This window comes from Procambarus clarkii, chromosome 13 (assembly GCF_040958095.1).
Source record: "Procambarus clarkii isolate CNS0578487 chromosome 13, FALCON_Pclarkii_2.0, whole genome shotgun sequence".
NCBI lineage: Eukaryota > Metazoa > Arthropoda > Malacostraca > Decapoda > Cambaridae > Procambarus > Procambarus clarkii.
Genome location: NC_091162.1, coordinates 27659881 through 27731969, shown reverse-complemented (window position 1 = coordinate 27731969; position 72089 = coordinate 27659881). Strand labels below are relative to the sequence as shown.

The window sequence follows — 72089 nt, the reverse complement described above, 5'->3', positions numbered from 1 at the left end:
TCACTCCTCCCTGTGTCTCTCATGTGTCTCTCTCACTCCTCCCTGTGTATCTCGTGTGTCTCTCACTCCTCCCTGTGTGTCTCATGTGTCTCTCACTCCTCCCTGTGTGTCTCATGTGTCTCTCACTCCTCCCTGTGTGTCTCATGTGTCTCTCACTCCTCCCTGTGTGTCTCATGTGTCTCTCACTCCTCCCTGTGTCTCTCATGTGTCTCTCTCACTCCTCCCTGTGTGTCTCATGTCTCTCTCACTCCTCCCTGTGTCTCTCATGTGTCTCTTTCACTCCTCCCTGTGTCTCTCATGTGTCTCTCATGTGTCTCTCTCACTCCACCCTGTGTGTCTCGTGTTTCTCTCACTCCTCCCTGTGTGTCTCATGTCTCTTTCACTCCTCCCTGTGTCTCTCATGTCTCTCTCACTCCTCCCTGTGTCTCTCATGTCTCTCTCACTCCTCCCTGTGTGTCTCATGTGTCTCTCACTCCTCCCTGTGTGTCTCATGTGTCTCTCTCACTCCTCCCTGTGTGTCTCATGTCTCTCTTACTTCTCCCTGTGTCTCATGTGTCTCTCATTCCTCCCTGTGTCTCTCTGTCTCTCTCACTCCTCCCTGTGTCTCTCATGTCTCTCTCACTCCTCCCTGTGTCTCTCATGTCTCTCTCACTCCTCCCTGTGTCTCTCATGTCTCTCTCACTCCTCCCTGTGTCTCTCATGTCTCTCTCACTCCTCCCTGTGTCTCTCATGTCTCTCTCACTCCTCCCTGTGTCTCTCATGTCTCTCTCACTCCTCCCTGTGTCTCTCATGTGTCTCTCTCACTCCTCCCTGTGTCTCTCATGTGTCTCTCTCACTCCTCCCTGTGTCTCTCTGTCTCTCTCACGCCTCCATGTGTCTCTCTCACTCCTCCCTGTGTCTCTCTGTCTCTCTCACTCCTCCCTGTGTCTCTTATGTCTCTCTCACTCCTCCCTGTGTGTCTCATGTCTCTCTCACTCCTCCCTGTGTCTCTCATGTCTCTCTCACTCCTCCCTGTGTGTCTCATGTCTCTCTCACTCCTCCCTGTGTCTCTCATGTCTCTCTCACTCCTCCCTGTGTGTCTCATGTGTCTCTCACTCCTCCCTGTGTGTCTCATGTGTCTCTCTCACTCCTCCCTGTGTGTCTCATGTCTCTCTTACTTCTCCCTGTGTCTCATGTGTCTCTCATTCCTCCCTGTGTCTCTCTGTCTCTCTCACTCCTCCCTGTGTCTCTCATGTCTCTCTCACTCCTCCCTGTGTCTCTCATGTCTCTCTCACTCCTCCCTGTGTCTCTCATGTCTCTCTCACTCCTCCCTGTGTCTCTCATGTCTCTCTCACTCCTCCCTGTGTCTCTTATGTCTCTCTCACTCCTCCCTGTGTCTCTCATGTCTCTCTCACTCCTCCCTGTGTCTCTCATGTGTCTCTCTCACTCCTCCCTGTGTCTCTCATGTGTCTCTCTCACTCCTCCCTGTGTCTCTCTGTCTCTCTCACGCCTCCATGTGTCTCTCTCACTCCTCCCTGTGTCTCTCTGTCTCTCTCACTCCTCCCTGTGTCTCTTATGTCTCTCTCACTCCTCCCTGTGTGTCTCATGTCTCTCTCACTCCTCCCTGTGTCTCTCATGTCTCTCTCACTCCTCCCTGTGTGTCTCATGTCTCTCTCACTCCTCCCTGTGTCCCTCATGTCTCTCTCACTCCTCCCTGTGTCTCTTATGTCTCTCTCACTCCTCCCTGTGTGTCTCATATGTCTCTCTCACTACTCCCTGTGTCTCTCATGTCTCTCTCACTCCTCCCTGTGTGTCTCATGTCTCTCTCACTCCTCCCTGTGTCTCTCATGTCTCTCTCACTCCTCCCTGTGTCTCTTATGTCTCTCTCACTCCTCCCTGTGTGTCTCATGTCTCTCTCACTCCTCCCTGTGTGTCTCATGTCTCTCTCATTCCTCCCTGTGTCTCTCATGTCTCTCTCACTCCTCCCTGTGTGTCTCATGTCTCTCTCACTCCTCCCTGTGTCTCTCATGTGTCTCTCTCACTCCTCCCTGTGTCTCTCATGTGTCTCTCACTCCTCCCTGTGTCTCTCATGTGTCTCTCTCACTCCTCCCTGTGTGTCTCATGTGTCTCTGACTCCTCCCTGTGTCTCTCATGTGTCTCTCTCACTCCTCCCTGTGTGTCTCATGTCTCTCTCACTCCTCCCTGTGTCTCTCATGTCTCTCTCACTCCTCCCTGTGTCTCTTATGTCTCTCTCACTCCTCCCTGTGTGTCTCATATGTCTCTCTCACTCCTCCCTGTGTCTCTCATGTCCCTCTCACTCCTCCCTGTGTGTCTCATGTCTCTCTCACTCCTCCCTGTGTCTCTCATGTCTCTCTCACTCCTCCCTGTGTGTCTCATGTCTCTCTCACTCCTCCCTGTGTCTCTCATGTCTATTTCACTCCTCCCTGTGTCTCTTATGTCTCTCTCACTCCTCCCTGTGTGTCTCATGTCTCTCTCACTCCTCCCTGTGTCTCTCATGTCTCTCTCACTCCTCCCTGTGTGTCTCATGTCTCTCTCATTCCTCCCTGTGTCTCTCATGTGTCTCTCTCACTCCTCCCTGTGTCTCTCATGTGTCTCTCACTCCTCCCTGTGTCTCTCATGTGTCTCTCTCACTCCTCCCTGTGTATCTCGTGTGTCTCTCACTCCTCCCTGTGTGTCTCATGTGTCTCTCACTCCTCCCTGTGTGTCTCATGTGTCTCTCACTCCTCCCTGTGTGTCTCATGTGTCTCTCACTCCTCCCTGTGTCTCTCATGTGTCTCTCTCACTCCTCCCTGTGTGTCTCATGTCTCTCTCACTCCTCCCTATGTGTCTCTCATGTGTCTCTTTCACTCCTCCCTGTGTCTCTCATGTGTCTCTCTCACTCCTCCCTGTGTGTCTCGTGTTTCTCTCACTCCTCCCTGTGTGTCTCATGTCTCTTTCACTCCTCCTTGTGTCTCTCATGTCTCTCTCACTCCTCCCTGTGTGTCTCATGTCTCTCTCACTCCTCCCTGTGTCTCTCATGTCTCTCTCACTCCTCCCTGTGTCTCTTATGTCTCTCTCACTCCTCCCTGTGTGTCTCATATGTCTCTCTCACTCCTCCCTGTGTCTCTCATGTTCCTCTCACTCCTCCCTGTGTGTCTCATGTCTCTCTCACTCCTCCCTGTGTCTCTCATGTCTCTCTCACTCCTCCCTGTGTGTCTCATGTCTCTCTCACTCCTCCCTGTGTCTCTCATGTCTATCTCACTCCTCCCTGTGTCTCTTATGTCTCTCTCACTCCTCCCTGTGTGTCTCATGTCTCTCTCACTCCTCCCTGTGTCTCTCATGTCTCTCTCACTCCTCCCTGTGTGTCTCATGTCTCTCTCATTCCTCCCTGTGTCTCTCATGTGTCTCTCTCACTCCTCTTTGTGTCTCTCATGTGTCTCTCACTCCTCCCTGTGTCTCTCATGTGTCTCTCTCACTCCTCACTGTGTATCTCGTGTGTCTCTCACTCCTCCCTGTGTGTCTCATGTGTCTCTCACTCCTCCCTGTGTGTCTCATGTGTCTCTGACTCCTCCCTGTGTGTCTCATGTGTCTCTCACTCCTTTCTGTGTCTCTCATGTGTCTCTCTCTCTCCTCCCTGTGTGTCTCATGTCTCTCTCACTCCTCCCTGTGTCTCTCATGTGTCTCTTTCACTCCTCCCTGTGTCTCTCATGTGTCTCTCATGTGTCTCTCTCACTCCTCCCTGTGTGTCTCGTGTTTCTCTCACTCCTCCCTGTGTGTCTCATGTCTCTTTCTCTCCTCCCTGTGTCTCTCATGTCTCTCTCACTCCTCCCTGTGTCTCTCATGTCTCTCTCACTCCTCCCTGTGTGTCTCATGTGTCTCTCACTCCTCCCTGTGTGTCTCATGTGTCTCTCTCACTCCTCCCTGTGTGTCTCATGTCTCTCTTACTTCTCCCTGTGTCTCATGTGTCTCTCATTCCTCCCTGTGTCTCTCTGCCTCTCTCACTCCTCCCTGTGTCTCTCATGTCTCTCTCACTCCTCCCTGTGTCTCTCATGTCTCTCTCACTCCTCCCTGTGTCTCTCATGTCTCTCTCACTCCTCCCTGTGTCTCTCTGTCTCTCTCACTCCTCCCTGTGTCTCTCTCACTCCTCCCTGTGTCTCTCTGTCTCTCTCACTCCTCCCTGTGTCTTTCATGTGTCTCTCTCACTCCTCCCTGTGTCTCTCATGTCTCTCTCACTCCTCCCTGTGTCTCTCTGTCTCTCTCACTCCTCCCTGTGTCTCTCTGTCTCTCTCACTCCTCCCTGTGTGTCTCATATGTCTCTCTCACTACTCCCTGTGTCTCTCATGTCTCTCTCACTCCTCCCTGTATGTCTCATGTCTCTCTCACTCCTCCCTGTGTCTCTCATGTCTCTCTCACTTCTCCCTGTGTATCTCATGTCTCTCTCACTTCTCCCTGTGTCTCTCATGTCTCTCTCACTCCTCCCTGTGTCTCTTATGTCTCTCTCACTCCTCCCTGTGTGTCTCATGTCTCTCTCACTCCTCCCTGTGTGTCTCATGTCTCTCTCACTCCTCCCTGTGTGTCTCATGTCTCTCTCACTCCTCCCTGTGTCTCTCATGTGTCTCTCTCACTCCTCCCTGTGTCTCTCATATGTCTCTCACTCCTCCCTGTGTCTCTCACTCCTCCCTGTGTCTCTCATATGTCTCTCTCACTCCTCCCTGTGTGTCTCATGTGTCTCTCACTCCTCCCTGTGTCTCTCATGTGTCTCTCTCACTCCTCCCTGTGTGTCTCATGTCTCTCGCACTCCTCCCTGTGTCTCTCATGTCTCTCTCACTCCTCCCTGTGTCTCTTATGTCTCTCTCACTCCTCCCTGTGTGTCTCATATGTCTCTCTCACTCCTCCCTGTGTCTCTCATGTCCCTCTCACTCCTCCCTGTGTGTCTCATGTCTCTCTCACTCCTCCCTGTGTCTATCATGTCTCTCTCACTCCTCCCTGTGTGTCTCATGTCTCTCTCACTCCTCCCTGTGTCTCTCATGTCTATTTCACTCCTCCCTGTGTCTCTTATGTCTCTCTCACTCCTCCCTGTGTGTCTCATGTCTCTCTCACTCCTCCCTGTGTCTCATGTCTCTCTCACTCCTCCCTGTGTGTCTCATGTCTCTCTCATTCCTCCCTGTGTCTCTCATGTGTCTCTCTCACTCCTCCCTGTGTCTCTCATGTGTCTCTCACTCCTCCCTGTGTCTCTCATGTGTCTCTCTCACTCCTCCCTGTGTATCTCGTGTGTCTCCCACTCCTCCCTGTGTCTCTCATGTGTCTCTCATGTGTATCTCTCACTCCTCCCTGTGTGTCTCGTGTTTCTCTCACTCCTCCCTGTGTGTCTCATGTCTCTTTCACTCCTCCCTGTGTCTCTCTGTCTCTCTCACTCCTCCCTGTGTCTCTCATGTGTGTCTCTCACTCCTCCCTGTGTCTCTCTGTCTCTCTCACTCCTCCCTGTGTCTTTCATGTATCTCTCTCACTCCTCCCTGTGTCTCTCATGTCTCTTCTCACTCCTCCCTGTGTCTCTCTGTCTCTCTCACTCCTCCCTGTGTCTCTCTGTCTCTCTCACTCCTCCCTGTGTGTCTCATATGTCTCTCTCACTACTCCCTGTGTCTCTCATGTCTCTCTCACTCCTCCCTGTGTGTCTCATGTCTCTCTCACTCCTCCCTGTGTCTCTCATGTCTCTCTCACTTCTCCCTGTGTATCTCATGTCTCTCTCACTTCTCCCGGTGTCTCTCATGTCTCTCTCACTCCTCCCTGTGTCTCTTATGTCTCTCTCACTCCTCCCTGTGTGTCTCATGTCTCTCTCACTCCTCCCTGTGTGTCTCATGTCTCTCTCACTCCTCCCTGTGTCTCTCATGTGTCTTTCTCACTCCTCCCTGTGTCTCTCATGTGTCTCTCACTCCTCCCTGTGTCTCTCATGTGTCTCTCACTCCTCCCTGTGTCTCTCATGTGTCTCTCACTCCTCCCTGTGTCTCTCATATGTCTCTCTCACTCCTCCCTGTGTGTCTCATGTGTCTCTCACTCCTCCCTGTGTCTCTCATGTGTCTCTCTCACTCCTCCCTGTGTGTCTCATGTCTCTCTCACTCCTCCCTGTGTCTCTCATGTCTCTCTCACTCCTCCCTGTGTCGCTTATGTCTCTCTCACTCCTCCCTGTGTGTCTCATATGTCTCTCTCACTCCTCCCTGTGTCTCTCATGTCCCTCTCACTCCTCCCTGTGTGTCTCATGTCTCTCTCACTCCTCCCTGTGTCTCTCATGTCTCTCTCACTCCTCCCTGTGTGTCTCATGTCTCTCTCACTCCTCCCTGTGTCTCTCATGTCTATTTCACTCCTCCCTGTGTCTCTTATGTCTCTCTCACTCCTCCCTGTGTGTCTCATGTCTCTCTCACTCCTTCCTGTGTCTCTCATGTCTCTCTCACTCCTCCCTGTGTGTCTCATGTCTCTCTCATTCCTCCCTGTGTCTCTCATGTGTCTCTCTCACTCCTCCCTGTGTCTCTCATGTGTCTCTCACTCCTCCCTGTGTCGCTTATGTCTCTCTCACTCCTCCCTGTGTGTCTCATATGTCTCTCTCACTCCTCCCTGTGTCTCTCATGTCCCTCTCACTCCTCCCTGTGTGTCTCATGTCTCTCTCACTCCTCCCTGTGTCTCTCATGTCTCTCTCACTCCTCCCTGTGTGTCTCATGTCTCTCTCACTCCTCCCTGTGTCTCTCATGTCTATTTCACTCCTCCCTGTGTCTCTTATGTCTCTCTCACTCCTCCCTGTGTGTCTCATGTCTCTCTCACTCCTTCCTGTGTCTCTCATGTCTCTCTCACTCCTCCCTGTGTGTCTCATGTCTCTCTCATTCCTCCCTGTGTCTCTCATGTGTCTCTCTCACTCCTCCCTGTGTCTCTCATGTGTCTCTCACTCCTCCCTGTGTCTCTCATGTGTCTCTCATGTGTCTCTCTCACTCCTCCCTGTGTGTCTCGTGTTTCTCTCACTCCTCCCTGTGTGTCTCATGTCTCTTTCTCTCCTCCCTGTGTCTCTCATGTCTCTCTCACTCCTCCCTGTGTCTCTCATGTCTCTCTCACTCCTCCCTGTGTGTCTCATGTGTCTCTCACTCCTCCCTGTGTGTCTCATGTGTCTCTCTCACTCCTCCCTGTGTGTCTCATGTCTCTCTTACTTCTCCCTGTGTCTCATGTGTCTCTCATTCCTCCCTGTGTCTCTCTGCCTCTCTCACTCCTCCCTGTGTGTCTCATGTCTCTCTCACTCCTCCCTGTGTCTCTCATGTCTCTCTCACTCCTCCCTGGGTGTCTCATGTCTCTCTCACTCCTACCTGTGTCTCTCATGTCTCTCTCACTCCTCCCTGTGTCTCTTATGTCTCTCTCACTCCTCCCTGTGTGTCTCATGTCTCTCTCACTCCTCCCTGTGTCTCTCATGTCTCTCTCACTCCTCCCTGTGTGTCTCATGTCTCTCTCACTCCTCCCTGGGTGTCTCATGTCTCTCTCACTCCTACCTGTGTCTCTCATGTCTCTCTCACTCCTCCCTGTGTCTCTTATGTCTCTCTCACTCCTCCCTGTGTGTCACATGTCTCTCTCACTCCTCCCTGTGTCTCTCATGTCTCTCTCACTCCTCCCTGTGTGTCTCATGTCTCTCTCACTCCTCCCTGTGTCTCTCATGTCTCTCTCACTCCTCCCTGTGTCTCTTATGTCTCTCTCACTCCCCCTGTGTGTCTCATGTGTCTCTCTCACTCCTCCCTGTGTCTCTCTTGTGTCTCTCTCACTCCTCCCTGTGTCTCTCATGTGTCTCTCTCACTCCTCCCTGTGTCTCTCATGTGTCTCTCTCACTCCTCCCTGTGTGTCTCGTGTGTCTCTCACTCTTCCCTGTGTGTCTCATGTGTCTCTCACTCCTCCCTGTGTGTCTCATGTGTCTCTCACTCCTCCCTGTGTCTCTCATGTGTCTCTCTCACTCCTCCCTGTGTGTCTCATGTCTCTCTCACTCCTCCCTGTGTCTCTCATGTCTCTCTCACTCCTCCCTGTGTCTCTTATGTCTCTCTCACTCCTCCCTGTGTGTCTCATATGTCTCTCTCACTCCTCCCTGTGTCTCTCATGTCCCTCTCACTCCTCCCTGTGTGTCTCATGTCTCTCTCACTCCTCCCTGTGTCTCTCATGTCTCTCTCACTCCTCCCTGTGTGTCTCATGTCTCTCTCACTCCTCCCTGTGTCTCTCATGTCTATCTCACTCCTCCCTGTGTCTCTTATGTCTCTCTCACATCCTCCCTGTGTGTCTCATGTCTCTCTCTCTCCTCCCTGTGTCTCTCATGTCTCTCTCACTCCTCCCTGGTGTGTCTCAGGTCTCTCTCATTCCTCCTGTGTCTCTCTCCACTCCTCCCTGTGTCTCTCATGTGTCTCTCTCACTCCTCCCTGTGTATCTCGTGTGTCTCTCTCACTCCTCCCTGTGTGTCTCATGTGTCTCTCACTCCTCCCTGAGTTGTGTCCTCATGTGTCTCTCACCTCCTCCCTGTGTGTCTCATGTGTACTCTCACATCCTCCCTGTGTGTCTCAGTGTCTCTTTCACTCCTACCCTGTGGTCTCTCATGTGTCTCTCTCACTCCTCCCTGTGTGTCTCATGTCTCTCTCACTCCTCCCTGTGTCTCTCATACCACTGTGTCTTCTTTCACTCACTCCTGTTCTCTCATGTGTCTCTCATGTGTCTCTCTCACTCCACCCTGTGTGTCTCGTGTCTTCTCTCACTCCTCCCTGTGTGTCTCATGTCTCTCTTCACTCCTCCCTGTGTCTCTCATGTCTCTCTCACTCCTCCCTGTGTCTCTCATGTCTCTCTCACTCCTCCCTGTGTGTCTCATGTGTCTCTCACTCCTCCCTGTGTGTCTCATGTGTCTCTCTCACTCCTCCCTGTGTGTCTCATGTCTCTCTTACTTCTCCCTGTGTCTCATGTGTCTCTCATTCCTCTCCCTGTGTCTCTCTGTCTCTCTCACTCCTCCCTGTGTCTCTCATGTCTCTCTCACTCCTCCCTGTGTCTCTCATGTCTCTCTCACTCCTCCCTGTGTCTCTCATGTCTCTCTCACTCCTCCCTGTGTCTCTCATGTCTCTCTCACTCCTCCCTGTGTCTCTCATGTCTCTCTCACTCCTCCCTGTGTCTCTCATGTCTCTCTCACTCCTCCCTGTGTCTCTCATGTGTCTCTCTCACTCCTCCCTGTGTCTCTCATGTGTCTCTCTCACTCCTCCCTGTGTCTCTCATGTCTCTCTCACTCCCTCCATGTGTGTCTCATGCTCTCACTCCTCCCTGTGTCTCTCATGTCTCTCTCACTCCTCCTGTGTCTCTCTTATGTCTCTCTCACTCCTCCCTGTGTTCTCAGTGTCTCTCTCACTCCTCCCTGGTGTCTCATGTCTCTGTCATCTCTCCGTGTCCTCTCCTGTGCTCTCACTCTCTCCCTTGGTGTCTCTGTCTCTTACTCCTCCCTGTGTCTCTATTGTCTCTCTCACTCATCCCGTGTCTGTCTCAGTGTGTCTCTCACTCTTCCCTGTGTCTCTCATGTGTCCTCTCTCACTCCTCCCTGTGTGTCTCCTGTGTCTCTCACTTCCTCCCTGTTTTTAGTCTCTCATGTGTCTCTCTCACTCCTCCCTGTGTGTCTTCATGTCTCTCTCACTCTCCCTGTGTCTCTCATGTTCTCTCTCATCCCTCCTGTGTTCTCGTCTGCTCCTCTCACTCCTCCCTGTGTGCTTCATATGTCTCTCTCACTCCTCCCTGTGTCTTCCAGTCCCTCTCACCTCCTCCCTGTGTGTCTCATGTCTCTCTCACTCCTCCCTGTGTCTCTCATGTCTCTCTCACTCCTCCCTGTGTCTGTCTCATGTCTCTCCTAATCCCTCCCTGTGTCTCTCATGTCTATTTCCACTCCGTCCCTGTGTCTCTTATGTCTCTCTCGACTCCTCCCTGTGTCTCTCATCGTCCTCTCTCACTCCTCCCTGTGTCTCCATCCTGTGTCTCCTCTCACTCCTCCCTGTGTCTCTCATGTGTCTCTCTCACTCCTCCCTTGTGTCTCTCTGTCTCTCTCACGCCCTCCATGTGTCTCTCTCACTCCGTCCCTGTGTCTCTCTGTCTCTCTCAACTCTCCATGTGTCTCTTATGTCTCTCTCACTCCTCCCTGTTGTGTTCTCATGTCTCTCTGTCACTCCATCCCTGTGTCTGCTCATGTCTCTCTCACTCTGACCTCCCTGTGTGTCTCATGTTCTCTCTCAGCTCCTCCCTGCTGTCCTCTCATGTCTCTCTCACTCCTCCCCTGTGTGTCTTCATGCTCTCTCACTCCTCCCTGTGTGTCTCATAGGTGTCTCTCTCACTCCTCCCGGTGTCTCATTCTACTGTCTCCTCTCACTCCTCCCTGTGTGTCTCATGTCTCTCTCACTCCTCCCTGTGTCTCTCAGGCTCTCTCACTCCTCCCTGTGTCTCTATGTCTCTCTCAACTCTACCTGTGTGTCTCATGTCCTCTCTCAGCTCCTCCCTGGTGTGTCTCATGTCTCTCTCATTCCTCCCTGTGTCTCTCATGTCCTCTCTCACTCCTCCCTGTGTGTCTCATGTCTCTCCTCACCCTCCCCTGTGTCTCCTCATGTGTCTCTCTCACTTCCTCCCCTGTGTCTCTCATGTGTCTCTCACTCCTCCCTGTGTCTCTCATGTGTCCTCTCTCACTCCTCCCTGTGTGTCTCATGTGTTCTTCCTCACTCCTCCCTGTGGTCTCTCATGTGTCTCTCTCACTCCCTCCCTGTGTGTTCTCATGCTTCTCTCTCACTCCTCCCTTGTCTCTCATGTCTCTCTCACTCCTCCCTGTGTCTTTATGTCCTCTCTCACCTCCTCCCTGTGTGTCTCATATGTCTCTCTCACTCCTCCTGTGTCTCTCATGTCCCCTCTCACTCCTCCCTGTGTGTCTCATGTCTCCTCTCACTCCTCCCTGTGTCTCTCATGTCTCTCTCACTCCTCCCTGTGTGTCCTCATGTCTCTCTCACTCCTCCCTGTGTCTCTCATGTCTATTCACTCCTCCCTGTGTCTCTATGTCTCTCTCACTCCTCCTGTGTGTCTCATGTCTCTCTCACTCCTCCCTGTGTCTCTCATGTCTCTCTCACTCCTCCCTGTGTGTCTCATGTCTCTCTCATTCCTCCCTGTGTCTCTCATGTGTCTCTCTCACTCCTCCCTGTGTCTCTCATGTGTCTCTCACTCCTCCCTGTGTTCTCATGTGTCTCTCTCACTCCTCCCTGTGTATCTCGTGTGTCTCTCACTCCTCCCTGTGTGTCTCATGTGTCTCTCACTCCTCCCTGTGTGTCTCATGTGTCTCTCACTCCTCCCTGTGTGTCTCATGTGTCCTCTCTCCTCCCTGTGTCTCTCATGTGTTCTCTCACTCCTCCCTGTGTGTCTCATGTCTCTCTCACTCCTCCCCTATGTGTCTCTCATGTGTCTCTTTCACTCCTCCCTGTGTCTCTCATGTGTCTCTCTCACTCCTCCCTGTGTGTCTCTGTCTCTCTCACTCCTCCCTGTGTGTCTCATGTCTCTCTCACTCCTCCTGTGTCTCTCATGTCTCTCTCACTCCTCCCTGTGTGTCTCATGTCTCTCTCACTCCTCCCTGTGTCTCTCATGTCTCTCTCACTCCTCCCTGTGTCTCTTATGTCTCTCTCACTCCTCCCTGTGTGTCTCATGTCCTCTCACTCCTCCCTGTGTCTCTCATGTTCTCTCACTCCTCCTGTGTCTCATGTCTCTCTCACTCCTCCCTGTGTCTCTCATGTCTCTCTCACTCCTCCCTGTGTGTCTCATGTCTCTCTCACTCCTCCCTGTGTCTCTCATGTCTATCTCACTCCTCCCTGTGTCTCTATGTCTCTCTCACTCCTCCCTGTGTGTCTCATGTCTCTCTCACTCCTCCCTGTGTCTCTCATGTCTCTCTCACTCCTCCCTGTGTGTCTCATGTCTCTCTCACTCCTCCCTGTGTCTCTCATGTGTCTCTCTCACTCCTCCCTGTGTCTCTCATGTGTCTCTCACTCCTCCCTGTGTCTCTCATGTCTCTCTCACTCCTCCTGTGTTCTCATGTGTCTCTCACTCCTCCCTGTGTGTCTCATGTGTCTCTCACTCCTCCCTGTGTGTCTCATGTGTCTCTCACTCCTCCCTGTGTGTCTCATGTGTCTCTCACTCCTCCCTGTGTCTCTCATGTGTCTCTCTCACTCCTCCCTGTGTGTCTCATGTCTCTCTCACTCCTCCCTGTGTCTCTCATGTGTCTCTCACTCCTCCCTGTGTCTCTCATGTGTCTCTCATGTGTCTCTCTCACTCCTCCCTGTGTGTCTCGTGTCTCTCACTCCTCCCTGTGTGTCTCATGTCTCTCTCTCCTCCCTGTGTCTCTCATGTCTCTCTCACTCCTCCCTGTGTCTCTCATGTCTCTCTCACTCCTCCCTGTGTGTCTCATGTGTCTCTCACTCCTCCCTGTGTGTCTCATGTGTCTCTCTCACTCCTCCCTGTGTGTCTCATGTCTCTCTCACTCCTCCCTGTGTCTCATGTGTCTCTCATCCTCCCTGTGTCTCTCTGCTCTCTCACTCCTCCCTGTGTCTCTCATGTCTCTCTCACTCCTCCCTGTGTCTCTCATGTCTCTCTCACTCCTCCCTGTGTCTCTCATGTCTCTCTCACTCCTCCCTGTGTCTCTCATGTCTCTCTCACTCCTCCCTGTGTCTCTCTCTCACTCCCCTGTGTCTCTCTGTCTCTCTCACTCCTCCCTGTGTCTCTCATGTGTCTCCTCACTCCTCCCTGTGTCTCTCATGTCTCTCTCACTCCTCCCTGTGTCTCTCTGTCTCTCTCACTCCTCCCTGTGTCTCTCTGTCTCTCTCACTCCTCCCTGTGTCTCTATGTCTCTCTCACTCCTCCCTGTGTCTCTCATGTCTCTCTCACTCCTCCCTGTGTCTCATGTCTCTCTCACTCCTCCCTGTGTCTCTCATGTCTCTCTCACTCCTCCCTGTGTTCTCATGTCTCTCTCACTCCTCCCTGTGTCTCTCATGTCTCTCTCACTCCTCCCTGTGTCTCATGTCTCTCTCACTCCTCCCTGTGTGTCTCATGTCTCTCTCACTCCTCCCTGTGTGTCTCATGTCTCTCTCACTCCTCCCTGTGTCTCATGTCTCTCTCACTCCTCCCTGTGTCTCTCATGTGTCTCTCTCACTCCTCCCTGTGTCTCATTGTCTCTCTCACTCCTCCCTGTGTCTCTCACTCCTCCCTGTGTCTCATGTCTCTCTCACTCCTCCCTGTGTCTCATGTGTCTCTCACTCCTCCCTGTGTCTCTCATGTCTCTCTCACTCCTCCCTGTGTCTCATGTCTCTCTCACTCCTCCCTGTGTCTCTCATGTCTCTCTCACTCCTCCCTGTGTCTCTTATGTCTCTCTCACTCCTCCCTGTGTTCTCATATGTCTCTCTCACTCCTCCCTGTGTCTCTCATGTCCTCTCACTCCTCCCTGTGTCTCATGTCTCTCTCACTCCTCCCTGTGTCTCTCATGTCTCTCTCACTTCCTCCCTGTGTGTCTCATGTCTCTCTCACTTCCTCCCTGTGTCTCTCATGTCTCCTCTCACTCCTCCCTGTGTCTCTTATGTCTCTCTCACTCCTCCCTGTGTGTCTCATGTCTCTCTCACTCCTCCCTGTGTCTCTATGTCTCTCTCACTCCTCCCTGTGTGTCTCATGTCTCTCTCACTCCTCCCTGTGTGTCTCATGTCTCTCTCACTCCGTCCCTGTGTCTCTCATTGTCTCTCTCACTCCTCCCTGTCGTCCTCTCATGTCTCTCTCACTCCTCCCTGTGTCTCTCATGTGTCTCTCTCACTCCTCCCTGTGTCTCTCATGTGTCTCTCTCACTCCCCTGTGTCTCTCATGTGTCTCTCTCACTACCTCCCTGTGTGTCTCATGTCTCTCTCACTCCTCCCTGTGTCTCTCTATGTGTCTCTCTCACTCCTCCCTGTGTCTCTATGTCTCTCTCACTCCTCCCTGTTGTCTCTCATGTCCTCTCTCACTCCTCACTGTGTCTCTATGTCCCTTCACTCCTCCCTGTGTGTCTCATGTCTCTCTCACTCCTCCCTGTGTCTCTCATGTCCCTCTCATCTCCCTGTGTGTCTCACTGTCTCTCTCACTCCCCCTGTGTCTCTCATGTCTCTCTCACTCCTCCCTGTGTCTCTCATGTCCTATTCACTCACTCCTCCCTGTGTCTCTCTATGTCTCTCTCACTCCTCCCTGTGTGTCTCATGTCTCTTCACTCCTCCCTTGTGTCCTCATGTCCTCTCTCACTCCTCCCTGTGTGTCTCATGTCTCCTCTCAATTCCTCCCTGTGTCTCTCATTGTCTCTCTCACTCCTCCCTGTGTCTCTCATTGTCTCTATCACTCCTCCCTGTGTTCTCTCATGTTGTCTCTCTCACTCCTCCCTGTGTCTCTCATGTGTCTCTCTCACTCCTCCTGTGTGTCTCATGTGTCTCTCACTCCTCCCTGTGTTTCATGGTCTCTCACTCCTCCCTGTGTGTCTCATGTGTCTCTCACTCCTCCCTGTGTCTCTCATGTGTCTCTCACTCCTCCCTGTGTATCTCTATGTCTCTCTCACTCCTCCCTGTGTGTCTCATGTGTCTCTCACTCCTCCCTGTGTCTCTCATGTGTCTCTCTCACTCCTCCCTGTGTGTCTCATGTCTCTCTCACTCCTCCCTGTGTCTCTCATGTCTCTCTCACTCCTCCCTTGTGTCTCTTCATGTCTCTCTCACTCCTCACTGTGTGTCCTCATATGTCTCTCTCACTCCTCCCTGTGTCTCTCATGTCCCTCCTCACTCCTCCCTGTGTGCTCTCATGTCTCTCTCACTCCTACCCTGTGTTCTCATAGTCTCTCTCACTCCTCCCTGTGTGTCTCATGTCTCTCTCACTCCTCCCTGTGTCTCTCATGTCTATTTCACTCCTCCCTGTGTCTCTTCTGTCTCTCTCACTCCGCCCTGTGTGTCTCATGTCTCTCTCACTCCTTCCTGTGTCTCTCATGTCTCTCTCACTCCTCCCTGTGTGTCCTCATGTCTCTCTCACTTCCTCCCTGTGTCTCTCATGTGTCTCTCTCACTCCTCCCTGTGTCTCTCATGTGTCTCTCACTCCTCCCTGTGTCGCTTATGTCTCTCTCACTCCTCCCTGTGTGTCTCATATGTCTCTCTCCACTCCTCCCTGTGTCTCTCATGTCCCTCTCACTCCTCCCTGTGTGTCTCATGTCTCTCTCACTCCTCCCTGTGTCTCTCAGTCTCTCTCACTCCTCCCTGTGTGTCTCATGTCTCTCTCACTCCTCCCTGTGTCTCTCATGTCTCATTTCACTCCTCCCTGTGTCTCTTATGTCTCTCTCACTCCTCCCTGTGTGTCTCATGTCTCTCTCACTCCTTCCTGTGTCTCTCATGTCCTCTCTCACTCCTCCCTGTGTGCTCATGTCTCTCTCATTCCTCCCTGTGTCTCTCATGTGTCTCTCTCACTCCTCCCTGTGTCTCTCATGTGTCTCTCACTCCTCCTGTGGTCTCTCATGTGTCTCTCATGTGTCTCTCTCACTCCTACCTGTGTGTCCTCGTGTTTCTCTCACTCCTCCCTGTGTGTCCTCATGTCTCTTTCTCTCCTCCCTGTGTCTCTCATGTCTCTCTCACTCCTCCCTGTGTCTCTCATGTCTCTCTCACATCCTCCTTGTGTGTCTCATGTGTCTCTCACTCCTCCCTGTGTGTCTCATGTGTCTCTCTCACTCCTCCCTGTGTGTCTCTGTCGTCTCTTACTTCTCCCTGTGTCTCATGTGTCTCTCATTCCTCCCTGTGTCTCTCTGCCTCTCTCACTCCTCCCTGTGTCTCTCATGTCTCTCTCAACTCCTCCCTGTGTCTCTCATGTCTCTCTCACTCCTCCCTGTGTCTCTCATGTCTCTCTCACTCCTCCCTGTGTCTCTCTGTCTCTCTCACTCCTCCCTGTGGTCTCTCTCACTCCTCCCTGTGTCTCTCTTGTCTCTCTCACTCCTCCCTGTGTCTTTCATGTGTCTCTCTCACTCCTCCCTGTGTCTCTCATGTATCTCTCACTCCTCCCGTGTGTCTCTCTGTCTCTCTCACCTCCTCCCTGTGTCTCTCTGTCTCTCTCACTCCTCCCTGTGTGTCTCATATGTCTCTCTCACTACTCCCTGTGTCTCTCATGTCTCTCTCACTCCTCCCTGTATGTCTCATGTCTCTCTCACTCCTCCCCTGTGTCCTCTCATGTCTCTCTCACTTCTCCCTGTGTATCTCATGTCTCTCTCACTTCTCCCTGTGTCTCTCATGTCTCTCTCACTCCTCCCTGTGTCTCTTATGTCTCTCTCACTCCTCCCTGTGTGTCTCATGTCTCTCTCACTCCTCCCTGTGTGTCTCATGTCTCTCTCACTCCTCCCTGTGTGTCTCATGTCTCTCTCACTCCTCCCTGTGTCTCTCATGTGTCTCTCTCACTCCTCCCTGTGTCTCTCATATGTCTCTCACTCCTCCCTGTGTCTCTCACTCCTCCCTGTGTCTCTCATATGTCTCTCTCACTCCTCCCTGTGTGTCTCATGTGTCTCTCACTCCTCCCTGTGTCTCTCATGTGTCTCTCTCACTCCTCCCTGTGTGTCTCATGTCTCTCGCACTCCTCCCTGTGTCTCTCATGTCTCTCTCACTCCTCCCTGTGTCTCTTATGTCTCTCTCACTCCTCCCTGTGTGTCTCATATGTCTCTCTCACTCCTCCCTGTGTCTCTCATGTCCCTCTCACTCCTCCCTGTGTGTCTCATGTCTCTCTCACTCCTCCCTGTGTCTATCATGTCTCTCTCACTCCTCCCTGTGTGTCTCATGTCTCTCTCACTCCTCCCTGTGTCTCTCATGTCTATTTCACTCCTCCCTGTGTCTCTTATGTCTCTCTCACTCCTCCCTGTGTGTCTCATGTCTCTCTCACTCCTCCCTGTGTCTCTCATGTCTCTCTCACTCCTCCCTGTGTGTCTCATGTCTCTCTCATTCCTCCCTGTGTCTCTCATGTGTCTCTCTCACTCCTCCCTGTGTCTCTCATGTGTCTCTCACTCCTCCCTGTGTCTCTCATGTGTCTCTCTCACTCCTCCCTGTGTATCTCGTGTGTCTCCCACTCCTCCCTGTGTCTCTCATGTGTCTCTCATGTGTATCTCTCACTCCTCCCTGTGTGTCTCGTGTTTCTCTCACTCCTCCCTGTGTGTCTCATGTCTCTTTCACTCCTCCCTGTGTCTCTCTGTCTCTCTCACTCCTCCCTGTGTCTCTCATGTGTGTCTCTCACTCCTCCCTGTGTCTCTCTGTCTCTCTCACTCCTCCCTGTGTCTTTCATGTATCTCTCTCACTCCTCCCTGTGTCTCTCATGTCTCTCTCACTCCTCCCTGTGTCTCTCTGTCTCTCTCACTCCTCCCTGTGTCTCTCTGTCTCTCTCACTCCTCCCTGTGTGTCTCATATGTCTCTCTCACTACTCCCTGTGTCTCTCATGTCTCTCTCACTCCTCCCTGTGTGTCTCATGTCTCTCTCACTCCTCCCTGTGTCTCTCATGTCTCTCCTCACTTCTCCCTGTGTATCTCATGTCTCTCTCACTTCTCCCGGTGTCTCTCTGTCTCTCTCACTCCTCCCTGTGTCTCTTATGTCTCTCTCACTCCTCCCTGTGTGTCTCATGTCTCTCTCACTCCTCCCTGTGTGTCTCATGTCTCTCTCACTCCTCCCTGTGTCTCTCATGTGTCTTTCTCACTCCTCCCTGTGTCTCTCATGTGTCTCTCACTCCTCCCTGTGTCTCTCATGTGTCTCTCACTCCTCCCTGTGTCTCTCATGTGTCTCTCACTCCTCCCTGTGTCTCTCATATGTCTCTCTCACTCCTCCCTGTGTGTCTCATGTGTCTCTCACTCCTCCCTGTGTCTCTCATGTGTCTCTCTCACTCCTCCCTGTGTGTCTCATGTCTCTCTCACTTCCTCCCTGTGTCTCTCATGTCTCTCTCACTCCTCCCTGTGTCGCTTATGTCTCTCTCACTCCTCCCTGTGTGTCTCATATGTCTCTCTCACTCCTCCCTGTGTCTCTCATGTCCCTCTCACTCCTCCCTGTGTGTCTCATGTCTCTCTCACTCCTCCCTGTGTCTCTCATGTCTCTCTCACTCCTCCCTGTGTGTCTCATGTCTCTCTCACTCCTCCTGTGTCTCTCATGTCTATTTCACTCCTCCCTGTGTCTCTTATGTCTCTCTCACTCCTCCCTGTGTGTCTCATGTCTCTCTCACTCCTTCCTGTGTCTCTCATGTCTCTCTCACTCCTCCCTGTGTGTCTCATGTCTCTCTCATTCCTCCCTGTGTCTCTCATGTGTCTCTCTCACTCCTCCCTGTGTCTCTCATGTGTCTCTCACTCCTCCCTGTGTCTCTCATGTGTCTCTCTCACTCCTCCCTGTGTGTCTCATGTGTCTCTCACTCCTCCCTGTGTGTCTCATGTGTCTCTCACTCCTCCCTGTGTCTCTCATGTGTCTCTCTCACTCCTCCCTGTGTGTCTCATGTCTCTCTCACTCCTCCCTGTGTCTCTCATGTGTCTCTTTCACTCCTCCCTGTGTCTCTCATGTGTCTCTCTCACTCCTCCCTGTGTCTCTCATGTGTCTCTCACTCCTCCCTGTGTCTCTCATGTGTCTCTCTCACTCCTCCCTGTGTGTCTCATGTCTCTCTCACTCCTCCCTGTGTCTCTCATGTCTCTCTCACTCCTCCCTGTGTCGCTTATGTCTCTCTCACTCCTCCCTGTGTGTCTCATATGTCTCTCTCACTCCTCCCTGTGTCTCTCATGTCCCTCTCACTCCTCCCTGTGTGTCTCATGTCTCTCTCACTCCTCCCTGTGTCTCTCATGTCTCTCTCACTCCTCCCTGTGTGTCTCATGTCTCTCTCACTCCTCCCTGTGTCTCTCATGTCTATTTCACTCCTCCCTGTGTCTCTTATGTCTCTCTCACTCCTCCCTGTGTGTCTCATGTCTCTCTCACTCCTTCCTGTGTCTCTCATGTCTCTCTCACTCCTCCCTGTGTGTCTCATGTCTCTCTCATTCCTCCCTGTGTCTCTCATGTGTCTCTCTCACTCCTCCCTGTGTCTCTCATGTGTCTCTCACTCCTCCCTGTGTCTCTCATGTGTCTCTCTCACTCCTCCCTGTGTGTCTCATGTGTCTCTCACTCCTCCTGTGTGTCTCATGTGTCTCTCACTCCTCCCTGTGTCTCTCATGTGTCTCTCTCACTCCTCCCTGTGTGTCTCATGTCTCTCTCACTCCTCCCTGTGTCTCTCATGTGTCTCTTTCACTCCTCCCTGTGTCTCTCATGTGTCTCTCATGTGTCTCTCTCACTCCTCCCTGTGTGTCTCGTGTTTCTCTCACTCCTCCCTGTGTGTCTCATGTCTCTTTCACTCCTCCCTGTGTCTCTCATGTCTCTCTCACTCCTCCCTGTGTCTCTCATGTCTCTCTCACTCCTCCCTGTGTGTCTCATGTGTCTCTCACTCCTTCCTGTGTGTCTCATGTGTCTCTCTCACTCCTCCCTGTGTGTCTCATGTCTCTCTCACTTCTCCCTGGTGTCTCATGTGTCTCTCTATTCACTCCCTGTGTCTCTGTCTCTCACTCCTCCCTGTGTCTCTCATGTCTCTCTCACTCCTCCCTGTGTCTCTCATGTCTCTCTCACTCCTCCCTGTGTCTCTCATGTCTCTCTCACTCCTCCCTGTGTCTCTCATGTCTCTCTCACTCCTCCCTGTGTCTCTCATGTCTCTCTCACTCCTCCCTGTGTCTCTCTGTCTCTCTCACTCCTCCCTGTGTCTCTCATGTGTCTCTCTCACTCCTCCCTGTGTCTCTCTGTCTCTCTCACTCCTCCCTGTGTCTCTCATGTGTCTCTCTCACTCCTCCCTGTGTCTCTCTGTCTCTCTCACGCCTCCATGTGTCTCTCTCACTCCTCCCTGTGTCTCTCTGTCTCTCTCACTCCTCCCTGTGTCTCTCATTTCTCTCTCACTCCTCCCTGTGTGTCTCATGTCTCTCTCACCCCTCCCTGTGTGTCTCATGTCTCTCTCACTCCTACCTGTGTCTCTCATGTCTCTCTCACTCCTCCTTGTGTCTCTCTCACTCCTCCCTGTGTCTCTCATGTCTCTCTCACTCCTCCCTGTGTCTCTCATGTCCCTCTCACTCCTCCCTGTGTGTCTCATGTGTCTCTCACTCCTCCCTGTGTGTCTCATGTGTCTCTCTCACTCCTCCCTGTGTGTCTCATGTCTCTCTCACTTCTCCCTGTGTCTCATGTGTCTCTCATTCCTCCCTGTGTCTCTCTGTCTCTCTCACTCCTCCCTGTGTCTCTCATGTCTCTCTAACTCCTCCATGTGTCTCTCATGTCTCTCTCACTCCTCCCTGTGTCTCTCATGTCTCTCTCACTCCTCCCTGGGTGTCTCATGTCTCTCTCACTCCTCCCTGTGTCTCTCATGTCTCTCTCACTCCTCCCTGTGTGTCTCATGTCTCTCTCATTCCTCCCTGTGTCTCTCACGTGTCTCTCTCACTCCTCCCTGTGTCTCTCACTCCTCCCTGTGTCTCTCATGTGTCTCTCTCACTCCTCCCTGTGTATCTCGTGTGTCTCTCATTCCTCCCTGTGTGTCTCATGTGTCTCTCACTCCTCCCTGTGTGCCTCATGTGTCTCTCACTCCTCCCTGTGTGTCTCATGTGTCTCTCACTCCTCCCTGTGTCTCTCATGTGTCTCTCTCACTCCTCCCTGTGTGTCTCATGTCTCTCTCACTCCTCCCTGTGTCTCTCATGTGTCTCTTTCACTCCTCCCTGTGTCTCTCATGTGTCTCTCATGTGTCTCTCTCACTCCTCCCTGTGTGTCTCGTGTTTCTCTCACTCCTCCCTGTGTGTCTCATGTGTCTCTCACTCCTCCCTGTGTGTCTCATGTGTCTCTCTCACTCCTCCCTGTGTGTCTCATGTCTCTCTCACTTCTCCCTGTGTCTCATGTGTCTCTCATTCCTCCCTGTGTCTCTCTCACTCCTCCCTGTGTCTCACATGTCTCTCTCACTCCTCCCTGTGTCTCTCATGTCTCTCTCACTCCTCCCTGTGTCTCTCATGTCTCTCTCACTCCTCCCTGTGTCTCTCATGTCTCTCTCACTCCTCCCTGTGTCTCTCATGTCTCTCTCACTCCTCCCTGTGTCTCTCATGTCTCTCTCACTCCTCCCTGTGTCTCTCATGTCTCTCTCACTCCTCCCTGTGTCTCTCATGTCTCTCTCACTCCTCCCTGTGTCTCTCTGTCTCTCTCACTCCTCCCTGTGTCTCTCATGTGTCTCTCTCACTCCTCCCTGTGTCTCTCTGTCTCTCTCACTCCTCCCTGTGTCTCTCATGTGTCTCTCTCACTCCTCCCTGTGTCTCTCTGTCTCTCTCACGCCTCCATGTGTCTCTCTCACTCCTCCCTGTGTCTCTCTGTCTCTCTCACTCCTCCCTGTGTCTCTCATTTCTCTCTCACTCCTCCCTGTGTGTCTCATGTCTCTCTCACCCCTCCCTGTGTGTCTCATGTCTCTCTCACTCCTACCTGTGTCTCTCATGTCTCTCTCACTCCTCCTTGTGTCTCTCTCACTCCTCCCTGTGTCTCTCATGTCTCTCTCACTCCTCTCTGTGTCTCTCATGTCCCTCTCACTCCTCCCTGTGTGTCTCATGTGTCTCTCACTCCTCCCTGTGTGTCTCATGTGTCTCTCTCACTCCTCCCTGTGTGTCTCATGTCTCTCTCACTTCTCCCTGTGTCTCATGTGTCTCTCATTCCTCCCTGTGTCTCTCTGTCTCTCTCACTCCTCCCTGTGTCTCTCATGTCTCTCTCACTCCTCCATGTGTCTCTCATGTCTCTCTCACTCCTCCCTGTGTCTCTCATGTCTCTCTCACTCCTCCCTGGGTGTCTCATGTCTCTCTCACTCCTCCCTGTGTCTCTCATGTCTCTCTCACTCCTCCCTGTGTGTCTCATGTCTCTCTCATTCCTCCCTGTGTCTCTCATGTGTCTCTCTCACTCCTCCCTGTGTCTCTCATGTGTCTCTCACTCCTCCCTGTGTCTCTCATGTGTCTCTCTCACTCCTCCCTGTGTATCTCGTGTGTCTCTCATTCCTCCCTGTGTGTCTCATGTGTCTCTCACTCCTCCCTGTGTGTCTCATGTGTCTCTCACTCCTCCCTGTGTGTCTCATGTGTCTCTCACTCCTCCCTGTGTCTCTCATGTGTCTCTCTCACTCCTCCCTGTGTGTCTCATGTCTCTCTCACTCCTCCCTGTGTCTCTCATGTGTCTCTTTCACTCCTCCCTGTGTCTCTCATGTGTCTCTCATGTGTCTCTCTCACTCCTCCCTGTGTGTCTCGTGTTTCTCTCACTCCTCCCTGTGTGTCTCATGTGTCTCTCACTCCTCCCTGTGTGTCTCATGTGTCTCTCTCACTCCTCCCTGTGTGTCTCATGTCTCTCTCACTTCTCCCTGTGTCTCATGTGTCTCTCATTCCTCCCTGTGTCTCTCTCACTCCTCCCTGTGTCTCTCATGTCTCTCTCACTCCTCCCTGTGTCTCTCATGTCTCTCTCACTCCTCCCTGTGTCTCTCATGTCTCTCTCACTCCTCCCTGTGTCTCTCATGTCTCTCTCACTCCTCCCTGTGTCTCTCATGTCTCTCTCACTCCTCCCTGTGTCTCTCATGTCTCTCTCACTCCTCCCTGTGTCTCTCATGTCTCTCTCACTCCTCCCTGTGTCTCTCATGTCTCTCTCACTCCTCCCTGTGTCTCTCATGTCTCTCTCACTCCTCCCTGTGTCTCTCTCACTCCTCCCTGTGTGTCTCATGTCTCTCTCACTCCTCCCTGTGTGTCTCATGTCTCTCTCACTCCTCCCTGTGTCTCTCATGTGTCTCTCTCACTCCTCCCTGTGTCTCTCATGTCTCTCTCACTCCTCCCTGTGTGTCTGATGTCTCTCTCACTCCTCCCTGTGTCTCTCATGTCTCTCTCACTCCTCCCTGTGTCTCTCTCACTCCTCCCTGTGTCTCTCTCACTCCTCCCTGTGTGTCTCATGTCTCTCTCACTCCTCCCTGTGTGTCTCATGTCTCTCTCACTCCTCCCTGTGTCTCTCATGTGTCTCTCACTCCTCCCTGTGTCTCTCATGTGTCTCTCTCACTCCTCCCTGTGTCTCTCTCACTCCTCCCTGTGTCTCTCATGTCTCTCTCACTCCTCCCTGTGTCTCTCTCACTCCTCCCTGTGTCTCTCATGTCTCTCTCACTCCTCCCTGTGTGACTCATGTCTCTCTCACTCCTCCCTGTGTCTCTTATGTCTCTCTCACTCCTCCCTGTGTGTCTCATGTCTCTCTCACTCCTCTCTGTGTGTCTCATGTCTCTCTCACTCCTCCCTGTGTGTCTCATGTCTCTCTCACTCTTCCCTGTGTGTCTCATGTCTCTCTCACTCCTCCCTGTGTGTCTCATGTCTCTCTCACTAATCCCTGTGTCTCATGTCTCTCTCACTCCTCCCTGTGTGTCTCATGTCTCTCTCACTCCTCCCTGTGTCTCTCATGTCTCTCTCACTCCTCCCTGTGTCTCTCATGTCTCTCTCACTCTTCCCTGTGTGTCTCATGTCTCTCTCACTCCTCCCTGTGTGTCTCATGTCTCTCTCACTCCTCCCTGTGTGTCTCATGTCTCTCTCACTCCTCCCTGTGTCTCTCATGTCTCTCTCACTCCTCCCTGTGACTCTCATGTCTCTCTCACTAATCCCTGTGTCTCATGTCTCTCTCACTCCTCCCTGTGTGTGTCTCATGTCTCTCTCACTCCTCCCCGTGTGTCTCATGTCTCTCTCACTCCTCCCTGTGTCTCTCATGTCACTCTCACTAATCCCTGTGTCTCATGTCTCTCTCACTCCTCCCTGTGTGTCTCATGTCTCTCTCACTAATCCCTGTGTCTCATGTCTCTCTCACTCCTCCCTGTGTCTCTCATGTCTCTCTCACTCCTGCTTGTGTCTCTCATGTCTCTCTCACTCCTCCCTATGTCTCTCATCTTAGCATAATTAATACTGATAATATAGAAACAGCCTACATGATCTTGTCTCGCTTCATGCAGGTCGGCGTTCAATCCCCGACCGTCCAAGTGGTTGGGCACTATTCCTTTCCCCCGTCCCATCCCAAATCCTTATCCTGACCCCTTCTATATGCTGTACTGTCGTAATGGCTTGGTGCTTTCCCCCTAATAGTTCCCTTCCCCTTCCAGTAAATATGGCGACGTTGGTCGGTCAACATGTCATGGTGTCATTGTCAGGTGTGTTGACGTGTTGACAGCTCCCGTGGGCACATGTCTAGGTCAACACACCTCAGTCACCCGCCACCTGAGCGGGCGTGCGCGCGCTCCTGCGAGCAGCTGCCCAACCATGCCTCTATGTTACGCAGGACACGTAAATCTGTGTGTTTATGTCTGTAGGTTAGGTTAGGTTAGGTTAGGTTAGGGTAGGTTAGGTTAGGTTAGGTTAGGTTAGGTTAGGTTAGGTTAGGTTAGGTTAGGGTAGGTTAGGTTAGGTTAGGTTAGGTTAGGTTAGGTTAGGTTAGGTTGGGTTAGGTTAGGTTAGGTTAGGTTAGGTTAGGTTAGGTTAGGTTAGGGTAGGTTAGGTTAGGGTAGGTTAGCATTCTAAAAGCACTACAATCACCTCCTGTGGTTGATTGTTCAATAAAACACTGAACTATATGTTTGACAGCTCTCTCACCTGTCCATGGAGGACAGAAGACAATGTATGTATGATGGTCAGTAGTAAATGTCTGGCACCGTCTGTGGGGGGAAAGAAAATAAAAGATTACAAAAAATATCCTCTTTGTTCCTCAGCCTCTCCCGGATAAACTCTAGGGAAGTGTGTCTCCACAGTTCACTAGGTGCTGTGGCGGTGCTGGTCACAGAGATCACTCACCTCACACTGATACTCTCAATAACTATTTTAAATCAACAAGGTAAACAAATATAAAACTCTATGGACTCGGCCTCTAACATTTCACGTCACCATCAATCTGTCCACGGGTTCGAGCCCCAAATTTGAATTAGGTGAATTGTGGGTCACTATTGAGTGGTGCAAGAGAACTGGGGGGGGGGGGTCTGAAACCAGGGGGGGGGGGTCTGAGCCAAGGGGGGAGGGGTTAATATGAGGTCTATAACATGTTGACCACAGCGATCATGGCCGCACATTCCTTGACTGTGTCTCCCGCCAACCTCTCCCCCACCCACTGGCACCCACTACACCCACCACCACCCACTGGCACCCACTACACCCACCACTACCCACTGGCAGCCACTACACCCACCACCACCCACTGGCAGCCACTACACCCACCATCACCACCCACTGGCAGCCACTACACCCACCACCACCCACTGGCAGCCACTACACCCACCACCACCCACTGGCAGTCACTACACCCACCACCACCACCCACTGGCAGCCACTACACCCACCACCACCCACCACCACCCACTGGCAGCCACTACACCCACCACCACCACCCACTGGCAGCCACTACACCCACCACCACCACCCACTGGCAGCCACTACACCCACCACCACCCACTGGCAGCAACTACACCCACCACCACCACCCACTGGCAGCCACTACACCCACCATCACCCACTGGCAGCCACTACACCCACCACCACCACCCACTGGCAACCACTACACCCACCACCACCACCCACTGGCAGCCACTACACCCACCACCACCCACTGGCAGCCACTACACCCACCACCACCCACTGGCAGTCACTACACCCACCACCACCACCCACTGGCAGCCACTACACCCACCACCACCCACCACCACCCACTGGCAGCCACTACACCCACCACCACCACCCACTGGCAGCCACTACACCCACCACCACCACCCACTGGCAGGCACTACACCCACCACCACCCACTGGCAACCACTACACCCACCACCACCCACTGGCAACCACTACACCCACCACCACCCACTGGCAACCACTACACCCACCACCACCCACTGGCAGCCACTACACCCACCACCACCACCCACTGGCAGCCACTATACCCACCACCACCACCCACTGGCAGCCACTACACCCACCACCACCCACTGGCAACCACTACACCCACCACCACCCACTGGCAACCACTACACCCACCACCACCCACTGGCAACCACTACACCCACCACCACCCACTGGCAGCCACTACACCCACCACCACCACCCACTGGCAGCCACTATACCCACCACCACCACCCACTGGCAGCCACTACACCCACCACCACCCACTGGCAGCCACTACACCCACCACCACCACCCACTGGCAGCCACTACACCCACCACCACCCACTGGCAGCCACTACACCCACCACCACCCACTGGCAGCCACTACACCCACCACCACCCACTGGCAACCACTACACCCACCACCACCACCCACTGGCAGCCACTACACCTACCACCACCACCCACTGGCACCCACTACACCCACCACCACCACCCACTGGCAGCCACTATACCCACCACCACCACCCACTGGCAGTCACTACACCCACCACCACCACCACCCACTGGCAGCCACTACACCCACCACCACCCACTGGCAACCACTACACCCACCACCACCACCCACTGGCAGCCACTATACCCACCACCACCACCCACTGGCAGTCACTACACCCACCACCACCACCTACTGGCAGCCACTACACCCACCACCACCCACTGGCAGCCACTATACCCACCACCACCACCCTCTGGCAGTCACTACACCCACCACCACCACCCACTGGCAGCCACTACACCCACCACCACCCACTGGCAGCCACTATACCCACCACCACCACCCACTGGCAGCCACTACACCCACCACCACCACCCACTGGCAGTCACTACACTCACCACCACCACCCACTGGCAGCCACTACACCCACCACCACCACCCACTGGCAGCCACTACACCCACCACCACCACCCACTGGCAGTCATTACACCCACCACCACCACCCACTGGCACCCACTACACCCACCACCACCACCCACTGGCAGCCACTACACCCACCACCACCCACTGGCAGCCACTACACCCACCACCACCCACTGGCAACCACTACACCCACCACCACCACCCACTGGCAGCCACTACACCCACCACCACCCACTGGCAGCCACTATACCCACCACCACCACCCACTGGCAGTCACTACACCCACCACCACCACCCACTGGCAGCCACTACACCCACCACCACCCACTGGCAGCCACTATACCCACCACCATCACCCACTGGCAGTCACTACACCCACCACCACCACCCACTGGCACCCACTACACCCACCACCACCACCCACTGGCAGCCACTACACCCACCACCACCCACTGGCTGTCACTACACCCACCACCACCCACTGGCAGCCACTATACCCACCACCACCTCCCACTGTCAGTCACTACACCCACCACCACCACCCACTGGCAGCTACTACACCCACCACCACCACCCACTGGCAGTCACTACACCCACCACCACCACCCACTGGCAGCCACTACACCCACCACCACCACCCACTGGCAGCCACTACACCCACCACCACCACCCACTGGCAGCCACTATACCCACCACCACCACCACCCACTGGCAGTCACTACACCCACCACCACCACCCACTGGCACCCACTACACCCACCACCACCACCTACTGGCACCCACTACACGCACCACCACCCACTGGCAGCCACTACACCCACCACCACCCACTGGCAGCCACTACACCCACCACCACCCACTGGCAGTCACTACACCCACCACCACCCACTGGCAGCCACTATACCCACCACCACCACCCACTGGCAGTCACTACACCCACCACCACCACCCACTGGCAGCCACTACATCCACCACCACCACCCACTGGCATTCACTACACCCACCACCACCACCCACTGGCAGCCACTACATCCACCACCACCACCCACTGGCAGTCACTACACCCACCACCACCCACTGGCAGGCACTACACCCACCACCACCACCCACTGGCAGCCACTACATCCACCACCACCACCCACTGGCAGTCACTACACCCACCACCACCACCCACTGGCAGCCACTACACCCACCACCACCACCCACTGGCAGTCACTACACCCACCACCACCACCCACTGGCAGCCACTACACCCACCACCACCACCCACTGTCAGTCACTACACCCACCACCACCACCCACTGGCAGCCACTACACCCACCACCACCACCCACTAGCAGCCACTACACCCACCACCACCACCCACTGGCAGTCACTACACCCACCACCACCACCCACTGGCAGCCACTACACCCACCACCACCACCACCCACTGGCAGTCACTACACCCACCACCACCACCCACTGGTAGTCACTACACCCACCACCACCACCCACTGGCAGCCACTACACCCACCACCACCACCCACTGGCAGCCACTACACCCACCACCACCACCCATTGGCAGCCACTACACCCACCACCACCACCCACTGGCAGCCACTACACCCACCACCACCGCCCACTGGCAGCCACTACACCCACCACCACCACCCACTGGCAGCCACTACACCCACCATCACCCACTGGCAGTCACTACACCCACCACCACCAGCCACTGGCAGCCACTACACCCACCACCACCCACTGGCAGCCACTACACCCACCACCACCACCCACTGGCAGTCACTACACCCACCACCACCAGCCACTGGCAGCCACTACACCCACCACCACCACCCATTGGCAGTCACTACACCCACCACCACCAGCCACTGGCAGCCACTGGCAGCCACTACACCCACCACCACCACCCATTGGCAGCCACTACACCCACCACCACCACCCACTGGCAGCCACTACACCCACCACCACCAGCCACTGGCAGCCACTACACCCACCACCACCACCCATTGGCAGCCACTACACCCACCACCACCACCCACTGGCAGTCACTACACCCACCACCACCACCCACTGGCAGCCACTACACCCACCACCACCACCCACTGGCAGCCACTACACCCACCACCACCACCCACTGGCAGTCACTACACCCACCACCACCACCCACTGGCAGCCACTACACCCACAACCACCACCCACTGGCTGCCACTACACCCACCACCACCACCCACTGGCAGCCACTACACCCACCACCACCACCCACTGGCAGTCACTACACCCACCACCACCACCCACTGGCAGTCACTGCACCCACCACCACCACCCACTGGCAGCCACTACACCCACCACCACCACCCACTGGCAGCCACTACACCCACCACCACCAGCCACTGGCAGCAACTACACCCACCACCACCACCCACTGGCAGCCACTACACCCACCATCACCCACTGGCAGCCACTACACCCACCACCACCACCCATTGGCAGTCACTACACCCACCACCACCACCCACTGGCAGCCACTACACCCACCACCACCACCCATTGGCAGCCACTACACCCACCACCACCACCCACTGGCAGCCACTACACCCACCACCACCAGCCACTGGCAGCCACTACACCCACCACCACCACCCATTGGCAGCCACTACACCCACCACCACCACCCACTGGCAGCCACTACACCCACCACCACCACCCATTGGCAGCCACTACACCCACCACCACCACCCATTGGCAGCCACTACACCCACCACCACCGCCCACTGGCAGCCACTACACCCACCACCACTACCCACTGGCAGTCACTACACCCACCACCACCAGCCACTGGCAGCCACAACACCCACCACCACCACCCATTGGCAGCCACTACACCCACCACCACCACCCATTGGCAGCCACTACACCCACCACCACCACCCATTGGCAGCCACTACACCCACCACCACCACCCATTGGCAGCCACTACACCCACCACCACCGCCCACTGGCAGCCACTACACCCACCACCACCACCCACTGGCAGTCACTACACCCACCACCACCAGCCACTGGCAGCCACTACACCCACCACCACCACCCATTGGCAGCCACTACACCCACCACCACCACCCATTGGCAGCCACTACACCCACCACCACCACCCATTGGCAGCCACTACACCCACCACCACCCACTGGCAGCCACTACACCCACCACCACCCACTGGCAGCCATATCCCGTCATGAGCCACACCAAGGCTCGAGAAATAGAACTTTCGCCTCATAAATTAATGAGCCATCTAGCCTCAAAATACTCCGTGTTAATGTGTCGAGGGCAGAGTGACAGCGTGAGTCCCCCCCACCAGTGTCCTGGGGCCACCTTACCTACATGACACGTCCCCCCCACCAGTGTCCTGGGGCCACCTTACCTACATGACACGTCCCCTCCACCAGTGTCCTGGGGCCACCTTACCTACATGACACGTCCCCCCCACCAGTGTCCTGGGGCCACCTTACCTACGTGACACAGCTTCTGGTATACACAAGTCTCTCCTTACAAACTCTCAACCAAATAACAATGAAGTACTTTAACGAAGCATAAGTCAGAGCAGCTAGGTGTTACTAGGTACAAACCCCTTAACACTGGTCCACCTGTCCACCCAAGACCGGCTGGCAGGATGACAACATGGTGGGTAGCGACGCTTACCTACAGTCTGCCCCGCCACACTTACCTACAGCCTGCCCCGCCACACTTACCTACAGCCTGCCCCGCCACACTTACCTACAGCCTGCCCCGCCACACTTACCTACAGCCTGCGCCGCCACACTTACCTACAGCCTGCGCCGCCACACTTACCTGCAGCCTGCGCCGCCACGCTTACCTACAGCCTGCCCCGCCACACTTACCTACAGCCTGCCCCGCCACACTTACCTACAGCCTGCCCCGCCACACTTACCTACAGCCTGCCCCGCCACACTTACCTACAGCCTGCGCCGCCACACTTGCCAACAGCCTGCGCTGCCACACTTGCCAACAGCCTGCGCCGCCACACTTACCAACAGTCTGCGCTGCCACACTTACCTACAGCCTGCGCCGCCACACTTACCTACAGCCTGCCCCGCCACACTTACCTACAGCCTGCGCCGCCACACTTGCCAACAGCCTGCGCTGCCACACTTGCCAACAGCCTGCGCCGCCACACTTACCAACAGTCTGCGCTGCCACACTTACCTACAGCCTGCCTCGCCACACTTACCTACAGCCTGCGCCGCCACACTTACCTACAGCCTGCGCCGCCACACTTACCTACAGCCTGCCCCGACACACTTACCTACAGCCTGCGCCGCCACACTTACCTACAGCCTGCCTCGCCACACTTACCTACAGCCTGCCCCGCCACACTTACCTACAGCCTGCGCCGCCACGCTTACCTACAGCCTGCGCCGCCACACTTACCAACAGCCTGCGCCGCCACACTTACCTACAGCCTGCCTCGCCACACTTACCTACAGCCTGCGCCGCCACACTTACCTACAGCCTGCGCCGCCACACTTACCAACAGCCTGCGCTGCCACACTTGCCTACAGACTGCCTCGCCACACCTACCTACAGACTGCCTCGCCACACTTACCTACAGCCTGCCTCGCCACACTTACCTACAGCCTGCGCCGCCACACTTACCTACAGCCTGCGCCGCCACACTTACCAACAGCCTGCGCCGCCACACTTACCTACAGACTGCCTCGCCACACTTACCTACAGACTGCCTCGCCACACTTACCTACAGCCTGCCTCGCCACACTTACCTACAGCCTGCGCTGCCACACTTACCAACAGCCTGCCCCGCCACACTTACCAACAGCCTGCGCTGCCACACTTACCAACAGCCTGCGCTGCCACACTTACCAACAGCCTGCGCCGCCACACTTACCAACAGCCTGCCCCGCCACACTTACCAACAGCCTGCGCCGCCACACTTACCTACAGCCTGCCTCGCCACACTTACCTACAGCCTGCGCTGCCACACTTACCAACAGCCTGCCCCGCCACACTTACCAACAGCCTGCGCTGCCACACTTGCCAACAGCCTGCGCCGCCACACTTACCAACAGCCTGCCTCGCCACACTTACCAACAGCCTGCCCCGCCACACTTACCAACAGCCTGCGCTGCCACACTTACCAACAGCCTGCGCCGCCACACTTACCAACAGCCTGCCCCGCCACACTTACCAACAGCCTGCGCTGCTACACTTACCAACAGCCTGCGCCGCCACACTTACCAACAGCCTGCGCCGCCACACTTACCAACAGCCTGCGCTGCCACACTTACCAACAGCCTGCTCCGCCACACTTACCATCAGCCTGCGCCGCCACACTTACCAACAGCCTGCGCTGCCACACTTACCAACAGCCTGCGCCGCCACACTTACCAACAGCCTGCGCCGCCACACTTACCAACAGCCTGCGCCGCCACACTTACCAACAGCCTGCGCTGCCACACTTACCAACAGCCTGCCCCGCCACACTTACCAACAGCCTGCGCCGCCACACTTACCAACAGCCTGCGCTGCCACACTTACCTACAGCCTGCGCCGCCACACTTACCAACAGCCTGCGCCGCCACACTTACCTACAGCCTGCGCCCCCACACTTACCAACAGCCTGCGCCGCCACACTTACCAACAGCCTGCGCCGCCACACTTACCAACAGCCTGCGCCGCCACACTTACCAACAGCCTGCGCCGCCACACTTACCAACAGCCTGCGCCGCCACACTTACCAACAGCCTGCGCCGCCACACTTACCAACAGCCTGCGCCGCCACACTTACCAACAGCCTGCGCCGCCACACTTACCTACAGCCTGCGCCCCCACACTTACCAACAGCCTGCGCCGCCACACTTACCAACAGCCTGCGCCGCCACACTTACCTACAGCCTGCGCCGCCACACTTACCAACAGCCTGCCCCGCCACACTTACCAACAGCCTGCGCCCCCACACTTACCAACAGCCTGCGCCGCCACACTTACCAACAGCCTGCGCCGCCACACTTACCAACAGCCTGCGCCGCCACACTTACCAACAGCCTGCGCCGCCACACTTACCAACAGCCTGCGCCGCCACACTTACCAACAGCCTAAGCCGCCACACTTACCAACAGCCTGCGCCGCCACACTTACCTACAGCCTGCGCCCCCACACTTACCAACAGCCTGCGCCGCCACACTTACCAACAGCCTGCGCCGCCACACTTACCTACAGCCTGCGCCGCCACACTTACCAACAGCCTGCGCCGCCACACTTACCTACAGCCTGCGCCCCCACACTTACCAACAGCCTGCGCCGCCACACTTACCAACAGCCTGCGCCGCCACACTTACCTACAGCCTGCGCCCCCACACTTACCAACAGCCTGCGCCGCCACACTTACCAACAGCCTGCGCCGCCACACTTACCTACAGCCTGCGCCGCCACACTTACCAACAGCCTGCGCCGCCACACTTACCTACAGCCTGCGCCGCCACACTTACCAACAGCCTGCGCCGCCACACTTACCTACAGCCTGCGCCGCCACACTTACCTACAGCCTGCGCCGCCACACTTACCAACAGCCTGCGCCGCCACACTTACCAACAGCCTGCGCCGCCATACTTACCAGCAGCCTGCGCCGCCACACTTACCAACAGCCTGCGCCGCCACACTTACCTACAGCCTGCGCCGCCACACTTACCAACAGCCTGCGCCGCCACACTTACCAACAGCCTGCGACGCCACACTTACCAACAGCCTGCCCCGCCACACTTACCAACAGCCTGCGCCGCCACACTTACCAACAGCCTGCGCCGCCACACTTACCAACAGCCTGCGCCGCCACACTTACCTACAGCCTGCGCCGCCACACTTACCAACAGCCTGCGCCGCCACACTTACCTACAGCCTGCGCCGCCACACTTACCAACAGCCTGCGCCGCCACACTTACCAACAGCCTGCGCCGCCACACTTACCAACAGCCTGCGCCGCCACACTTACCAACAGCCTGCGCCGCGTGGGTGGAGGCGGGTCACCACGGGTCAGGGGGGGGGGGGGGGGGGGGAGTGCCAACAATTACTGGTCGACGGATCGTTGACGACACAAGAGTAAGTTAAGCCTTTAACATGTGACTAATAGTACGACCGCAACACACACTTACACCACACGTTTACACAGGTGTGTGTGGGGTGATAACACACACCAGCACTACACATAACACCATGTTGCTCACCACACCTTCCTCATCAATGGTCATAAGCACTAACATCACTATAACACTATAGCCCCGCAGAGGATTCGAACCCAGGCTGCTACTGGTGCCCTCACCAACCAGCCCGGCCTCATCACCAAGGGCCAAATGCTAGTTAACCCACCCGCCAAACTCACTACTTATGAATGACAAACATTTTACACGCGACTCACGAGGTGATTACTGATGTACTTCTCTCCAACAGCGCCTCGCTCAGTGTTCACACACACGCTCCAACACCAGCCATCATCACCACCTAACCTATACCTAACCTATGCTTAACCTATGCCTAACCTCAGCACCTAACCTATGCCTAACCTCAGCACCTAACCTATGCCTAACCTCAGCACCTAACCTATGCCTAACCTCAGCACCTAACCTATGCCTAACCTCAGCACCTAACCTATGCCTAACCTCAGCACCTAACCTATGCCTAACCTCAGCACCTAACCTATGCCTAACCTCAGCACCTAACCTATGCCTAACCTATGCCTAACCTCAGCACCTAACCTATGCCTAACCTATGCTTAACCTATGCCTAACCTCAGCACCTAACCTATGCCTAACCTCAGCACCTAACCTATGCCTAACCTCAGCACCTAACCTATGCCTAACCTCAGCACCTAACTTATGCCTAACCTCAGCACCTAACCTATGCCTAACCTCAGTACCTAACCTATGCCTAACCTATGCCTAACCTCAGCACCTAACCTCAGCACCTAACCTATGCCTAACCTATGCCTAACCTCAGCACCTAACCTATGCCTAACCTCAGCACCTAACCTATGCCTAACCTCAGCACCTAACCTATGCCTAACCTCAGCACCTAACCTATGCCTAACCTCAGCACCTAACCTATGCCTAACCTATGCCTAACCTCAGCACCTAACCTATGCCTAACCTATGCTTAACCTATGCCTAACCTCAGCACCTAACTTATGCCTAACCTCAGCACCTAACCTATGCCTAACCTCAGTACCTAACCTATGCCTAACCTATGCCTAACCTCAGCACCTAACCTATGCCTAACCTCAGCACCTAACCTATGCCTAACCTCAGCACCTAACCTATGCCTAACCTCAGCACCTAACCTATGCCTAACCTATGCCTAACCTCAGCACCTAACCTATGCCTAACCTCAGCACCTAACCTATGCCTAACCTATGCCTAACCTCAGCACCTAACCTATGCCTAACCTATGCCTAACTATACATCGAAATTTAGTATATATTAACATTATTATATACATGAGAACAAAGCTATTTTCTATACACAATACGTTTTAAATTAATGACTGCGTCTCGGGGTGGGCCGCAGCTTGATGAGCCTGGACTGAGGATGAGTTGCCCCAACAGCACCGGTATCATCACCACTCATCACTCACCACTCATCCCCACTCATCACTCATCGCCACTCATCATCACTCATCGCCACTCATCACCCATCGCCACTCATCACCTCTCATCGCCACTCATCACCCATCGCCACTCATCACCACTCATGCCCTAAATAAATTATTGTGCCTTCAGCCCAACTTCACTTGTTCACATTAATAGTTAAATTTGCTTTTTGTAACACTTCAAATAACTTGTTTAGAGCTGACATGTGATCTTCCCAACACTTACAACACTCTACAATGTCATCCAAGTATGATCTGCAATTTGACACGTCTTTAAGTAAGGAATTCACTCATTTCTGGAAAGTAGCAGGAGCATATCTTAACCCAAAAGGCATGACATTAGACTCATAAGCTCCATCAGGTGTTATGAATGACGTCACTTCCCTAGCGTGGTTAGTTACTGGGATCTGATAATATCCTTTAGGAAGGTCAAGTTTCGACACAAACTGAGCATGACCAATTTGGTCAATACACTCTTCCAATAACGGTAAGGGGAACACATCAACAACTGTTACCTTATTCAATTTCCGATAGTCCACACACAGGAGCCAATTTCTCTCTGGGTTTGGTACTAACAAACAGGGAGAACTGCAAGAACTTCGGCTTGGACGTGTGAATCCATGTTGCAGTAGGAAATCCACCTCCTGTTGTATGTTTCTTCTTCTTTTCTGGAGTCACTCGCTAAAGATGCAGCCGAACAGGAGTGTCGTCAAGCAGTTGGATGTCGTGGGTGATGAGAGGAGTCTGAGTGGGCACCTCCCCAAACAGGCTGGAATGTGTTTCCAGCAGGACCTGGAACTTATCACGCTGCTTCTCCTGCATATGACATAGCAACTCCTGCCTTCCAGAACTGGAACTGAAACAAGGAAGATTAACATCTTTTCCCACATTATAAGCTTCCTCAGGTGGTAACTCCTCCTGACCAAAACAAGCCACAATACCTGGCTCACAATAAGCCTTCAACCGGTTTAAGTGCACAATCATAGACTGTCTGAAAAGGTTAGGATTACACACTTTATAAGATAAATTCCTCAATCTCTCCATAACTTTATAGAGTCCATCAAACTTATGAGACATGGAAGTCCCCACTCGAGGTTTCAACACCAACACTAAATCACCAATATCAAAAGATCTGAACTTTGTCTTTATTTTCTTGTCATGTCGCTCCTTCGTCACCTGCTGAGCCTCCCCCAGATGTTTCAAAGCCAACTCCTTCATGCGACACAACTTACTTTTAACATCACTCAGGGAACGACCACTCTGCTGAACAGATACATCCCCAGGCATCTTCTCTTGAAGCATCTTTAATGGACCTCGGACCTGGTGTCCGAACACGTATCGAAGGGAGATCAACCAAGAGACGTTTGCAACCCTTCTCTTGCTGCAAATAGGACAAAAGGAAGATTTTTGTCCCAATGTCGTGGACAAGTCTCCGCGGTAGTTTTCAGCATTTACTTCAACGTTTGGTGAAAACACTCAATTCTACCTTGACTTTGTGGATGGTAAGGACTAGAAAATTTATGCTGAATTCCATAAGACTCACAAAAAGTTTTAAAACCCGTAGAATAAAAATTGCCTCCATTATCGATTTGATTAACATGAGGCATACCAGATAAGGAGAAAAACCGCTCCAAACACTTACAATGTTTTTAGCCTTAGTATTCTGCAAAGCATACGCCTCGGGACACCTCCTGGTCATGCACATCATGCTGAACATAAACATATTACCCGATTTAGTTCTTGACAAAGTACCCACACATTCCATAACCACATGTGAAAAAGGTTCCTCTGGAACTACAATGGGTTGTAATGATGCTCCTGGCACAGTCTGCTTGGACTTACCCACAGTTTGACATGTAAAATAATTGTGACAGTACCTGACCACATCTCTCTTTAATTTGGGCCAGTAGAAATACTTACAGATCTTATGATACATACTAGTGATACCTTGGTGACCTCCCATAGGGTCATCATGTGCAGCCTGCAAGACATGCTCCTGATAATCACTGGGGACAACCAGCTGGGTCCTCGTCTCACAATCAGCTGGTGAGGGAGCTCCCTTGGGTCTCCATCTTCTCATCAGACGTCGATCCTTGAAAGAGAAACCCGTCCCGTCCTCCAATGTATCTACATTAGCAGCGGCCTCAGCACCACACTCAGATAAACTGGGATCAGTATTCTGCAATGAACTCAAGGTCAAAGACTCAAACTCAGAAGCGAGCAGACAAGTACCGGCAACCTGACAACCTTTCCCAACCCTGTCTGGTTAGAATATAGCGGAGTCATGGCTACTACAGTCTCTTGTTACAGTGCTTCTCTCTCCTATTTCTCCCTCATGCCAGATTTATGAGTCATATCAGCTTACCATGGAGGTTCCCTCAGATTCACGGAGTCTTTTGATGTATGAGGCTACTGAAATGGTTACCAATATATGGAGAAATTTGCATTATAAATATATAGGTAAGGAAGGGAGGTCGTGCCCTAGGAACAACAAAATGGCATCTCCTGTCTGTAAATCCGCCATTTTGTGAGCAACACCAGCCGGATGGTGATTGGCTAGTTGATATCACATGACTTGAATGACCAATCAGAGCCCGCCCCTGGGTCTGTGACGTCACCGGGAGGCCTGGCTCATCGCCTGCAGAGCGCCAAGCGCTCAGATATTTGCGACGCTTCATTGAGAGCGGACGTGCGCTGGTTGAGCTCTCGAGTTGCGAGGTCCTGGAGCCTCATTCAGTGGAATTATACAACCTGACAAGTTTATAGTGACTACCAAGGACTGCAGTACTTCAGGGAAGTGCGAGGAGCCAAGTTCCAGTGGTGTAAGAGCGCCGAGTCTTGGAAGGGTCGAGGGAGTCACTGTGGCGGGAGCAGGATGTGGCTCGCCGTCAGTGGAACTCTCAGATGTGCAGAACTGCTGTGATTGGATCACGCCCACTGGGAACTCAGAAGGGAGAAGAAGCATCCTGATCCATGAGTGAGTGGTCTCGGTGAACGAGTGCTTGAGGGACACGACGTATGCAGTGACGCCTGGACGAGCCAGCGCCCACGAACTTCACTACGGGAGTAAGTACGGAGATGACGAGAGTCTTCACGACGCCTATGGACTGGTGACTCATCTGGAACGTCAAGAAACGACGTGTGAAACTGAGGAATCCCGGCGACCATCGGAGGCCAGGCGTCTGAGGGCAGGACTTGATAAAGTACATAATTTTTCCCCTCCCATATGTCCCTTGATGTTAGGCAAGATAGGCCTATTGTCAAGCTATATCTGGCTCTAGTTAGGCCCCATTTAGATTATGCAGTTCAGTTTTGGTCGCCATATTATAGAATGGATATAAATTCACTTGAACGTGTCCAGCGTAGGATGACTAAGTTAATTCCCCAAATTAGAAATCTTTCATATGAAGAAAGATTAACAAAGCTTAAGTTGCATTCACTGGAAAGGCGAAGAGTTAGGGGTGACATGATAGAGGTTTACAAGTGGGTGAATGGACATAACAAAGGGGATATTAATAGGGTATTAAAAGTATCAACACAAGACAGAACACGAAACAATGGGTATAAATTGGATAAGTTTTGATTTAGGAAAGACTTGGGTAAATACTGCTTCAGTAACAGGGTTGTTGATTTGTGTAACCAATTCCGCGTAACATGCTGGAAGTGGGGTCCCTCGATTGTTTCAAGCGCGGGTTGGACAAGTATATGAGTGGGATTGGGTGGTTATAAATAGGAGCTGCCTCGTATGGGCCAATAGGCCTTCTGCAGTTGCCTTTGTTCTTATGTTATATCTAGGTTTCTGGGAGTCATTAGGAGTAGATTAGGCTATGGGACAGCATGTATATGTTATCTACTGCCTGGTGAAGGCAGCGGGTGGCGTGAGTGGTCAACCTGTGGAGGCTTGTGGACCTATGCTGACGGAGTCGCCCCCCCCCCCCCACCAGTGAGGGGCCAGTGGTACGTTGAAACTGGATCAGCTGATGCGAGTTGCTGGCGGCAACCAGAGGAGCCCTACTGTCATCATTATCATTTTCATACGAATATATATATCTCATGTGTTTGTAGTTTGCTTTTGAGTAAACTGTATTATTGTATTATTGTTTTTTGTGTCACCTTCATCTCATTGAGCATTGTGAGTAAATGATATATGATTAAACCACACTGGTACTGGCATCACATTGAAGGAGATCCTGGGTTGGCAACACGACATTATATCTTGAATTCTAGTACTGGCCTTATATAGAAAGAGGTCCTAGGCTGTAGATACAATATTACATTCTAACAAGATTGCGTTCCTGGGACGCAGGAAAGATTACTAATAACTCTAATAACATTCTTAATAACTCTAATCCGATTCTAATAACATTATTATTGCAATAATGGAGGGATTAGTAAAGGATTTGGTGAGTCTGGTTGGAGCTCTGAGAGCAGAGATGGATTCCCTGCGGGAGGAGGTACGACGGCTGAGACTTCGGGAGGAAACGAAGGAGGAGGCCAGTGTTGATGGGACCTCATTAAGAAGGACTGACGGCACCAGTATTAAGAAGTCCTCGTCTTGGCAAGTTGTGAAAGACAGGGGTCTTAAGAAGACCTTGGCAAAACCGACAACTAATAGCCTACACCTAAGGACTTTTAACGCATTTGACGTATTAGAGGACGAGTGCTGTGTTGAACCTGTTGTTCAACGTGGTGGCAAAGACAAAGTAACGAGGAGCATTGAAGCGCAGGTCCCTCAAACTGCTCGAAAGGAAAAGGGAGAATCAAAGCGAATTTTGGTTGTGGGAGATTCCCAGGTGAGGTATTTAGACAGAACGTTTTGTGCCAGAGATAGGGGGAACAGATTAAGGGTTTGCTATCCGGGAGCTGGAATTGGTGATATTGTTGGAAACATGAATGATATTATGACAGGAAATGGGAACAAACCCATTATTTGTATTAGTGCAGGGGGTAATGATGTTGGACGAGTTAGGAGTGAGGAACTAATACAGAGATTCAGAACAGCCATTGAATTAGTTAGGAGCAAGGGAGGAATCCCGATCATATGTGGCATTCTTCCAAGAAAGGGAGTGGGAAATGAATGGATGTTGAGGGCAATTGGTGTCAATTGCCGGCTGGAAAGATATTGCAAATCAAATGCAATATCTTTCATAGACAACTGGGAACACTTCTATGGAAGAAATGAAATGTATGCTCGTGATGGGGTGCATCTATCAAGAGCTGGGGTTGTTGCTGTTGCGAACTCGTTGGAAGAAGTGGTTAGAGGTGTTTGTTTGGGTTTAAACTGTTAGTAGATAGAGGTATGGGAATTGATTTGGAGGAAGGAGATAATAAAAGTATGTGTTTGTGGGAGAAAGGAATTGGCAAAATGAACAGGGAAAGAGAAGGGCCTCAAAATAACAATTCACTCAGGGTATATTGCACTAACAGTAGAAGTCTAAGAAATAAAATTAACGAATTAAATGCTCTTGTCTGCACAGAAAAAATAGATATTATTGCACTTACCGAAACGTGGATGAATGTAGAAAATAGTGAACTATTAGCTGAATATCAAATAAATGGATTTAAACTATTTCACACAGATAGATATATTAGACGAGGAGGGGGAGTAGCCATATATGTTAGGGATAATTTGAAATGTAGTCTCAAAGAGGGAATCAAAACTGAGCCACACACAGAAACTATTTGGATAGAATTATACGAAAAAACAAATAATATTATAATAGGAGTTATATATAGGCCACCAAATTTAGACAGAATAGAAGCAAAGCATCTATGGAATGAAATATGTAGGGCATCAAGATCTAACAGTATTTACGTCATGGGTGACTTTAATTTTAGTGGAATAAACTGGTTGAACAAAACAGGGAATAGTGAAGCAGAAGATTTTCTAGAATTAATTGACGATTGCTTTCTTACGCAACAGATTAAGGAACCAACACGGGAAAAAAAAGAGAAAAGTTTGCCCTTTCGTCTGTGGTAAGGTAATGGGAAGACACACAAAACACAAGTATATAAACAATGAAATTTTAATTACTCTAGAAAACAAGACATGAATAAAGGCAATCTCATAAAATTCAACACTGGTCAACAAACAAAATAACATGAATAATCACTGGCAAATGAAAAGTTACGCTAAGACAAGTAAGTTACAGTGATAGCAAAATAAAATATGAGTGCTGGAATACTGGCTTCAAGCTGCCACCTCCCTTAGTACACGAAAGCCAAGGCTTAGTCTACTAGCGAGAGATGTCAACTGCATGGAGCACTGAGATATTCTGACGAGACTGGCGCACTGCAGCCCAGACGTCGACTTGTGGTGGTGGCGGAGGGCAGGGGCGACGAGACACCAGCCAATCAGCAACAGGCAGGCAGAGGATGAGCAGTTAGCTGGTTACGGCGGTGGCCAGGTGTTGGGGGTACGATTTGCTCTCTGGGCAAAACGTTTGGCGATACTTGGTGAACGTATTTTGTATATTGTATCTTGTATTTTGACGTAATTATGTAGGGAAGAGCAGGCTCAATCTCTCTTGAAAGAGATTATCGTCACAACTCTCCCCCGAAGCCTGCGGTTCTGGAAGAAGTTACGTCTTCATGTGGTGGAGTAATAGTTGGAGTTGCTTCTACTTCATAGACTCTGGAGAGGGCGTCGCCTATGATGTTGTCAGAACCCTTGATATAGCGGATCTCCAGGTTGAAATCTTGCAGATATAAAGCCCATCATAGAAGACGCTGGTTATTGAATTGGGCTTGATGTAAGAAGCGGAGAGGATTGTGATCTGAGAAGATGGTGGTAGACCTGGCACCTTGTAGGTATGGGGCAAAGTGCTGGAGATTCAGGACGATGGAGAGTAGCTCCTTTTCAATAGTGCTGTAGTTCCTCTGGTGGGGTTTCAACTTGTAGCTGTAGTAGCTGACAGGTAGAACCTCCTCGCCTCGTTGCTGCATCAGGACACCACCGATGCCGGTACCACTGCCGTCGACATGAAGGACGAAAGGCTTGGTGATATCTGGCGAGGCGAGAATGGGATTAGAACAGAGGAGGAATTTGAGTTGTTCGAAAGCAACGGTTTGCTGCATGGTCCAATTATACCGTTGCTTGGGACTGGTTAAATTGATTAATGGTGTGGCTACCTTACCTTGGGGTTTTGGCACCAAGATACAGGGTGATGCCCAGGGGGACTCACTAGGTGTAGCCAGTCCATGATCCAAGAGGTACTGCACCTCAGCACGCATGACTTCCTTCTTGCTAGGGCTGATTCGGTAGAAGGGTTGACGAATCGGTCGGGTGTCAGGGAGCAGTTGGATGTCGTGCTGGGTAACATTACACTCTTGGGGGTCATCTCGGAACAACTCCTGATGTTCTTTGAAGATCTTGACGAGAGGTGCACTATGATTGTCCTGAAAATAGTTGGAAAGATCAGTTAGGATTTCCGAATTAGAAAGCGCTGACTCCTTGTCAGTGCTTTCGGGAGGAGAAGCAGGCAAGGTCTCACTGTGGATGTATGGCTCTTTAAAGGAAGAGTAGGTTATCATGACAGTGGGAGGAGTACCGTTATATAGCTTCAGGAGGTTGACGTGGCACAACTGGGTCTTCCGCCGCCTATCTGGAGACTCTAGAACGTAGTTATGGTTGTTTCTTCACTCTTTGATGCGGTAGGGTCCTGAAAACCTGTTTTGTAAAGGAGAACCTGGGATAGGAAAATAAGCAAGTACGAAGTCTCCCGGTTTAAATTTCCTTACTTTGCTGGTCTGGTCGTAATGAGTCTTCATCCTCTCCTGTGCTTTCAATAGATTATCTTGGGCAAAACTGTGGACCCTCTCTAGAATGTGTTGTAGGTTTTGAAGAAACTGGGGCACATTCTGATGCTCACTGAAGGTGGCATCACGTAGAGTCTTTGAAAGCCTTGAGAGGAGTATGGCACTTACGTCCGTAGAGCATCTCATAAGGAGATACTCCTAGGGACTCATTGGGAAGACTTCTATAGATACACATTATCAGGTCTATTTGCTTATCCCAATCCTTAGAGGTTTCATTACAAAACTTCTTCAGGAGTGCTTTAATAGTCTGATGACTACGCTCAAGAGAACCCTGTGAAGCAGGATGATAGGGGCTGGACAATACCTGTTTGATGTTGAACTCCTCCAGTGTCCTCTTGAAGAGATCACTGGTGAAGTTGGTGCCACAGTCGCTCTGAACCTCCCTTGGAAATCCATACTGGGTGAAGATCTTCAATAAGTGTTTCACAACCGTAGCAGCCGTAATGTTCTTTACTGGAACTGCTATGGGGAATCTGGTGGTAGGACACAGGATGGTTAAGATATAGGCGTTACCTGAATTGTCCGAGGTAAAGGACCAACACAGTCTATAATAAGTCTGTGGAAAGGTTCTGCAGGCACCTGTATGGGAGTCAGTGGTGCTCTGGGAATAGAGATGTTCGGTTTACCTGCCATCTGACATGTATGACACTGTTTGACGTACTGTTTGACGCTATTTACCATACCTGGCCAGTAGTAGTCTTGACGGATTCCATGGTAGGTCTTGTTAAATCCGTAGTGGGAGAGTGCTCCGTGGGCCAGGTGTAGAATAGTGGACCGCATGTGGGACATTTGGGGCTTGACTCTAATTATTTAAATATTAATATAGTAAATTCAATTACGAAGGACCACCCACTTTTATAGTAAAAGAGGGAAACTGAGAAAATATGATCATTGGAAAATTCTATATGAACCAGTAACTATGGATAAAATACTAGAGAATATGATCATTGAAATAATTAATGGGCTGTATAATTAAATGAATCAAAGCCTCAAACACCTACATTGGGGGGGGGGGGGTATTACTGGAACTCAGTACGTCCAGGAACTAGTGTGGTTCGTTCACTAATCCAATGTATAATAATCTAATCCTATGAATACTTATGAAATCATTATCATTATCATTAAAGGGAACATAGATAATGAATATGTATAATAACAATCATAATAAACACATGTTAATCCAATGAACAGAGTTCTGCATGTAAAAGAGTACAGATAATAAATTCGAGGAATACAAAAGGAATCTTAGCTTAATGACGATTCCTTAGAAGTTAGTCACGACGCTTCCTCTGATTCTCCTGGACTCGTCATGGAACACTGGGAGTTGATTAACATGGGAAATGACAGCTCGGAGAATTCTTCACACACGCTGCAAAAACAATTGTTTCCAGTAGCAACAGATTAAACTACTGGATTTCTATGTTCAATAAATGGATATTAATAAAAGGAGAAAGATAATGACCTGTGATTTTTAGTTGTTATACGTCGTCACGACAAGCTACCCAGCTATAAACCCACCCCTGATCTGATGCATCAAACAAGGTTAAGGTACTTAGCTAATATAGGCACTGTGTAAGTTAAGGCTTGCCGAAGGTCGCGTCCTAGGCTCTAGACTTGTCTTATCCTAGATACTGACGCGCTCCACTGGCCGGTCACATGGAGTTACATAGAACCAAATTTAACAGGTTCCGTAAATGACACTGACACCAAGTGAAGGTATTGTCTGCAAGGTTCTTCACACCTCACAGTGGCGACTTTCTTCTGGAGATTTGATAGCGTTTACCCTGGTGGCTGGGTAATGGCGTCTCCTCGTGAGCACCCCGTGAACACGCCTAATCGTGAGCGTTTCAACACGTGGACTGGCGTCTTCTTCCGCCCCGCTCCACATCCCGCGTTTATTAACCAAATTATTTATTATGGATATTATCATTTCTCACGGTTGTGCTTGAAATGCTCGGGTTAGGACGGGTTTATTATTTGGAAGAGTCAAATATTATTATTTGCCAGTTCTATGCTAGTAAACGAACAATGGAGAAGAATTAATGTCTCTCCAGGGCATTCACTCGTGACGTTAATTTTATTACTAGATAACGGCTATAACTATAAACGCTCTATTTGGCTTTAGTTGGAGATCAGTTTATCTGTAATTAATTATCACACAGAACACCGTTGTTTATGGAGAATCAAATTCAATTCTCAGACACATTGGATATAAATGTGTTTATTACAATGGAATCTGACGCAATACTGGCGTCGGGTGACGTAAGAATTCTAGCCTTACTGTACAGAGGTAATTATTAGTACATGTGAATTCTACGTTGGGTTAATTTTAATCACTACAATGATTAGTAGAATTAGTAGTAATTAATGAGAATACAACAGTGTTGTATTTAGTGTTGGAAATTTCCAACACTGCAGGCTGGCAGGAATCACTAGTTGTTCGACGTTGGCCCAATCGTCCTCCTCCTTCAGTTTACTGGGTCTATATCTGCGGTAGAGCAACTCGTTCTCTAGGAAGAACCCAGGAATACTGTCAGGTTGAGTCTCAGCCTGGAAAAATAATGGTGTTAATGTAAGATCTTCCCTCTGTAACTTACGGAACTCCAACTTGGTCAGATTCGGGGGTAGTTTCTGAGGGTCTTGAGGGACAGCAGTAGCAGTAGAGTCAGCTGGCTGTGGTCGTGCAGCTTGTGCACGGGTGGTCACTAAAACCAGAGGAGAAACTTCATCACTCTCTTGAACCTTTGCTGGAACATACTCAAAAATGGGATTATCCATTACAGAGGTACACACCTGGGGTTTGTCCATGACGATCAGGTTGGTCGGTTGCAGGTCTTCTGCCAAGTCGTTGCCCAGGAGAAGTTGCACTTTTCCCTGATGGCGACTTGGACTTCTCCTGTCATGAAGGGACAATCCAGGTGGACTCTGGCGAGAGGATAAGGAGTGGTAGCAGTGAGGTCAGTGATGAAGACAGTTTCTCCGGTGTAGGCGATGTTGGGCACAGCCGACTTCAAAATAATCGATTGTAGAGCCGCTGTGTCCCTCAAGATCTTCAATTTGAAACGTCCCTCCGGATTTGAGCCGTTGGTAGAGACAGTTCCAGTATACAGGTGTTTACTGAAAAGAGAAAGATCATTAACATGAACACCAACATTCATCACAGGCTTACCGGACTTAGGAGGAGTCTGTTTGGGTTTTGGCGTTTCGGTGTTTCCTTTGTATTGAGACTTACCACATTTATCGATGGTATGTCCATAGAGTCTACAATACTTACAGTACAATTGCGAGCCAGCTTGATCGGTACTCACTTTCTCGTAACTGTACCACGACTTCTTACTGGTTGATGGTTCTGGTGTCATCCGGTGGATGAGGCTGTAAGTGTCAGCCGACTTAGCACACTTTAGGTAGTCGGTTTCTTCTTTATCTGCTAAATATAGACGGACAGGAGGCGGCACACGCCTCAAGAATTCTTCAACTAGCATGAGGTTGACGAGTTCTGCAAAGGTAGAGACATGTGCTGCTTCCAGCCATTTCATAAAATATCTCCTTTTGGTATTAGCAAATTCGAGAAAGGTAGTGGTACTTGCCTTCAGGTGGTCACGGAATTTCCTTCGATAACTTTCGGTGGAGAGAAAGTAGGCGTCCAACACTGCTTGTTTCAGAGTCTGGTAGTCATTCTCAGACGCCAAAGTACTGAGTGTAACTGCAGCTCTACCTGTAAGATGTACTCTGAGAAGGGTTGCCCATTGGTCGGCAGGCCAACTAAGGTGATTAGCAAGGGTTTCAAAGGTGGTGAAAAACACATCAACTTCTGTTTCTACGAATGGTGGCATTAACTTACTTGCATGTGATATATTGAAACTGACGGGAAGATTGGCGGTAGCTTGCTGGCGTTGAGCGAGGTGTGAAGTTTCCAACGCGAATTCTCGTTGACGACATTCTATAGCTAGAGTTGCTTGTTGTTTGTCATGTTCGTGTTGTATCTCCCATTGGCGTTGTTTTGTTTCAAGCTGTACTCGTTCCCGCTCCCGGAGTATTGCAACCTCACGTTCCTTGAGGGAGATTTCACGTTCTTGTTCTTCCTTTCTTATGGCAGCTGCTTCCCTTTGTTGCTCGAGGGCTTCCCTTTGCATGGCAGCTGCTTCCCTTTGCTGCTCGCGTTCGATCTTGGCCAGCTCTAGTTTGAGTTTCATCATTGCCAAATCAGTTTTATCTGCAATAAAGTAAGTTTCGTGAGTTTCAGAGTCTATCTTACCTTCCTCTAAGAGATGATCCAGTAACAGGTTATGTATTTCATTTTTGTTGGCTTGGTAGGGAACTTCTAGTTGATACTCATGTGCAAGAGTTTGTAATTCAGTCTTCTTGGCACGACTTAAGGTCCCTATTTCACCTGCTGGATCTGTACGTAAAGCTTGGAGACGAAACATGGTGAAATTAGCAAATAAATGCACAACGAATATACTGTTGTGATATGGTGAATGTCAGAAACAGGACAACGTGGCAACTGGTACCTATCCTGTGGAATCTTTAACAATTAATGTTAATTTCAAGATGATAAATGATTAATAAATCAAGGTCGCAGGAAATCTTGTACCCGGTACTCATGTAAGAGGATAAGGGCAAGAAAATCCTACTAAACAAGCGAAACTGAGTTTCTAAAACAAATGAAACAGTTAATTGCCTCAAAAGTAAAATTGGTAGTCCAAGAATGTAGGCATACCTTGCCGAGTCTCTATAGGACATAAGCAAGTTTTTCCCACTGAAATTAATATGATACTTACAGAATTAGCGAACTTTTGTGCTCTGAAAAAGAAGGCTAATTCCCTACCAATGTAAATATCATCATCTCTGACCGACGTGTAGGGGTGCAAGGTGTCAACTGGTGACGAGAACTGCTGCTGAGGTCCCAATTCAGCAACTAAAGTTCGTGCGAGAGGAACTATGGCCCTCTTTATCCTCCTACTGTCAGATTGCAGAAGATTAGGTGCACTTGACCCGGGGACAGACCACAGTACCAGGGTACCAATATGATGATCTGCCGAAAATATGAGAAATATCCTAGGGACAAAAGATGGTAAACACGAGTAATAACACGGAGGGAGAGATGACCAATTAAGAAAATGACTGAGGCCTACAGTCACCACGTAATCCAAAGTTGTCTCACCTTCATCATATGCTACTCTCGGAATGCACAATACACACAGCACCATATGAAAATAAAATTTAATATTAAAAATAGTGAAAAGCTACGTTACCAAAGTCAAATACGCTTACCATAAATTTACTACTTGGCACCAGTACCTGAGTGAAGCTCCTAGGACAGGCCCCCACGTTATGTGACGGTAAAGCGTTGGTGTTCGGCTGTTTCAAAAGCTAGGGGCATGGCCTCGTCACATCACGAAAAAAAAGAGAAAAGTTTGCCCTTTCGTCTGTGGTAAGGTAATGGGAAGACACACAAAACACAAGTATATAAACAATGAAATTTTAATTACTCTAGAAAACAAGACATGAATAAAGGCAATCTCATAAAATTCAACACTGGTCAACAAACAAAATAACATGAATAATCACTGGCAAATGAAAAGTTACGCTAAGACAAGTAAGTTACAGTGATAGCAAAATAAAATATGAGTGCTGGAATACTGGCTTCAAGCTGCCACCTCCCTTAGTACACGAAAGCCAAGGCTTAGTCTACTAGCGAGAGATGTCAACTGCATGGAGCACTGAGATATTCTGACGAGACTGGCGCACTGCAGCCCAGACGTCGACTTGTGGTTATGGCGGAGGGCAGGGGCGACGAGACAGCAGCCAATCAGCAACAGGCAGGCAGAGGATGAGCAGTTAGCTGGTTACGGCGGTGGCCAGGTGTTGGGGGTACGATTTGCTCTCTGGGCAAAACGTTTGGCGATACTTGGTGAACGTATTTTGTATATTGTATCTTGTATTTTGACGTAATTATGTAGGGAAGAGCAGGCTCAATCTCTCTTGAAAGAGTTTATCGACACAATATATATATATATATATATATATATATATATATATATATATATATATATATATATATATATATATATATATATATATATATATTATATGCATGTCAGACCTCGGAGGAAGAATTGAAACAGGAATTTCCTTAAGTACTTTCGTATTAATACATCTTCAGAAGGAGTGATTTACAGGTCAAGTATTGGACATATATAGGCAGGAGAGAGAGGTGGAGTGAGGTGAAGTACAATGACAAATGAATGGGAATTAGGTGGACACAAATATGAGCCGCATAAGAACTGCAGAAGGCCTTTTTTTTTGCAGGGATATTCCTGCGCGGGCCCTAAGCCTCTGGCTGGCCCACTAAGTGTTGCTTGTTTCTGTTTTACTTGGGCGGAGTATGAGTATTTATGACTCGTATGGTCGCTTCAGTAAAATTTTGCCATATGTGTTTAACATCTTCTTCTGCTCTGTTGAATCTAAGTTGAAATCTTAATGGGTTTGTAACTGTGCACTGTGTTAGATAATGTTCTAATGGTCTGTCGGGCATTTCTCCACAGTGCTGACATTTCCTCTCATCTTTCGGAACCTGTAAGCCTATTTCCCATGCACATGGGTATGTAAGCCTGATGCGATGTAAGTGTACTTCTGTTGCTCTACTGCTCCCTTTCATCAAACTAAGTGTTCGTAGTTGGTTGAATTCTTGTTCCAACCCGCAGATGCTGATGTTGCAACTGCTGTGTTGTGGTCACTGTACATCTTTTGCATTGCTCTGTTTCTAAGTACTTTCATAATCTGTGATATACTCTGTGGTATGTAAATGTCTACATTTCTTCTCTTAGTTGCAAGTTTTGCAGCTTCGTTTACAATGTCATTTCCTATTATTCCCACATGACTTGGCACCCAGTTGATAAGTACCCGTCGGCCTTGTCGTTTGAGTGTTTGCATAATGATATGACAGTTGTGATCAGATGTATGTTATCACATATGTGTTCTTGTTGCAAGGTTTCAATGGCGGTTCTCGAATCTGTATGTATGATAACATGTTGACGGTGTTCAGCAAGAGCATGTTCCAAAGTCTTTTGAATGGCTAGCATCTCTGTTTGTAAAGTCAAACACCCATTTGAGAGCCTCCAACTATTTACAGAGTTTCCTCCTTTAACTGCAGCTCCGGTTTCTTGTCCGTGCTGGTCTACTGATCCATCTGTGAAGTATGTGAAGCTGTCGGATGCCATGTTTGCTTCTATATGCATCTGTGCAATGTTACGTAGCAGATGAGGATTTGTCTGGTTCTTTTTTCCTCCAATAACCATAATCTTAAAGTCTGCTGGCGGAGATTCCCAAGGGGCTTGCATAACAAAGTCTGCATGTATTTCGTCGACACCCCTCTCAGTGACTGTGTTTGTTATATCGAATGTATTGATGGTGTTTATTGCACAATGGGTCCACCTGTTGCTATTGGAGGCTCTTCTGTCCAGAGTTAGTGCTCCAGTGATTATATCTTTAAGTGAACTGATTCTAGGTCTAGTCAATATCTTGGTCAGCATGCACGCAGCGATCCCTTTTACCCTTATTTCAATCGACGTTAGCTTGGTTTCTAGTCTTAGGTTCAGTATTTTAGTCCATCTGGGAGCTCCAGTTATGATTCGCAATGCATCATTTTGAATAACTTCAACGTTTGGCCACTGACCAGGAGAAAGAGTGAGTAAGGCAGGTGCTGCATAATCAACCAGGGAACGAACGGCGTGTATGTAAAACATTCTTAACACTTTGTGTCCCGCTCCTAGACGGAGCCCTGTGATTGCTCTCATTATATTTAGTCGTGATTTTGCTTTCTCCTTTAGATATTGAATTTGCTTGTTGAATGTCATTTTAAAATCTATCCACACTCCGAGATATTGATATTGTGTATCCCACTGAAGGTTAATGTCTTGAATGCGTAAGTACCTGTCTGGAGTGTTGCCACCTAGTCTCATTGCCTTAGACTTCTGTGCAGATATTTTTAGCCCTAAAATGCTGCATTCTGATGTTACTTTATCTAATGCACCTTGTGCTTTATTTAGAAGTGAAGGACCTGTAATGACTAATGCTATATCATCAGCATAGCTTAGCAATTTACCCATTCTGTAAATGTCATAGTAACGAGGTTTCCCATAAGGATGTTAAAAAGACTAGGACTGAGGACTCCTCCTTGTGGAGTCCCATTCTCATGCAAGTGGTAGACCAACACTTGTCCTTGCAACTTTACTCTGGCATAACTGTGACTTAGGTAATCTTGAATCCATGCTAGCATATTTCCCTTTACTCCCTATTTAACTAAGGTGTGTAAAATTGCTTGCGGGCTTGCAAGTTCGAATGCTTTTTCTAGATCAAGGAAGATCACTATAGCCGGCGCTGACTTAACTGTTCCTAGTAATGTTGCTATGCAGTTGGCAGTACCTACTCCTCTAGTGAAGCCAAATATGTGTTTATGAAGGTCTCCAGTCTTCCACAGTAGCCTATTTAAGACCATCCGTTCTGCAGTTTTACTAATGCATGATTTTAATGAAATGGGTCTGTAATTGACAGGTTCTTTCGGTTTTGGAATTGGTATGATGTCTGCTTTCTTCCAAGAGGTCGGCAGTTTGCCTTGCTGCCAAGATGCATTGATGACGTCTAATATTCCTTGTTCTCCAGCAGGACCTGCATGTGCGATCATTGAGTATGTAATGTTATCAGCACCTGGTGCAGTGTCCTTACCACCTTTTTTGGCTCTGATTAGTTCTTGTTTGGTGAAGGGACAGTCACATTCGTCATTTATAGCTATGCTCTCATGAATGGCTGTCAACCTATCTTGTTTTAATTGTTCTTGCTGCCTTCTGACCATTGCAGGAAGCCGATATGAAGCCGCTCTTTCTGAAATTGGAGAGCAAGTCTCTCAGCCTCCTGCAATGGTTGAATACATGCCCGTGGTCGGGCTGGTCGACCTGATATGGTTTTAATCTGACCCCATATCTTGCCACGACTACTATGTTCATTTAGAGTTTGACACCACTCAAACCATCTTGCCTCCTTTACCTCTCTAGAAACTCGTCTTGCTTCAGATATCTCCGCTCTTAGCAGAGTTCTTCCTTCTGGTGTGGGGTTTCTCTTTAAATGTTTTCTGAAGATGTTGACTCTGTGGTTCTGTTTTTTAAGCTCATTACTATAGAACCAATAGTTCTTTCGTTTTGTGTTTCCTGTGATAATGATTGGAATAGCTTTGTTTGCAGCAGCTGCAATGACTTCCTGCAGATTGGTCTCGTGTATGTTCAAATCGTCAGGTGGCGTGTACGTTGCATACCATTTTTCAAGTTCCTCTTGGTATACATTCCAATTGGCCTTTCTTAAATTCCACCTAGGTTGTGCAGGTGGTGTAGGAGGTCGTGCCAGGTTTAGTGTTGTGACAGTAGCATAGTGGTCACTGGTGATCACCGGGCCTACTTCCCACTTCGCCTGATGTTGAGTGCTGTTGAGATCAAGGGAACCTCCTAGAATGTGAGTGGGTTCCCCAGTGTTGAGAAGTGTAATTTCAGGTACTTCTCGCAGAGCTGCAGCTAAATGGCGCCCATCTGCATTGGCTGGCCCAGTCGCACCTAACTCTTGATGATGAGCATTAAAATCCTCAGCAATAATTACATTTTCCTGCGTGGCCAAGGCAAGCACTGCCTCTGCTTCTAGTTTACGTCTAGGGGGCTTGTAAACGTTGTATATGAGGAGCTCAATATATGCCATATTCACTGTTACTGCTAATACCTCTACTCCATCCCCACATGAAACTGGGCCTATTTTCTTGCTGGGTATGGTGTTCCTGACTAGGGTCATTAACCCTCTTTGTCTTCCCTGCTCATACGGTATAATATAGTGCTGATATCCAGCTAATCTGAAGGACTTCGTGACTGGGAAAAGTTTCTTCCAAAACGATTATATCTGCTTTCGTGCTGATTGCAGCCTCCTGAAGTATGTGGTTAATATTTCAAAGACCTTGTATGTTCCACTGCAGTATTCGTAATGGCTAGACGACGGTTTCGGTTGGTGTTGTCTGTTTTAGTAGTACTCCTCTTCGGACTCGACCTCTATATTCTCCACCTCGCAAGTCGTGTCGCTGCAAATCGGACTGCATTGATTGCTCATTGTCATTCCTTGCATTGTTGGATTCTGTGCATAACTGTGGTCCATCGCTTTGTTCTTGTTGGTACTGCTGCATGTCGGACTGCATTGATTGTTCGTGGCTGTTTCTTGTGTAGTTGGAACCTGTGCATCTCTGCTGTTCCTGGTTGATACCTGGTTGATACCTGGTTGATGGGGTTCTGGGAGTTCTTCTACTCCCCAAGCCCGGCCCGAGGCCAGGCTTGACTTGTGAGAGTTTGGTCCACCAGGCTGTTGCTTGGAGCGGCCCGCAGGCCCACATACCCACCACAGCCCGGTTGGTCTGGCACTCCTTGGAGGAATAAATCTAGTTTCCTCTTGAAAATGTCCACGGTTGTTCCGGCAATATTTCTTATGCTTGCTGGGAGGACGTTGAACAACCGCGGACCTCTGATGTTTATACAGTGTTCTCTGATTGTGCCTATGGCACCTCTGCTCTTCATTGGTTCTATTCTACATTTTCTTCCATGTCGTTCACTCCAGTACGTTGTTATTTTACTGTGTAGATTTGGTACTTGGCCCTCCAGTATCTTCCAGGTGTATATTATTTGATATCTCTCTCGTCTTCTTTCTAGTGAGTACATTTGGAGGGCTTTGAGACGATCCCAATAATTTAGGTGCTTTATTGCGTCTATGCGTGCCGTATATGCCGTGTTCAATACGTCTTTGTTGGTGTTATTGCATATCAGACTGCATTGACTGTTGTTGTCTGTCTCTTGTGTTGTAAGATTCTGTTGATCTTGGGTGGTCACTGCTTCTTGCAGTTGCTGTTGTAAATGTTGATGTTCTGGTGTCTTGACTACCTGACTGTTGTTGGTAGTCTGTATGTCCATGTTGCGTTGTTTGTCCTCTTGTGCTCCGTCTTGTCTCAGACTGTCTATTTCTTGTGTAACTGTGGTCTGCTGCACGATCTTGTCCATTATCACACAAGTGATTCCTTGAGTCTGTTGCTGAGAGGCGTTCTGCGTCACCTGTAGGCAATTGATAATGGTCTCTGCCATGATCTTCACGATGTTTTTCAGCTGGACCTCGGGGGTAAAACTGTACATCTGTTGTGTTGATTCCGAAAGTGATTGGTTTTTGCTCTTTTGCATTTGCTGTATTTCTGCAGCACTTTTGTGTATTTTCTGATTTGGAATTAATAGATTCAGGAAATTTTGTTCTGTGAGAGTGAGTGTGTGTCTATTGTGGCTGTGTACGAGTGTTCCAGACGTTGGTGTTGGTGTATGTAGTGCTGGTCAGTGTGTTTATCCTGGCCTGAGCTGTCATCACTTTTTATTTCCGTGCAGAGCAGGTTGTGCTCCAGGCATGATGTTTGCCTCCACAATTTGTACATTTGGCTGTTGTGGCCTGGTTTGCCTTATGCTTGGCTATACAGTCTTTGGTTGGATGCCTCAGGCTGCACACTCCGCATCTCTCCTGTCCGGTGCAACGTGATTGATAGTGGCCGTATTCCAGACACCTGAAGCAGCACAGGGGTTCTGGGACGTATGGCCTCTGTCGGTATGTTCCCCAATTTCCAAGACTGAATGTTTCTGGCACATGTCCCATGACGGTCACTAGAACCTGACGTGTCGCTGCCTTGTCTACTTTTGTGCGGCATCGTTCCGCATTCAGGATTTGCTTGTGTTTTAGTACTGGATCCTGGGAAAAGTCGATTGGGTATCCCAAAAGCACGACTCGTGTGCGTCTTTCTGAAGGGTTCAGCTTTTCAAAGCATACAGGTTTCCCTTGTAAGACTCTTACTTTTTCTAAGTAATTTGCAGTCTGTTGGTCTTGTGGTGTCATTATTATTTCTCCTTTCAGGTTGACTGTGATGGAAAGTTTGAGCTATGGTAGTTCTTTTTCCATTGCCGTTACTACTCCATATGCTGTAGGAAAGTGGTCTGTCTGCACTATCTTGAATTTTGGAAGATGTGCAGAGTCTGGCGACATCTGGTGTGAGACTGGTGCTGTCCTCTCCTGTCTCATACTGTTGTCCTGTGGCTGGGCTGTGGACAGAAAAGCATTGTCTGACACTGGCTGGTGTGAGACTGATGCTGTTCTCTCTAGGTCCATTATGTCTGCTGTCTTGCTGGTAGAAGCAAGTGGTGAAGCCTCGATAGCAGTTTTCTTCGGTGCCTGCTGCACATCGGTCCACCGTCCCTCCTCGTCTGAAAGCTGCCTCCATTTCCTCTTACTCTTAGCCTTCCCCATGACTCTCTCCACGTAGTGAGGACCGAATCACTGCCCTACCTACTGCCTGAGACACTCCTAGGCCTGGAGAAATTCATTCCCCTCCAACGGAGGTCGTAGAATGATTCCCCCAGGTGGAATCAGGGATACCTAACACCTAAATGAGCTGTTTGGTCTACCTTTCCCTGTCAGGCTCAGTACACCTTCTAAGGTGCCCCCTTGTGCCGTTGCCCGCAGGGTATCGCCTCGCCCTTCAGGGTAGGACTCTAAGTGACCTGGTCAGTGATATGGTCCTAAAAAAAAAAAAGTGCGGTAAGAGAGTTTGGGTCGCCTGCGTACTGGGTCGCACAGAATACCAGTCAGCTGGGCAGCAGGTAAACAACAACGTTGTTTCTCCTTCAACTGTAGACGAAATCGGAATTGTTTCCTTCAAAACAAGATATTGTCTGGGTCTTGGAGTACTACTGTATTCTTCCTCACAAAACCGCGATGAATGGAGCTGATGGGTGCTCAGAATCGTGAGTTTTTCCGGGAACAAATCCGTGTGCGGCCAGCTAGCAATGGCGCCAGCAGCGAGTCCTGCAGAAGGTCTATTGGCCCATACGATGCAGCTCCTATTCATACCCACCAATAGGCCCACACATGGATAATAATAGCATAAGATAGTAAATATTTACAATGAATTAGTGAGACAAATGTGTATCAATAATACACATTTGTCACATACACACATATGCTAATACAAGGACGACTGAGGAACTTGTGTGTGAGGGAACTGACTGAGTTGGTGGTGGAACATAAATATGTAGATGTGGTGACGTTGGTGTATCTGCAAGTAGTGGCTGGTTTTCAAGAAGCCAGAAACGAACTTTGAATCGCCCAGCTGATCGTGTTGCCAGAGGTGCGAGGTGTGTCCCGCCGTCTGACAGTTGGACTCAGCCAGCTGATTGTGTTGCCAGAGGCGCGAGGTGTGTCCTGCCGTCTGACAGTTGGACTCAGCCAGCTGATTGTGTTGCCAGAGGCGCGAGGTGTGTCCCGCCGTCTGACAGTTGGACTCAGCCAGCTGATTGTGTTGCCAGAGGCGCGAGGTGTGTCCCGCCGTCTGACAGTTGGACTCAGCCAGCTGATTGTGTTGCCAGAGGCGCGAGGTGTGTCCCGCCGTCTGACAGTTGGACCCAGCCAGCTGATTGTGTTGCCAGAGGCGCGAGGTGTGTCCCGCCGTCTGACAGTTGGACCCAACCAGCTGATCGTGTTGCCAGAGACTGAGCGGGAGGAGTGTTGCCGCCATTGGACCATTCCACCTATATTATTTCCTTATGCAAGTGTATATATTTTCTTCAGTAAACTTTAATTTTATCCACTGCCCTCCATGCCATCCACTGACCTCCACGCCGCTCACTGCCCTCCACACCATCCACTGACCTCCACGCCATCCACTGACCTCCACGCCGCTCACTGCCCTCCACACCATCCACTGCCCTCCACACCATCCACTGCCCTCCACACCATCCACTGCCCTCCACACCATCCACTGACCTCCACACCACCAGTCTGTTCCCAGCCTCTGGGCAGAGCAGACGTGCGGGTCAGGCGCTCTGTCGTACCAGCCAGGCCGCACTCTCAGACATTGAATATGATCTCTTCTTAATAATGCTCACTCACTGTGCCCCGCCATAGCGTCCCTCACACAATAACAAGCGAAGTGAATCTTGCCGGCATTGCCTTAATAGAGTTTCTTAGAGAAATGCGGAGCTTGTGTGTGAGGGTGGCAAAACTCTTAAATAGGATTAATTAAGAGTCTCAGAGCCAGCATTCCTAGGCAGCTCTGAGCCTATAGGTAGGAGCAGTAGAGTGAGCACAATCAATATGTGTGTATATGTGTATATATATATATATATATATATATATATATATATATATATATATATATATATATATATATATATATATATATATATATATATATATATGTATATATATATGTGTATATGTGTATATTGGCCTTCTAGGAGCCTATCCTTATTTGAAACATTGACTGAGATCTGGAGCAGCCACACACACTGTGTCTGTGTGTGTGTGTGAGGGGAGGCAGCCATCGCTGCTGACCGCAGGCTACCCCACCACCTGTTTACTCAAGAGGCCTGTGGTCACCCAGGGTGGCAGTCCACGCCCTATTATACTGTGCTGTAAGGACCATTCTCCTCTGGCATACTTAACCCTCGGCTTTTAGCCCTACTGAGTGCTCTACCCCTCAGTGCAGGTTTATGACTATTGGCGCCGATGACTGATAAGGCATGGTGCCTGCTCTGCCATTTGTCGTGCTAATCATCATCATATGATTATCAATGATAACCAGGTATCGGAGAAGGTCAGAGCAACAATTACCGCCGCCTGAAGAAGCAGGTATGGAGGAGGTGGCTGCTGGACCCTCAGGGTTCTCCCCCACCGTGACCAGTGACACTGTCACCCCACCACCCAGTGATGGGTTTGTGGAGGTGGTAACTGGGAGCCAGAGAAGGAAACAAGGGAAACAGAAGCCTGGTGAACAACAAGGTGGAAGGCGTCCGATAGCACCAAGGAGCGAGTACACACGTCTGACCTTCCCTAAAGGCACGAGTGTGGCGGACAGGATTGTGTGGAGTAAGAAACTGAGCGTGGTGTACCCACCTGGTTCCTCAGGCGTGCTACGTCCACATGTCAACTCCCCATATGTGTATGTTTCAAGAGAGAAGTAGCAGGTTGTGGAGGCTCTTCTACAAGGGGAAATAGGTGATGTAAAGCTCTCTCCTATAGATAATCCAACACGGAACAAGAAAATGAATGAATACCTAGTCTACAGGTACAGTCACGGATATCCACTAGAGTGGGCCTATGAATTAGACGGGGTACACAGAGCACGAAGATTGACCAAGAATGGTAAGCCTACTGATCAAATAGTCATAGTCTGGAAAAAGCCTGATCGGCCACCTGACCAGCATTGGTTTGGTGGGTTGTATGCGCCCCCCAGCACGTTCAGGGTGTGGGAGCCGAACCCTGTGGAGTGTTACGAGTGCTGTGGCAGTGGCCACATAGCTAAGTACTGCCGGTGCCCCACACCCAAGTGTGCTCTCTGTTCCGGTCCTCATGTACTGAAGGACTGTCAGTATAATAAGACCAGAGACCAAAGAAAGCAGGAACAGGAGCAACAGAACACTGCAACAGAAGCAGGGCAACAACCTGAATCTGTGGCTCCGTCTAAACCGCCGCTGAAGTGTTTCAGATGTGGTATGGAAGGAGTCACCATCTGGCACTCAGACTGTACTAAACGGCCAGCCTCCCTTGGCACAAGGAGGCAAGTGCCCGAGACACAACAAGTGTCTACTGATGCCGGCTCTAGTACTGTTGACCCATCCCATAGTGGTGACAGTACCAGCAACGCCCCTGACAACACACAACAGCCTGATACAACAGTTAAAGGACAGTTGGCAACCTTGCAAGCATAGGTAGCAGAACTGACTGAAATTATACAGACGCTACGTCGGGCTCCTCCACAAGAGATACAGCAGCCTCCATGCAGCTGTGTCACAGCTGCATGTAGCCGTGGCCCGCGCTGGTAAAGGTACCTGCGGTGGTGGCGGCAGCGGCAGCAGCGGCGGCAGCAGAGAGGAGAGCGACAACGGAGGCGGTGGCAGCGACGTCGCCAGTCAACTCAGGGATGACAGCAGTGATAGTGACACAGAAACATTAACTGGAAAAGGAAGTCGATCTGCATCAGCATATTTTAAAATGATTCATGACCTTAACGAACGCGCTCAAGCCAAGTACAAGAATGAAAAAGATAATACTCTGAGTGACAGTAATTATGCCAAACGACTTACAGAGAACATTCACTCGCGGACCATCCCGAGTTATTCAGTGATCAAGAAACTGCTGATGTCACCAGAAGTTCCTGACGACACCAAACGCCAGGTTGGTGTGGCTCTTTACGTCGTAGAGTCACTTATTGACACATTGTGCAAGTGGGACAAGGACAACAATGGGACCACCAGTCCCAGGGAGGAACAACACCAAGACGATGGCTGCTGTTGACACAAGAACCATTAGGTTTCTCAGTTGGAACATTCGTAGCATCAACAAAAGACTGAGTGACCTAATTGCATATGTTACCAGTAACAACATAGATATAATTGCTTTACAGGAGCCCTACACGTCCAACATGATAAACAAAACCCCACCAAAAATCAGAGGGTATGCATCCTATAATAACAGTAACGCCACAGGCCTACTAACTTACGTCAGAAGTGATTTACCGCACATTCTTGTGAGCACGTCACACAATGTACACACACAGTACCATCACTTTCATGTACAAACTACAGCAGGCCACTTTTCATTCCTCAATGTATATGCCAGAAGCCAGAAACTCAATGTAGCATTGCTCCCAGATCTAGACAATCATGGGACAATATACATGGGAGATTTTAATGCTAGACACATTACGCTGGGAGACAGTACTAACAACGATAATGGATGCAAATTTATCAAATATGTATATGACAACAGATTAACCGTGTATACTACGGATACCCAAACTCATTTATTGGGAGGCAGACTTGATTATGTAATGGGTAGAAACCTTGTGCAAGATAGGATGGAATGTTCGTTGGTAAATCACTTGGTTAGTGATCACTATGCAGTTTCTGCTTCCTATGAGGTACAGTGTGATGTACCTAATAGACATCAGAGACGGAAAATGAATATTCCATATGGCTTGCATGACCACTTTATTAATTGTATATCAAAATGGTATCAAGATTACACAATAACGAATGTAGAAGCCTTCTACAGAGATCTCGTTGATACGATTACTACCTACTACGACACATGGGTGTGTTGGGGAACAGGTCGTAAGCCTAGCAGAAGTGGGCAACACCTACCACCACCCAAGTGGGTCCTTGACCCCGTATTTGTTAAAGAACATGAACGAGTAAAGCAACTTGGAGATACGTACAAACGAACCAAAGCACAAGGTGACTTGCATGCATTTCTAGTTGCAAATAGAGAGGTGAGAGACATGAGCAACGTTATACGTAATAAACATTGGGAAGAGTTCCTACAAAGTATAAATGAGCAAACAACACTTGTTGAAGTTTGGGAAAAGATACGAAAAATCTCTAGAAGCAGCCCAACCAAACCGCTGCACCACAGCCCACTAGAACAAGCAAACATTCTCCTTGATCAATGGGCACTAACATCGAGCTACGACTCACTCCCAATTAACATACAGCACAAACTTGATGACACACGCCCCAACAGACAACGAACCATCAATCTTGCCTGTACAGCTATCGACGTGTCGGACCTTAATGATGTAGCTGATTGGGAATTATATCATGCACTAAAGTTGGGCAAATCGACTGCTTCTGGAGAGGACGGTATTACTTACAGTCTACTGAGATTAGTCTCACACGTACCAGGTAATCCACATTTAGTGTTATTCAGAATGAGTTTAAGTGAAGGAGTATTACCTGATGCTTGGACAAAGAGTGTCATTGTTCCCATCCCCAAACCACACTCAGATAATTATAGACCCATATCTCTAACATCGTGTGTTTGTAAAGTGCTTGAACGTATTGTTCTTAACCGACTCATGTATCGTATACAGGGGCACCTGTCACCCCAACTGTTTGGATTTATGCCTGGGCTCAGTACACAACACTGTTTTGCTGAGTACTTCGCACTTTTTTTTTTTTTTTTTTTTTTACATGCAAAGCATGCAATTTAAATACAATAAAAACAATACAGAATACATAACAGAACAAAAGAAAACAATAGACCACCGGTCAGAAGGGCCGACAGCATAGCACAACAAAACACAAACACGATAAATGCAAAGTAAAATACAGCATACATCAAGGCACAAAACATAACATAATGGCAAACTAGCAATCACAGTAACATCACAAAACATAAAACAAAACATACATCAAGAGGCATAACAGGAAACATAACAGGACAAACAAAACAAAGAACAAACACGTACAACAGGTAAAGCAATATGATAACACCAGGTCAAACGTACAGCACAGAAACAATATAGGAATAAAATCACAAACACCAAGCCATCCGCCCCGTAATAAACAAAGGGCGAGGCCAAAATAAGCAATAAAAATAAACAAGCAAAACACGCAAACCTGAAAACAAAACAGGAACAAACACAACAACATAGAAGCACTGGCCTGAAGGACCGAGAATAAAACACAACAGAAAGTACATCAAGAAACATAAGACATTTCAGCACAAAACAAATCAATACAAATTTATACAAAGACACTAAATATCGGCCAGAAGGGCCGACAACAAAAACACAACAATGAACAGAAACAAAATGAAACACAGGAAAAAAAAAAAAAGACAATTCGCACAGCACACAACAAGCCATGAATAACAACAAAAACAACAACTACGCTAAGTGTACACATTTGCCTGTGAACCTGTCCTGCGGGAACCACACATTGAACGCCTCCCAAAGCAGCCACGTCTTCCAGGAGGCTTGACCCAACACCGGGGGCGCCATCCAAACCGGAACCCCGGCAACAAACACCCTCAGACATGGAACCCACACGGTGTCCCTCCGGACGCGAGTAACCGCCACCCTATCCCATACACCCGGAACCCGTCCATCAGAAAAATCCTCCGACCATCCAAGCAGCATGAACTCGGCAACCCGGGCCTCCAGGTCCTCAAAGCACAACACCGCAGGAGGGGGCTCGACAGAGGGCATCACCACAGGGGCATCAGCGGCCACGGGCACACCACCAGACGACTGCAGGGAATTATGGCGGCGCGAATCCTTATGTAAAGTCACCACCAGGCTATGCCCAACACCAGCATCCTCACCATCCCTGGCAGCGGAAGTCACACCCCACAGCGATGAGCCCCCGGGCGGAGAAGAAACAGGAGACACACCTGAGACACGGTCATCAGCACCAGCAGGCACATGAACCTCCGCCACCACCACCCGCGGAGACAACGGCTCAGCCGGATCCACGCCGTCAATACTTGAAGACCCACAGTCACTGAAGTCCCCAACATCAACCCAGGCCGTAGACGAATGCCTGGAACGTTTGGGCTCCGGCCGGATATCGTCAGAGCCGGAAGCAGACCCAGAAACATGGGCACCACCAGCCGGACGAACCGACGCCCGACGCAGAACGGCAGCAGCCTCTACCACAGGGTGAAACCGGACCACACACAGCAGGAGGCTCCGCAGCCACCCCATCACCCAGCACAGACGGCGAGGGTGCAGGGACCAGGACAGACGCAGTAGAGGAAGAACCGGAAGACGAGGGGCCCGAGCAGACGGCAGACGGAAGAGGTTCAGGGACACCAGTCGGAACAGGCTGAGCACTAGGTGAGGACACAACCACCAGAGGATAGGCGACAACAACAGGGGGCTCAACAGGCAGAGCGACAGCTGAAACAGAGGGCACCTCCTCAGCCGAAGAGACGTCCACATCCACCAAATCATCCCCCACAGGAAGTGGCGGAAAATCCTCCTCACTGAAGAGATTCACTGGTGCAACAGCAGGCACTGAACAGACAGCAGCCTGATAGCCGAAAAGACCACAACGATAACACGTTCGCGGCTGGCGGGCGTAAAACACCCGAACGTTGTACCCCATAAGGCGCACAGAGGACGGAATATCTGCCCGGAGTCTCATGCCCAGGGTGCGAATGTTAGTCCTCACACCCTAAAGAGGACTAGAAGACACCATGTTCACCCTCACACTAACTACTGCGCCAAACCGGCCGAAATACCGCCGTAGCAGACCCTCTCGAAACTCCAAGGGAACCCCATGCACACTGACGTAAGTAAGTGCACCACTCCTATCAGAGAGGGTTACAGTGCCCGCACCATCCGGCAGGGGTAATGTCCGCCCCTCGTATCGCCGGAGAAAATCGCGATACGCCACCTCCTCTGTGAACTTCAAAATCGCCCTACAGGCCGTCACTAACTCGACCCCATAAATCTCAAACACAGGGACAGAGAGCATATCACAAGCCAGCGCAATCTTCGGGTAACCAGTCCGCACAGAAAACTCTAGTCCCACAGACTGAGCCCGGACGACAGGGAGGAGAGGGACCCCCATCGTAACGCCACGTCAGCACAGGCGGGCAGAGACACACCCGCCCCCAACCAGCCGAGCTGGCAAACAACACCAACTGCTGGAGCGCCGATGCAACACGTCTGACCCCTACCGAAGCTAGGGCTAGACTCCTTCTTCGCACATATTGTAGCTTCCCCTCATACAGTCTTCATCGACCTAGCAGCAGCTTTTGATACAGCAAACAGAGAAATCATACTGGAACAGCTTGCCGAGCTGGGAATACAAGGAAAATTACTGAAATGGATAAGGGGCTATTTGTCTAATCGAACAGCATATGTTTTGTTTAATGGTGTTAAAAGCACAGAGAGCAAACACTTTGAACTGGGAACTCCACAAGGAGGGGTCCTCAGTCCCTTGTTGTTCAACGTTCTGATGCATAAACTTATTAAAGATCTTCCAACTAATAATGAAGACACTGTCATTTGTTATGCTGATGATATATGTTTACAGGCTGCCACCGAGCCTAGAATGCAAGTTCTGCTCGACGCTTTTCCAACTAGAGCTGAGGAATGTGGCCTTCTTATCTCTGTACAGAAAACTCGTGCCCTCATTCCCTGTGGTATTCCACCAGCCAATTATCATACAGATGGGCGAGCACTTGAGAACTGAGAGTCTTACAGATACCTTGGTGTCCCCATTAACGACCCTGGGTATCTTTCTTCTCTCAAGAGGAGACTTTGGGAGAGATTAAAGCCCTTGCGGGTCCTTGTTGGTGTCAATCATGGACTTAACGTGAGACTTGCTAGAATGTTTTATGTATCATTTATACACTCTGTGATTGACTACAATGCTCTACATCTCACACTGTATACTGACAAAGAGCTGAAATCTCTTGAAACCTTGCAAAATGAAGCTATGCGTCTCATCCTTGGGGCTCCAAAGTCCACGAGAATAGTTAATATGAGAGCTGAGTTAAAATTACCTACCATAAGCGAGAGAATTTTGTCTATTAGCACAGTTTTCGGCGTGAAGGCATTGAGTAGATCTAGACAACACAAGAAGTTTCAAGCTAAACTTTCTAATATGCTGCACTCACCTGAGGTCTATAGAAGAAGAAGAACGAAATCTGATTATGTATATTGGTTCTACAAGGTAGCCAACTCCATCAAAATATTAAATATGTACCCAACTCAGCTAATGATTAATCAGCCAATTACTCCATGGGATAACTGGGATCTATCAGTAGATTTTGTAAATGCACCCAAGAAAGATAGTGTGCACACTACATTATTAAAACAGTTAACACTGAAAAGCATCACTGAAAGTACTCAGAGTATGGGTAACGATGTGTATCAGTGCTATACCGACGGCTCTGTAGAAGAAAGTGGACGATGTACCGGATGTGCATGTAACATATTTGAACAATCTTCTCTCGTACATACAGCAATGAAGCGCGTCAATGACTGGGCAAGTACAACTCAAACCGAACTTGCAGGCATATACCTTGCCACTGAATTTTTAAAAGACAAAGGCAGTGGACTTATATACTGTGACTCGCAGAGTGCACTCCTGGCATTGAACGCACATAGTAGTGACACCCAGAAAATAGTCAGTGATATTCGAATGAATGTTTTAGCTGCTAAAGAAAACAGATTTGAGATTAAATTCCTATGGATCCCATCACATGTTGGCATCTCAAGGCATGACACTGTTCATATGCTTGCTAAGGCAGCCTGCAGAAAACCAGTGGTAGAAATTGATATGGGTGTTTCATTAGCAGTGACAAAGAGAATACTTAAACAAATATCTAATGAAAATCTCACCGACCTAACAAATTCACAAAGACCTGAAAGTTGTAGCATTAAATATTATGATAGATATCGTGAGGAGACATTCACATATGGGACTAATAGAACAAGAACCCGGCAATGTGATGTTATAGTGGCCAGAATACGCCTGGGATATAGACGTATCTGGCAGCTTTCTCAAAACCCAAATGTCGAGTACACAATGTGTGAACTTTGTGAAAGAGAAAACATGCACTCTCTTGAACATTATATTGTAGAATGTCCCATACTGACTGACTTTCGCCCTCGTGGGCTAAGGTATGCTGAACTCTATAGTTACTATATGAGTACTGGAACACTTGATGATATATTGGACTTGTATCCAAGATTGACCATGTAATATATCAATTATACAATGTATATATATGATGTAACTATATAACCTGAGCTTGTAAAAGCACCTTCATCACCTTCAGTGATTAAGTGCTTAATTGCACACTAGTTTCTTTATCAGCTATCTCACCCTGTCAGAGTAAATGAGACAAGTGAATGTGAATGCATGTGTGTGTATATATGTATGTATATGTGTGTGTATGTATATGTATGGGTATAAAGTATATATGGAAGCTGATCAGAATTACATTTCACCTTTGTGAATGTACATTATTAATGACACTATGTAAAGGACATATCAAACACTTTATGTAGGGCATACGTAAATCTGTGTATCTATGTATTTACGTATGTAGGTTAGCTTAGCATTTTAAAAGCACCGACTCACCTTCTGTGGTTGATTGTTCAATAAACCCTTGAACTATATGTTTAACACTTCTCTAACCCTGTCCATGGAGGACAGAAGAAAATGTATATATGCTGGTTAGCATTGTAAATGTGTGGCCACGTCTGTGGGAGAAAAAAAAACAAAAAAAAAACTCCACGCCATCCACTGCCCTTCACACCATCCACTGCCCTCCACACCATCCACTGCCCTAAACACCACCCACTGCCCTCCACACCACCCACTGCCCTCCACACCACCCACTGCCCTCCACACCATCCACTGCCCTCCACACCACCCACTGCCCTCCACACCATCCACTGCCCTCCACACCACCCCCTGCCCTCCACACCACCCCCCTGCCATCCACTGCCCTCCACACCATCCACTGCCCTCCACACCATCCACTGCCCTCCACATCACCCACTGCCCTCCACACCATCCACTGCCCTCCACACCACCCCCTGCCCTCCACACCACCCCCCTGCCATCCACTGCCCTCCACACCATCCACTGCCCTCCACACCATCCACTGCCCACCACACCACCCCCTGCCCTCCACACCATCCACTGCTCTCCACACCATCCACTGCCCACCACACCACCCCCTGCCCTCCACACCATCCACTGCCCTCCACACCATCCACTGCCCACCACACCACCCCCTGCCCTCCACACCATCCACTGCCCTCCACACCATTCACTGCCCTCCACACCACCCCCTGCCCTCCATACCATCCACTGCCCTCCACACCACCCCCTGCCCTCCACACCACCCCCCTGCCATCCACTGCCCTCCACACCACCCCCTGCCCTCCACACCATCCACTGCCCTCCACACCATCCACTGCCCTCCACACCACCCTCCTGCCATCCACTGCCCTCCACACCATCCACTGCCCTCCACACCATCCACTGCCCTCCACACCATCCACTGCCCTCCACACCATCCACTGCCCTCCACACCACCCCCTGCCCTCCACACCATCCACTTCCCTCCACACCACCCACTGCCCTCCACACCACCCCCTGCCCTCCACACCACCCACTGCCCTCCACACCATCCACTTCCCTCCACACCACCCACTGCCCTCCACACCAGCCCCTGCCCTCCACACCACCCACTGCCCTCCACACCACCCCCTGCCCTCCACACCACCCCCTGCCCTCCACACCACCCCCTGCCCTCCACGCCACCCCCTGCCCTCCACACCACCCCCTGCCCTCCACACCACCCACTGCCCTCCACACCACCCCCTGCCCTCCACACCACCCACTGCCCTCCACACCACCCCCTGCCCTCCACACCACCCACTGCCCTCCACACCATCCACTGCCCTCCACACCACCCCCTGCCCTCCACACCACCCACTGCCCTCCACACCACCCCCTGCCCTCCACACCACCCCCTGCCCTCCACACCATCCACTGCCCTCCACACCACCCACTGCCCTCCACACCATCCACTGCCCTCCACACCACCCACTGCCCTCCACACCACCCACTGCCCTCCACACCACCCCCTGCCCTCCACACCATCCACTGCCCTCCACACCACCCACTGCCCTCCACACCACCCACTGCCCTCCACACCACCCACTGCCCTCCACACCACCCCCTGCCCTCCACACCACCCCCTGCCCTCCACACCATCCACTGCCCTCCACACCACCCACTGCCCTCCACACCACCCACTGCCCTCCACACCATCCACTGCCCTCCACACCACCCACTGCCCTCCACACCATCCACTGCCCTCCACACCACCCCCTGCCCTCCACACCACCCACTGCCCTCCACACCACCCCCTGCCCTCCACACCATCCACTGCCCTCCACACCACCCCCTGCCCTCCACCCCCCCCCCCCCACCCTTGCGGACGGAACCTGCAATAATAAAAAATTTAATTTTAATAAAACCTTGAGGAAGGTAATAAAGAGGTGACCAGGCTCTTGTGTGGTGGCTCCTGAGGCTGTTGGTGTCCTCTTGTGTCCCTCTCCTCTACTGCTGCTCCTCTCCTCTTGTGTCCCTCTCCTCTACTGCTGCTCCTCTCCTCTTGTGTCCCTCTCCTCTACTGCTGCCTCTCTCTCTCCTCTACTGCTGCCTCTCTCTCTCCTCTAGTGCTGCCTCTCTCTCTCTCCTCTACTGCTGCCTCTCTCTCTCCTCTAGTGCTGCCTCTCTCTCTCTCCTCTACTGCTGCCTCTCTCTCTCTCTCTCTCTCTCTCTCTCTCTCTCTCTCTCTCTCTCTCTCTCTCTCTCTCTCTCTCTCGCCTCTACTGCTGCCTCTCTCTCTCGCCTCTACTGCTGCCTCTCTCTCTCTCCTCTACTGCTGCCTCTCTCTCTCTCTCTCCTCTACTGCTGCCTCTCTCTCTCTCTCTCCTCTACTGCTGCCTCTCTCTCTCTCTCTCCTCTACTGCTGCCTCTCTCTCTCTCTCTCCTCTACTGCTGCCTCTCTCTCTCTCTCTCTCCTCTACTGCTGCCTCTCTCTCTCTCTCTCCTCTACTGCTGCCTCTCTCTCTCTCTCTCCTCTACTGCTGCCTCTCTCTCTCTCTCTCCTCTACTGCTGCCTCTCTCTCTCTCTCTCTCCTCTACTGCTGCCTCTCTCTCTCTCTCTCTCCTCTACTGCTGCCTCTCTCTCTCTCTCTCTCCTCTACTGCTGCCTCTCTCTCTCTCTCTCCTCTACTGCTGCCTCTCTCTCTCTCTCTCCTCTACTGCTGCCTCTCTCTCTCTCTCTCCTCTACTGCTGCCTCTCTCTCTCTCTCTCCTCTACTGCTGCCTCTCTCTCTCTCTCTCCTCTACTGCTGCCTCTCTCTCTCTCTCTCCTCTACTGCTGCCTCTACTGCTGCCCCCCCCTCTCTCTCTCTCTCTCTCTCTCTCTCTCTCTCTCTCTCTCTCTCTCTCTCTCTCTCTCTCTCTCTCTCTCTCTCTCTCTCTCTCTCTCTCTCTCTCTCTCTCTCTCTCTCTCTCTCTCTCTCTCTCTCCTCTACTGCTGCCTCCCTAACCTCTGGGTGTGTTAGCTGGAGGTCATTGTAGTGCTATTATCACAGCAATAATGGAAGGTGTAGTGAAGGAACTGATGACTCTAGTTGGAGCTCTGAGGACAGAGTGGGATTCGCTACGGGAAGAGGTACGACAGCTGACACAACATCAGGAAGAAACACAGAAGGAGACCAGTAATAACAGACCGCGTCTTGGCAAGTGGTAAAGGACAGGGGTTTCAAGAAGACTTTGACAAAGCCGTCTACAAATATCCTGAGTATTTCTAACTCATTTGTCGTGTTGGAGGACGAGTGCTGTGGTGAACCTGCAGTTCGTTCGAAAGGGAAAGCAACGAAGAGCAACGAAGCGCAGGTCCCTCAAAGTGCTCAGAAAGTAAAGGAAGTAACTAAGTGAATTTTGGTTGTGGGAGATTCCCAGGTGAGGTATATAGACAGAATGTTTTGTGCCAGAGATGGAAGGGGGGGGGGGCAGGTTAAGGGTTTGCTATCCGGGAGCTGGAATAGGTGACATTGTTGACAACTTGCATGATCCCTGGAAACACAAACCGAAACTGTCTCTATTTTCCGTTTGTTACAACTTGTAATAAAGTTGTTACATCTTGGCTTAAAGTGTTTATAACGTATTAGAACGTTGTTACAACTTGATATATTGGTTGTTATAACTGGTTAGGAGGTGTTAAAACTTGTTCGAACGTTGCACCAACGTCGTAGTTTCGGTGTGTGTTTCGCGGGATATTATGACGGGAAGTGGAACAAACCCATTATTTGTATCAGTGCAGGGGTAATGATGTTGGGCGAGTTAGGAGTGAGGAACTGATACAGAGGTTTAAGACAGCCATAGAGTTAGTTAGGAGCAAGGGAGGAATGCCCGATCGTATGTCGCAATCTTCTAAGAAAGGGAGTGGGAAATGAAAGGATGTCGAGGGCACTTGGTGTCAAGTGCCAGCTGAAAAAAATATTGCAGATCAAATGCAATATCTTTCACAGTAGAAGTTTAACAAACAAAATAAACGATTTAAATGCTCTTATCTGAACAGAAAAAAAGAGATATTATTGCACTTACCGAAACGTGGATGAATGTAGAAAATAGCTGAATTATAATAGCTATTAGCTGAATATCAAATAATTGGATTTAAACTCTTTTACACAGATATATTAGACGAGGAGGGGGAGTAGCCATATATGTGAGGGACAATTTGAAATGTAGTCTCAAAGAGGGATTCAAAACTGAGCCACATACAGAAACTATTTGGATAGAATTGAACGAAAATGCAAATAATCTTATAATAGGAGTTATATATAGGCCACCAAATTTGGACAGAATGGAAGCAAAGCATCTATGGGATGAAATATCTAGAGCATTTAATTTTTCTAATGACTTTAATTTTAGTGGAATAAATTGGTTTAACATAACAAGGAATAATGAAGCAGAAGATTTTCTAGAATTAATTGACGATTGCTTTCTTACGCAACACATTAAGGAACCAACGCGGGAAAATAATATTTTAGATTTAGTGTTAACTAACAGGGAAACACAAATTAATGACATCGAATTAGGGAGTGAGCTAGGGAACAGTGATCACAAAGTAATCAGATTTAGCATAGAATGGAATAGACCTGTAGGAGAAAATTCTGTTAAAGTGCCAGATTTTCGAAAAGCTGATTTTAATAGCCTAAGAATTTTTTGGGGTCAAATAGATTGGAAAGTCTTGGACATGGGGGGATGGGCCGGTCTTGGAGCGAGACGTGAACACAGTGATGGGTGATGTAAAAAGGGATTTCGATGTAGATTCAAAATATAACTTATTTTAAAATATTTTAAGCAAAGCACAGGAACGTAGTATACCATTCAAATTGAATAGATCGAATACTAATGATCCAAAGTGGATAACAAAGGATCTGAAGAACCTTATAGGTAAAAAGAGAGCGTGGAACAAAAGGATTAAGAATGGGGAAGTTAGTTTAGAACAGGAGTTCGTACAACTGGTTAGAAATGTTAAAAAAGAGATAAGGAAAGCAAAAAGAAACTATGAAGTTCTCATAGCAGGGCAAGCAAAGACAAATCCTAAAGGTTCTTTTTTTCAGTTATATCGAACTAAGACTAGGGAAAACATAGGTCCATTAAAAACTGAGACAGGTCAGATAACGGATAATGTCGAAGAGATGAGTAGTATTTTTAATAAATATTTTATATCTGTATTTACTAAAGAGGAACTTAACAATATGCCTTCAGCCGAACAAGTCTATGTGGGTGGGGACGAGAACAGGTTGACTAGTTTAGCAGTTACCAGGGAGGATGTTCTTAAACAATTAGTAAAACTGAAACCAAACAAATCCCCAGGGCCGGAGGAAGTGTTCGCCAGGGTGCTTAAAGAATGCAAAGAGGAGCTTTCCGAGCCACTGTCTACCATATTTAATAAGTCAATAGAGTTAGGCAGAGTGCCAGAGTCATGGAAGGTAGCTAATGTGATACCAGTTTTTAAGAAAGGAGATAGATCACTTGTGTCAAACTATCGGCCAATTAGTCAAACGTCTATTGTGGGAAAGTTACTTGAATCGATAATTGCAAATACAATTCGTCTTCTTCTTGAAAAACATAAATTAATAAATGATTCGCAACATGGTTTTACAAATGGCCGTTCATGTTTTACAACATATCTTTTTATTCCAGCATAGTTGAGGCAGTTAAGAGTGGTTAGGATTGTGATGTTGTGTACCTTGACCTGATTAAAAAG

General features: G+C 50.1%; 1 protein-coding gene across 1 annotated transcript; it reads left to right on the top strand.

The window, feature by feature from the left end:
• Positions 1–30549: 30549 nt before the first annotated feature.
• On the top strand, positions 30550–35829 carry LOC123757109 (uncharacterized). Its single transcript, XM_045740492.2, has 2 exons — positions 30550–33919; positions 35750–35829. Exons 1-2 carry the CDS (start codon positions 30550–30552, stop codon positions 35827–35829), a joined length of 3450 nt encoding a protein of 1149 aa, XP_045596448.2.
• The last annotated feature ends 36260 nt before the right edge of the window (positions 35830–72089 follow it).

Excerpts from the sequence above, each read along its gene's own strand:
- LOC123757109 (XM_045740492.2), top strand. The coding sequence starts at position 30,550 with ATGACAACATGGTGGGTAGCGACGCTTACCTACAGTCTGCCCCGCCAC. Across the intron at positions 33,920-35,749 it reads TTACCAACAGCCTGCGCCGC|AGCTGACATGTGATCTTCCC; the intron begins GTGGGTGGAGGC and ends TAACTTGTTTAG.